The sequence below is a fragment of the Lolium rigidum genome, chromosome 3 (assembly GCF_022539505.1).
Source record: "Lolium rigidum isolate FL_2022 chromosome 3, APGP_CSIRO_Lrig_0.1, whole genome shotgun sequence".
Taxonomy (NCBI): Eukaryota; Viridiplantae; Streptophyta; class Magnoliopsida; order Poales; family Poaceae; genus Lolium; species Lolium rigidum.
The window spans coordinates 148745831-148811768 of record NC_061510.1 but is presented as its reverse complement, the minus strand read 5'-3'; the positions used below and the strand labels follow the sequence as shown (position 1 = coordinate 148811768).

The 65938-nt window shown below is 45.5% G+C and overlaps 3 protein-coding genes, 1 long non-coding RNA gene and 1 other non-coding gene across 7 annotated transcripts; 1 reads left to right on the top strand and 4 right to left on the bottom strand.

Moving 5' to 3' along the window:
• Nucleotides 1-15469: 15469 nt before the first annotated feature.
• TRNAA-UGC lies at nt 15470-15542 on the bottom strand. Its single transcript has one exon. It is a non-coding gene; the product is annotated as a tRNA-Ala (tRNA).
• A 703-nt stretch (nt 15543-16245) lies between these two features.
• LOC124698395 lies at nt 16246-17926 on the top strand. Its single transcript, XR_007000954.1, has 2 exons — nt 16246-17381; nt 17487-17926. It is a non-coding gene; the product is annotated as an uncharacterized LOC124698395 (long non-coding RNA).
• A 2348-nt stretch (nt 17927-20274) lies between these two features.
• On the bottom strand, nt 20275-22845 carry LOC124698394. 2 transcript variants are annotated; one of them, XM_047230874.1, is made up of 5 exons: nt 22432-22845; nt 22229-22307; nt 22044-22131; nt 21830-21970; nt 20275-20595 (listed from the first exon to the last, which is right to left on the bottom strand). In XM_047230874.1, the coding sequence occupies exons 1-4, from the start codon at nt 22837-22839 to the stop codon at nt 21838-21840; spliced, it is 708 nt and encodes a 235-aa protein (XP_047086830.1). In that variant the 5' UTR covers nt 22840-22845; the 3' UTR covers nt 20275-20595; nt 21830-21837. The 2 variants fall into 2 exon arrangements, with proteins under 2 accessions (XP_047086830.1, XP_047086832.1); XM_047230876.1 differs by having other exon boundaries at nt 20578-20689.
• Nucleotides 22846-23188: 343 nt separating this feature from the next.
• LOC124698393 (uncharacterized protein HI_0077) lies at nt 23189-25724 on the bottom strand. 2 transcript variants are annotated; one of them, XM_047230873.1, is made up of 3 exons: nt 25112-25724; nt 23665-23896; nt 23189-23538 (listed from the first exon to the last, which is right to left on the bottom strand). In XM_047230873.1, exons 1-3 carry the CDS (start codon nt 25685-25687, stop codon nt 23372-23374), a joined length of 975 nt encoding a protein of 324 aa, XP_047086829.1. In that variant the 5' UTR covers nt 25688-25724; the 3' UTR covers nt 23189-23371. The 2 variants fall into 2 exon arrangements, with proteins under 2 accessions (XP_047086829.1, XP_047086828.1); XM_047230872.1 differs by having other exon boundaries at nt 23189-23896.
• A 29457-nt stretch (nt 25725-55181) lies between these two features.
• Nucleotides 55182-58471, bottom strand: LOC124702480. Its single transcript, XM_047234622.1, has 2 exons — nt 56118-58471; nt 55182-55953 (listed from the first exon to the last, which is right to left on the bottom strand). Exons 1-2 carry the CDS (start codon nt 58185-58187, stop codon nt 55474-55476), a joined length of 2550 nt encoding a protein of 849 aa, XP_047090578.1. The 5' UTR covers nt 58188-58471; the 3' UTR covers nt 55182-55473.
• Nucleotides 58472-65938: the final 7467 nt, after the last annotated feature.

The following is a 65938-nucleotide window of genomic DNA, read 5'->3' as shown; positions in this document are numbered from 1 at the left end:
CGTTGTTTTGCAACTTAATACCGGAAGGGGTTCGGACGATAACCTGAAGGTGGACTTTTTAGGCATAGATGCATGCTTGGATAGCGGTCTATGTACTTTGTCGTAATGCCCAATTAAATCTCACTATATTTATCATGACATGTATGTGCATTGTTATGCCCTCTCTATTTGTCAATTGCCCGACTGTAATTTGTTCACCCAACATGCTTTTATCTTATGGGAGAGACACCTCTAGTGAACTGTGGAACCCGGTCCTATTCTTTACATCGCATACAAATCTGCTGCTATTGTTCTTTACTGTTCTTGCAAACAATCATCTTCCACACAATACGGTTAATCCATTGTTACAGCAAGCCGGTGAGATTGACAACCTCACTGTTTCGTTGGGGCAAAGTACTTTGGTTGTGTTGTGCAGGTTCCACGTTGACGCCGGAATCTCTGGTGTTACGCCGCACTACATCCCGCCGCCATCAACCTTCAACGTGCTTCTTGACTCCTACTGGTTCGATTAAACCTTGGTTTCTTACTGAGGGAAACTTGCCGCTGTGCGCATCACACCTTCCTCTTGGGGTTCCCAACGGACGTGTCAACTACACGCATCAAAGGGACAGCAGGGGGCGCATCTGGAAAAAGAAGAAAAGAGATAACATCCACCTGGTAAGTACCCAAGGTGGGGTGAGGATAGAAGGGACGCGTCTCATCAAACGTGACGTCACGAGAGATGCGCATCCGACGACCAACAGGGTCCCAACAGCGATAGCCCTTATGCTCATTGATACACATTATATGTCATATTTATGCATTTTCCGGCACTAACCTATTGACGAGATGCCGAAGAGCCAATTGCTGTTTTTTGCTGTTTTTGGTTTCAGAAATCCTACAAAGGAAATATTCTCGGAATTGGACGAAATCAACGCCCAGGGTCTTATTTTTCCACGAAGCTTCCAGAAGACCGAAAGGGAAACGAAGTGGGGCGACGAGCCACGCCAGGGCCGCGCGGCCAAGGGTGGGGCCGCGCCGCCCTGTTGTGTGGGGCCCTCGTGTCGCCCCTAAACCTACCCTTCCACCTACTTAAAGCCTTCGTCGCGAAACCCCCAGGACCGAGAGCCACGATACGGAAAACCTTCCAGAGACGCCGCCGCCGCCAATCCCATCTCGGGGAATTCAGGAGATCGCCTCCGGCACCCTGCCGGAGAGGGGAATCATCTCCCGGAGGGCTCTTCATCGCCATGATCGTCTCCAGATCGATGTGTGAGTAGTTCACCCCTGGACTATGGGTCCATAGCAGTAGCTAGATGGTTGTCTTCTCCTCATTGTGCTATCATGTTAGATCTTGTGAGCTGCCTATCATGATCAAGGTCATTTATTTGTAATGCTACATGTTGTGTTTGTTGGGATCCGATGAATATTGAATACTATGTCAAGTTGATTATCAATCTATCATATATGTTGTTTATGTTCTTGCATGCTCTCCGTTGCTAGTAGAGGCTCCGGCCAAGTTGATACTTGTAACTCCAAGAGGGAGTATTTATGCTCGATAGTGGGTTCATGTCTCCATTGAATCTGGGGGAGTGACAGCAACCCCTAAGGTTGTGGATGTGTTGTTGCCACTAGGGATAAAACATCGATGCTTTGTCTAAGGATATTTGTGTTGATTACATTGCGCACCATACTTAATGCAATTGTCTGTTGTTTGCAACTTAATACTGGAAGGGGTTCGGATGATAACCTGAAGGTGGACTTTTTAGGCATAGATGCATGCTGGATAGCGGTCTATGTACATTGTCGTAATGCCCTGATTAAATCTCATAGTACTCATCATGATATATGTATGTGCATTGTTATGCCTTCTTTATTTGTCAATTGCCCAACTATAATTTGTTCACCCAACATGCTATTTCTTATCGGAGAGACACCACTAGTGAACTATGGACCCCGGTCCATTCTTTACATCTGAAATACAATCTACTGCAATACTTGTTCTTTACTGTTCTTCGCAAACAAACATCATCTTCCACACTATACATCTAATCCTTTGTTTACAGCAAGCCGGTGATATTGACAACCTCATCTGTTACGTTGGGGCAAAGTACTTTGATTGTGTTGTGCGGGTTCCACGTTGGCGCCGGAATCCCCGGTGTTGCACCGCACTACACTCCGCCACCAACAACCTTCACGTGTTCCTTGACTCCTACTGGTTCGATAACCTTGGTTTCTTACTGAGGGAAAACTTGCTGCTGTGCGCATCACACCTTCCTCTTGGGGTTCCCAACGGACGTGTGTCTTAAACGCCATCAACCTCTTTTTCTGGTGCCGTTGCCGGGAAGATCAAGACACGCTGCAAGGGGAGTCTCCCACATCCAATCTCTTTACTTTGTTCTTGTCTTGCTTTGTTTTATTTTATTTACTGCTTTGTTTGCTCTTATATCAAAAATACAAAAAAAAAATAGTTGCTAGATTTACTTTATTTACTGTCTTGTTCTCCATATCAAAAACACAAAAAAATTAGTTACTTGCATTTACTTTATTTAGTTTTCTTTATTTACTACTGCTAAAATGGGTACTGTTGAGAATACTAAGTTGTGTGACTTCACTAGCACAAATAATAATGATTTCTTATGCACACATATTGCTCCACCTGCTACTACAGCAGAATTCTTTGAAATTAAACCTGCTTTACTAAATATTGTTATGAGAGAGCAATTTTCTGGTGTTAGTTCTGATGATGCTGCTGCCCATCTTAATAATTTTGTTGAACTATGTGAAATGCAAAAGTATAAGGATGTAGATGGTGACATTATAAAATTAAAATTGTTTGCTTTCTCTTTAAGAGGAAGAGCTAAAGATTGGTTGCTATCTTTGCCTAAGAATAGTATTGATTCATGGACTAAATGTAAGGATGCTTTTATTGGTAGATATTATCCTCCCGCTAAAATTATATCTTTGAGAAGTAGCATAATGAATTTTAAGCAATTAGATAATGAACATGTTGATCAAGCATGGGAGAGAATGAAATCTTTGGTGAAGAATTGCCTACCCATGGACTAACTACTTGGATGATCATCCAAACCTTTTATGCAGGATTGAATTTTTCTTCACGGAACCTATTGGATTCAGCTGCTGGAGGTACCTTTATGTCCATTACTTTGGGGGCGGCAACAAAGCTTCTTGATGATATGATGATAAATTACTCTGAATGGCACATGGAAAGAGCTCCACAAGGTAAGAAGGTAAATTCTGTTGAAGAAACCTCCTCCTTGAGTGATAAGATTGATGCTATTATGTCTATGCTTGTGAATGGTAGATCTAATGTTGATCCTAATAATGTTCCTTTAGCTTCATTGGTTGCCCAAGAAGAACATGTTGATGTGAACTTCATTAAAAATAATAATTTCAACAACAATGCTTATAGGAATAATTCTGGTAACAACTATAGGCCATATCCTTCTAATAATGGTAATGGTTATGGTAATTCTTATGGTAGACCTATTTCGCCTAATGAGGAAAAGATGTTAGAAATTGAAAGAACTACTAAGAGCTTTATGCAATCACAATATGAGAAAAATCAATTGTTTACTAAAACTATGAATGAACAATCTGCCTTGTTGAAAAATATAGGAAATCAACTTGAAAATTTAAATATGGAGATTTCTGGTTTGCAAGCTTTCAAATGCTGAAAACCGAATCTCATACATGTCTGCGTCACAATCTTCTTTAATTAATAAAATGGCTGCTAAACCTGAGGATAATGATAATAAAATTGTTACTACAGCAAATGCCATACAAGTTCAAATTAATGAGAATATTAGATTGATGGCTGAATTGCATGCTAGGTGGGAAAGAGAAGAAAATGAAAAACTAGCTAAAGAGGATAATGTAGCTAAAGTTTGGACTATTACCACCACTAGTAATGATAATGCTTCACATGTTGCTACACCTCCTGCTATCAATGGTAAAATAATTGGTGTTGGCAATGTTTCTACTCCTAGTGCAAAGCGTGCAAAACTGCCTGAAACTGCTAAAACTGCTGAAACTGTTTGTGATAAAACTGCTGAAATTTTCAAAACATTGGGGACAATGATTCCATTGCTGTAGATCATAATGGTTTAGATTTTGATGATTGTCATATCTCTGAAGTTATAAAGTTCTTACAAAAACTTGCTAAAAGTCCCAATGCTAGTGCTATAAATTTGGCTTTACAAAACATATTACAAATGCTCTCATAAAAGCTAGAAAGGAGAAACTAAAACTTGAAACTTCTATTCCTAGGAAGTTAGAAGATGGTTGGGAGCCCATCATTAAGATGAGGGTCAATGATTTTGATTGTAATGCTTTATGTGATCTTGGTGCAAGTATTTCTGTTATGCCTAAGAAAATCTATGATATGCTTGACTTGCCACCATTGAAAAATTGTTATTTGGATGTTAATCTTGCTGATAATGCTATAAAGAAACCTTTGGGGAGGATTGATAATGTTCGCATTATGGTTAACAATAACCTTGTCCCCATTGATTTTGTTGTCTTGTATATTGAATGCAATGCATCTTGTCCCATTATATTGGGAAGACCTTTTCTTCGAACTGTTGGTGCTACTATTGATATGAAGGAAGGTAATATAAATATCAATTTCCTCTTAAGAAAGGTATGGAAAACTTCCCTAGAAAGAGAATGAAGTTACCTTATGATTCTATTATTAGAACAAATTATGATGTTGATGCTTCGTCTTTTGATAACACTTGATTCACACTTTCTGCGCCTAGCTGAAAGGCGTTAAAGAAAAGCGCTTATGGGAGACAACCCATTATTTTACTTCTGCACTTTTGTTTTATATTTGAGTCTTGGAAGTTGTTACTACTGTAGCAACCTCTCCTTATATTTATTTTATTGCATTGTTGTGCCAAGTAAAGTCTTTGATAGTAAAGTCAATACTTGATTTGGATTACTGCGCAGAAAAAGATTTCTTGCTGTCACGAAATTGAGCCGCCCCGTCTGTAGGTAACTCAGAAAAATCTTCCAATTTACGTGCGTGATCCTCAGATATGTACGCAACTTTCATTCAATTTGAGCATTTTTATCTGAGCAAGTTAAGTTCCCCTGAAAAATTCGTCTTTACGGACTGTTCTGTTTTGACAGATTCTGCCTTTTATTTCGCATTGCCTGTTTTGCTATGTTTGATGGATTTCTTTGTTCCATTAACTTTCAGTAGCTTTGTGCAATGTCCAGAGGTGTTAATAATGATTATGTCACCTCTGAATATATGAATTTTCAATTATGCACTAACCCTCTAATGAGTTTGTTTTGAGTTTGGTGTGGAGGAAGTTTTCAAGGGTCAAGAGAGGAGGATGATACAATATGATCAAGAAGAGTGAAAAGTCTAAGCTTGGGGATGCCCCCGTGGTTCATCCCTGCATATTTTAAGAAGACTCAAGCATCTAAGCTTGGGGATGCCCAAGGAGTCCCTTCTTCATCGACAACTTATCAGGTCACCTCTAGTGAAACTATATTTTTATTCCGTCACATCTTATGTGCTTTACTTGGAGCGTCTGTTTGCTTTTGTTTTTATTTTTGTTTGAATAAAATCGGATCCTAGCATTCTTTGTTTGGGAGAGAGACACGCTCCGTTGTTTCGTATGAACACATATGTTCTTAGCTTTACTCTTAATGTTCATGGCGAAGGTTGAAACTGCTTCGTTCATTGTTATATGGTTGGAAACAGAAAATGCTTCATGTGGTAATTGGTATAATGTCTTGAATAATTTGATACTTGGCAATTGTTGTGCTCAAATAGATCATGTTTAAGCTCTTGTATCATGTACTTTGCACCTATTAATGAAGAACTACATAGAGCTTGTTAAAATTTAGTTTGCATGATTGGTTTCTCTAGAGTCTAGATATTTTCTGGTTAAGGTGTTTGAACAACAAGGAGACGATGTAAAGTCTTATAATACTTACAATATGTTCATATGTGAGCTTTGCTGCACCGTTTTATACTTGAGTTTGCTTCAAACAACCTTGCTAGCCTAGCCTTGTATTGAGAGGGAATACTTCTCGTGCATCCAAATCCTTGAGCCAAAAACTATGCCATTTGTGTCCACCATACCTACCTACTACATGGTATTTCTCTGCCATTCCAAAGTACATTACTTGAGTGCTACCTTTAAAAATTCTATCCTTTGTCTTTGCAATATATAGCTCATGGGAAAAATAGCCTTAAAAACTATTGTGATGAAGAATATGTACTTATGTGTCTTATTTCTTAATAAGTTGCTTGTTGAGCGGTAACCATGTTTCTGGGGACGCCATCAATTTTTACACCTTTGTTGAATATCATGTGAGTTGCTATGCATGTTCGTCTTGTCTGAAGTAAGGGCGATTTTCATGATCAAATGGTTTGAGTATGCATATTGTTAGAGAAGAACATTGGGCCGCTAACTAAAGCCATGATTCATGGTGGAAGTTTCAGTTTGGACAATTAATCCTCAATCTCTTATGAGAATTTTATCTGTTGATTGAATGCTTATGCATTAAAGAGGAGTCCATTATTTGTTGTCTATGTTGTCCCGGTATGGATGTCTAAGTTGCGAATAATCAAAAGCGAGAAATCCAATGCGAACTTTCTCCTTAGACATTTGTACATGCGGCATAGAGGTACCCCTTTGTGACACTTGGTTGAAACATATGCTATGCAATGATAATCCATGTTAATCCAAGCTAATTAGGACAAGGTGCGAGCACTATTGGTATACTATGCATGAGGCTTGCAACTTATAGGATATCTTATACATAACACATATGATTTATTACTACCGTTGACAAAATTGTTTCTATGTTTTCAAAATGAAAATCTCTAGCACAAAAATAGTAATCCATGCTTCCCTCTGCGAAGGGCCAATCTTTTACTTTATTGTTGAGTCAGTTTACCTACTTCCTTCTATCTTAGAAGCAAACACTTGTATCAACTGCGTGCATTGATTCTTACATGTTTACCTATTGCACTTGTTATATTACTTTGTGTTGACAATTATCCATGAGATAAATATGTTGAAGTTGAAAGCAATTGCTGAAACTTATATCTTCCTTTGTGTTGCTTCAAAGCTTTCTACTAAGAATCTATTGCTTTATGAGTAACTCTTATGCAAATCTTATTGATGCTTGTCTTGAAAGTATTATTCATGAAAAGTCTTTGATATATGATTCATTTGTTTACTCATTATCTTCACCATTGCTTCGAATCGCTGCATTCATCTCATATTCTTTACAATAGTATTGATCAAGATTATGATAGCATGTCACTTCAGAAATTATCCTTGTTATCGTTTACCTACTCGAGGGCGAGTAGGAACTAAGCTTGGGGATGCTTGATACGTCTCAAACGTATCTATAATTTCTTATGTTCCATGCTACTTAATTTTATGATGATACTCACATGTTTCATACACATTATATGTCATATTTATGCATTTTCCGGCACTAACCTATTGACGAGATGCCGAAGAGCCAGTTGCTGTTTTCTGCTGTTTTTGGTTTCAGAAATCCTACAAAGGAAAATATTCTCGGAATTGGACGAAATCAACGCCCAGGGTCTTATTTTTCCACGAAGCTTCCAGAAGACCGAAAGGGAAACGAAGTGGGGCGATGAGGCGCCGCCACGCCAGGGCTGCGTGGCCAAGGGTGGGGTCGCGCCGCCCTGTTGTGTGGGGTCCTCGTGTCGCCCCTAAACCTACCCTTCTGCCTACTTAAAGCCTTCGTCGCGAAACCCCCAGGACCGAGAGCCACGATACGGAAAATCTTCCAGAGACGCCGCCGCCGCCAATCCCATCTCGGGGGATTCAGGAGATCGCCTCCGGCACCCTGCCGGAGAGGGGAATCATCTCCCGGAGGGATCTTCATCGCCATGATCGCCTCCGGATCGATGTGTGAGTAGTTCACCCCTGGACTATGGGTCCATAGCAGTAGCTAGATGGTTGTCTTCTCCTCATTGTGCTATCATGTTAGATCTTGTGAGCTGCCTATCATGATCAAGATTATCTATTTGTAATGCTACATGTTGTGTTTGTTGGGATCCGATGAATATTGAATACTATGTCAAGTTGATTATCAATCTACCATATATGTTGTTTATGTTCTTGCATGCTCTCCGTTGCTAGTAGAGGCTCTGGCCAAGTTCATACTTGTAACTCCAAGAGGGAGTATTTATGCTCGATAGTGGGTTCATGTCTCCATTGAATCTGGGGGAGTGACAGCAACCCCTAAGGTTGTGGATGTGCTGTTGCCACTAGGGATAAAACATCGATGCTTTGTCTAAGGATATTTGTGTTGATTACATTACGCACCATACTTAATGCAATTGTTTGCTGTTTGCAACTTAATACTGGAAGGGGTTCGGATGATAACCTGAAGGTGGACTTTTTAGGCATAGATGCATGCTGGATAGCGGTCTATGTACTTTGTCGTAATACCCTGATTAAATCTCATAGTACTCATCATGATATATGTATGTGCATTGTTATGCCTTCTTTATTTGTCAATTGCCCAACTGTAATTTGTTCACCCAACATGCTATTTCTTATCGGAGAGACACCACTAGTGAACTGTGGACCCCGGTCCATTCTTTACATCTGAAATACAATCTATTGCAATACTTGTTCTTTACTGTTCTTCGCAAACAAACATCATCTTCCACACTATACATCTAATCCTTTGTTTACAGCAAGCCGGTGAGATTGACAACCTCACTCGTTACGTTGGGGCAAAGTACTTTGATTGTGTTGTGCAGGTTCCACGTTGGCGCCGGAATCCCTGGTGTTGCGCCGCACTACACTCCGCCACCAACAACCTTCACGTGTTCCTTGACTCCTACTGGTTCGATAACCTTGGTTTCTTACTAAGGGAAAACTTGCTGATGTGCGCATCACACCTTCCTCTTGGGGTTCCCAACGGACGTGTGTCTTGCACGCCATCACTCATCACTGTATCCGAGAAAAACACACTCAACAGACTGAGCGGTCAGTTTGGTAAGTTCGCGAGGAGGGAGAAGAACATAGCAAACGCAACCAAATAAACGAAGAGTCGAGTAATCTGGAGAGCGACCAGAAAGACGCTCCAGAGGAATGCTACCTTGAAGGGCAACAGAAGGCTGAATGTTAATGAGGTAAGTCGACGTAGCGACAGCCTCAGCCCAGAAATGCGACGAAAGAGAGGAAGCAATCATCATAGCATGGGTAGTCTCAAGAATATGACGATGCTTACGCTCGGTGACACCATTTTGAGCATGGGCGCCGGGACACGAGAACTGGGCAAGGGTGCCCTGCTCAGCAAGAACGCCACGCAGGTGCTGGGAGATATACTCTCCTGCAGAATCAGCACGAAACACACGAATAGGCGTGGAATACTGAGTACGAACCATAGTTGCAAAACGCTGATAAATAGGGGAGCACCTCACTGCGAGAGCGCATAAGAAACAACCAGGTGTACCGCGAAAAATCATCAATAAACAAAATATAGTATCATGAACCCCTTTCGAAGGAAAGGGAGCCGGACCCCAAGCATCTGAATGAACAAAATCAAAAGGTCGCTGAGATACAGACGTACTAGTAGGATGGGGAAGCTGAATCTGTTTGCCTAACCTACAACCCTGACACGAATGCAAAGACACATCTCCTGAGACAGACCCCAGAAGACCAGTACGAACTAATGACGATAAATGGGAGCCACAGAGGTGACCCAGCCGATGATGCCACTGCTGAAAAGATCCAGTGACAGAAGCAGCAACCGCAGGAGAACTGGCAGATGAAGTGTGAGCAGAAGGAACGCGAAGCCAGTCTAACTCCCAGAGCTCCGGGGACTCAAGGCTGCGAGGGTCAGCTCCAACCAGGGCCTGTGTACGACGGTCCTGAACAGCACAAGAATCAGCGTCAAGAATGACGCAACAACCAGAATCAGTAAGCTGACTAGCAGAAAACAGGTTCATCTTAAGACTAGGAACATGAGAAACATCATGAACAGAGAAAGAGGAAATAGAAAGGGTGCCTCGACTGGAAACATGAAGAGAGGTACCATCAGCCGTGATAACACGGACAGGAGAAACAGGAGCGAAGAGCAGAAAGAATAGAAGACGCAGAAGTCATATGAAAAGAAGCTCCAGAATCCAGATACCACGGGGATGACGTACCTGACTGTGTAGAAGGTGATGGTCGCGCGGTGCCAGAAGAGTCATGCACAGAACCAGCAGTACCCGTCGAGGAAGAGCCTGTAGCAGCGAGCAGACCACGAAGACCACGGATAATGTCCTGATCAGATAGCGCAACAGCAGAAGATCCTGAAGAACCAGCCTGCCGACGAGTATAGTGTCGCTGATGTAAACTGGGATCCCTCTGCCAGCAGCTAGAGACAGTGTGGCCAGACCTGCCACAGTAGGTGCAGGGAGGTGCTGTCATACCACGAGGCTGCTGAGGCTGCCTCTGGCCCTGGAATGGGGGAAGAGAGTATCGGCGGTGCTGGATACCGCAACAAAGCCGACAGCATAGGAGGTCCACGAGCAGACGACACAGGAGGGCCACGAGCAGCAAGTACAGAGGGAACCTCAAGAAGACCAGCACCACGAAGACGAGTCTCCTCAGCACGAAGCTCAGCCAGTACCTCAGAGAGCGGAACACGACCACGGGCAAGCAGCTGTGCACGGCGCGGCTCAAACTCCTTACGGAGCCGCGACAAGAACTCAAAAACGCGCTGAAACTCCAGATCCACGCGCACAGTCAGATAGCAGGGACAGGTGGCACACACAGCTGTACGAAGAGAATCAAGCTGACGCCAAATAGCAACACTCTGAGTGTAGAACTCATCAATAGTAGAATCACCCTGCTGAAGGGCATGCTCCTAGCGGACCACAGATAGGTAAAGAGCATCCCCAGACGGCTGATAGCCCTGACGAAGAAAGGCCCACTGAGCAGCAGCAGTGGGAAGACCCATAAACTCAGCAACATACTGAGGCAGAACACTGGAGGTGAGAACAGCAGCAGCACGAGCATCCTCATCTATCCACTGAGTGTAGTCAGTCAGATCCAGCCGATAAGTCGCAACGGCAGTAGAGTGGTCCTGGACCTTCCGGTCATAATCAGCCATAGCAGTATTATCAGCACTCTTGGCTGCATCCTTGACCTCCTGAGTAGCATCGGGGGCAAGGCAACGGGCGTCGGTACAACAGGCGTCGTAGGAGCAACGGGGCGTGGCGGACAGGAGACCTCGCCAGAAAGCACACCCTAAAGACGAAGACCGCGCATGTGGACACGCATAAAGGCAGCGAAATCAGGATAATTCGCGCCATCAAAAATCACCGGGCATCGAGAATCGCAACATAGCCCGATGAGGAAGACATAGCACTTTTCTCTTTTTTTTTCTTTCTCACGATCTGGTCACCGACAGAGAAACAGCAGCCCTAGGCCCCGGCGAGCACAGGCCAAATTCCGGCGGTGGAAGGCCGATTGCCGACTCCGGCGGCCGTTTCCCGGCGATTCCCGGCGGATCCCGGCGATTCCCGGCGGTCTTGGCGGCGGATGGAGCTGCGATCGAGCAGATCGAGCAGGAGGCGGGGACCTGGCGGGGACGAATTGCTCGGGAATCAGCAGGGAGGCGGACGAGCGGGCCAGCAGGGAGGCGGGACGACGGGGCAAAGGGGCGACGGGGCGAGGACGAGGCGACGGGGCGAGGTCGCTGGGCGCGCTGCTGGCCAAGACGGGGCGCGTGGGGCGCGTGCTTCCTAGGCGCGTGAGGCGCGTGCTTCCTGGGCGCGCTGTGTGCGACCTCGTGGAGCAGAGGGCGAGGACGGGCTGAGGGAGACCTCGTCCAGCGGGATCGAGATCGAAGCGGAGGCGGATCGGGATCAGGAGATCGGAAAAACAGCAGCGGCCAGATCGGGAACCGGCAAAGGAGACCGGGGCGAGGTGGCGGCTGCGACAAGGAGAGAAGAGGAGCTAAACCTACAGCTCTGATAGCATGTTAAGCTTCATGCACTAGCCACTTGAACCAAAAGTCCGAACTGATGAAAAGGGCTAGGCAATCTACTTGTACACATCAACACCCCCTCTCACGTGTGACGGGAAGACGAGAAGACAAGTCAACACGTGTAGAGAGGCAAAGAGGCAGCGGGAGGCCGGGACCACACGACAGGAGGCTGCGAGAAGGGAGAGATAATTTTTTAGAATAAATTGTGAAAGCCAGGATTTGAACTCGAGACCTGGGGCTCTGATACCATGTTAGGGCAATATACTTGTTGTATTACCAGGGGGCTAAAGGCCATAATATATAGTACATGTACAGGTGCAATATGCAGGAAGCCCCCTAACATATGGGGAAACTACAATATACAGATATATACATCTAACAGTTCGATATTCTTATTTCAAAACTTGCTACAAACTTCTTGTGCACTTTCATACATCATTCAATGTTGTGCTGGGAATAAGACTTCTTCACTGGATTTTCATACTTGCATTATAGTGAATTATAGCAGCATGTAGAATCTCGCCGCCGTTGTGAGATCTGAAGCTGGGTAACTCGTGTGACACCGTCTCGGACACCCTTTGCCCCATGGCGCTCTCTCTCTCCCCTCCGCCAGGATCCCTCGCAGGAGGTACGTCGAACACACAACGACAGAGCGCCTAACCGTACCAACTTGCCATCTTGTTTAGCCGCCAACGAATCTACTACATTCTCTTACATATTGTCTTGCCCAGACTACTAGATTCGGAGATGAATTGATTTGTGTATGAAATATGGTAAAATGACAGCTAGAAGAGTAATTAATGCCACAGACACCTTGAGCTGTTCGATTCACTTGGATCAATCTTGAACAAACGTTACCTTGACATGTTGTCGATGTTGCACTTAATTGTAACTGAGAAGGGACATGACCGGATTGGTATTGACAAGCAGGTTGTTCTTCGTGGACGGCGGAACCAGTTAAGATGGTCGAGGTAGGGAGAGGAAGAGCTCCACCAAGGACTTCTGCTTGGTCTCCATCATCTTCTCATCCACGCTCATCAACTTTGATCTGGTATGCCCACTCTCTTCCTTACTTCGCACCATCATATGTGAGTATCTGACATGAAACTTGTGGTCTTCGTGTATTCGTACAACATAATGAGGGTTGGGTGGCGTGGTTTCAAATGTAAACCTAATGTGAGTGATACCAATAACAATTTAGTATGCAGGGTTGTTTTTTCACTATAGGAGTTGGCGAATGTGGTAATCACACAAATTTCGGCCCCCTAGCAATAGTGATGTTAATTTCGTATTTGTGAATTCATTTTCTACTAGAGGTACATTGTAAGTTGTTATAAGTCCTAGAGAAAAAATTCCCTTTGTTTCTTCCGGCTTGTGATTTGTGTATATTATCCTTCTTGTTTGATCTCTGGTGAATTTATAACCAACCCCTAGAAAAAATGGTTTTCAACCGTTCATTGCTATGTAAGGGGCGCAAATTCTCATCTGTTGCTACTAAAATCCTGGCCATGGGCTATGTTTGTATGGATGGTACATATTCCTTGATGCTTATGTATAGACCCAAACCCAGATAGTCGATTGTGCATAGGGTTCACGAGATTCGCAGTATAGAAAACAAAATATTGTCTACGAGATGCGAATAAAACTAAGATTCAATCTACGAAGCTCCAAGATCTAATCTAAGAAGATGCAAGCAATGGAACAGATTAGATCTACATACTCGTGTAGATCGCAAAGCGGAAGCATATTTAATGCGGTTGATGTAGTTGTTCCTCTACGGCCCAATCTGATCCGCATTGCAATGAGCGGCACCTACGAGTTATGCACACATGCAACACAAAATGTATCCTCCTTATTGATCCAGTAAGTATAGGTGGATAGGTAGATGGGAATCTACATGCCAACAACGCGACCGCTGTGGAGGCTATGGTGGAGAACTCCGACAGGGCTTCGCCAAGTTGCGAAGGAGTAGATGGGAAGGCAGAGGGGACGGTGGCTAGGGTTTGGTATGTCATGCATCTTCATGCTCCCTCTCTTTATATAGGCCAGGGGCGGCCAATTTTCCCCTATTTCCAAGCCTAGGGCCGGTGGGCCCTTAGGGAGAAAACTAACCCCTTAAGTTTCCCCTTCGGTGGTCCCCCTTTAGGGTTTCCCTTGGGATGGTCGCACGGGCCTTGTGGGGCTTATGCTCCAAGCCCGTGTAGGCCTGGGCACTACCACTTGGTCCATGTGGTCCCCTCGATAGGTGTGGGCCCTACTGGTGGCCCCTTCGGAACCTTCTAGAACTTCCCCGATACGATACCGAAAAAATCAGAATTTTTCAAAACCCTAAAATAACTTTCCCATGTATGAATATTATTTTCCAGACCATTCTAAAGCTCCTCGTGATGTCCTGGATCCCACCTGAGACTCCGAACAAACCTTGAGTATCACAATTATGAATATCCCATTTCTACCCTAGCGATGTTGAGCGTTAAATGTCTGACCCTACGGGTTCGAGAATATGTGGACATGATCGAGACACCTCTCCGGTCAATAATCAATAGCGGAACCTGGATGCCCATAATGATTCCTGCACATTCAACGAAGGTATTTATCTGCACGATGGCGAGGATTCAAACAATCCCACATTCTATTCCCTTTGTCTCGTGATATTTTACTTGCCCGAGATTCGATCATTGGTATCACCATAGCTAGTTCAGTCTCGTTCCTAGTAAATATTCTTTACTCGTACCGCAATACAATATTCCTTGTGACCAATTCATTAGTCACGTGCTTGCAAGCGATATAGAATGTGTGTTAACTGAGCGGACCCTGGGTATATCTCTCTGTTACGCAGATGGACAAAAATACTTGCTGGGGTATCCAAAGACACATTTATGATACCCAATTACGACGCGACGTTTGATGTTCTTAAAATTTATTCCGGTACTAGGGAGTAGCATAATCTCATGGTCTAAGGATTATGATACTTGACATTGAAAAGCTATATCAATACAAACAATGATACCATCTTATTAATTTTACTTCGTTAAATCTTATCCACCGACATGACTCCATTATCAATTGACAATATAACGGCTACGGTTAGGAAATTTAACCATCATTAACCAACGAACTAGTATAGTAAAGGCACAAAAGATCGGAATGGAGGAGCAGGTGCTTCCACGCTAGATTAGCGCTTCAGCTCCGAGACACATGCACATACAGTTACATGGCGGGTTTTTTTCGTTTTCAGTTGTTAGTACAAGGTGATTTGTAAACCAAGATTTTCATGTTATAGGTAAGCCGCTTGAGTATGTACTATGGAGTAAAAACAATATGAACCTATACAGAGGATCTAGAAGGGCTCTCGCTGCCTGTCTCGTCAAAATTGACAAAAGGCATTGATGGAATTAATTAATGCTGACCTAATGCTAAGAAAAAACATTAAGGTTGATCTTCAACCTTAAAAAACCTGTAAGATAATTGGAGATGCGGGGGATCGAACCCCGTGCCTCTCGCATGCAAAGCGAGCGCTCTACCATTTGAGCTACATCCCCACGTTACTTATCTGTCAATTAAACTGTGTTTATACTATACAACCTAATCTTAAGATCACCAACGTGAGCAACATGTCTTGTATTTAAAAGTTGAATCTGGACTATATTAAATAGATAGCGAACCGCATACAGCCAAATAATGTGGAAACGGAACCCACATATATGCATGAAAACCATATAAGTGTGCAAAATTCAACCTAAATAATAGATCTCATGATTCTCACCAAAGCTAACTCATCGTCGTTGCGCTCTCGCAGACGATGGAAAACATCGAGCAATCCACCCACGGAAGTACTTGAAGAGGACCTTGAATCGCTAAAATAATAGAATGTTGCATATGATGGAGATTAGCAATCGTGCCAAAACATATCTGTCCGGACACCACCTCGATAAAGACAGGTGACCATGGGCATGGGGTAACACCAACAAACATTAGCTAGAACGATCCCGTCATTCATGAAGACCGACGAGAACAAGAACTCCCAATCTCTTGGGCAACGCGCGCCACAAAGTACAGGTCTGAGTCGGATGAATTTTATTCAAGACAACAGCGCAGGTACCCTTGGAAATTTGGTAAATACTATCTATCAGAGTCCGATGACAAACAATCCATCGGACCTCACAAGTGACGTCCATCTTGCTCTGATCGAACGGACTGGTTCCCAGTTCCACATCGATTTTTTTCCACCAGTAACCATGTGTTGATCAAAATTCTAAATTTCCTGGTCTTTAATGCCTCCCGATATTTCTCCTCGTATCCCCAGTCGATCCCCAAATCAGGATGCGCCGCTGACCTTCGCCGCCTCGTCGCTCTGCTCCCTGATCTACCCGCAAAGCCCCAACCTCTCCCACTGTGTTGCTTTCTCTTCTCCATGTCGCCACCTCCGCTTCCGCTGGGTTCGTCTAGTGCGCCGGCCGCACGCCCGAAGCTCCGCCGCGGGGAAACGTCGTCGGAGCATCACAGACCGGTGCCTACTGCCTAGCTCCACCTCAGCTTCTGCCGTTCTCCCTCGACGGTCTCCTGGAAGCTTAATCCCCAGCCGGCAGCTCCACAAGACCTCGTTTGCCCGTCCGTGTGGCTATTGCGGCCGCTAGCCTCGGCTGCTTCCTCCACACCACAGGTCGCCACGCACGTTTGCAGCAGCCAGTGGAAAACAAGGTAGCTATTTCTGTTTTGTTCCTAATGGATTTCTTCTCCTGTTGTACTGTCTATATGAAAGATGAAAATTACGTACTCCAATCTTTGTACACCAATCCTGGCAACGAGCTATCAAATTTGTTTACCGCTACATATCTACGTTTCATCTGCCCTCATATGTGCCGTGAATCTGTGATATACTAGCATAATATATGTGTTTGATACTTACATGCTTCCACTCCTTCTGATATTGAATCTATTACAATCGAACTTTGCTTCAATCATTTGCATTCATGCTTGGATCACTTACATTTTTGCATAAGGCGATGTCAGTTTTTGCTTCTTATTGTTCCCACTGTTGTTTTAGAAATTGATACAACCACTACTACTAGGCAATGTGCATCTCTTGGCTTCAACACATCCATCCATGATTCATCTGACAGCGACTGTGACAACGATTGCCGTATCATAGCTTGCGAGGACGACGAGCTTGAAGCGTAGCCACATCTACTAGCTTCGGCGTGGAATGAAAGAGCTCGATGTTATTGATCTTGACAGCATATTATGCTTCAGCTTACTGTGCTTCCTTGTACTGCTTATAAACAATATTGATACTGACTGTATATTATTTTTCACTTTCATGTGCTTCTTGTGTTCATAGTTGTGCTTCGTCAAGGTTTTCAGATTGCTATGTTATATAGGTAGTAGTATTTCTTCAGTACATACATTTTCCTCCATATTCTCGTTCCTTTTGCTTCCACCTCACGTTCATTTTCTTTCCATGTTATCCTTATTATTATTTGTAGGCATCATGAAGGAGGCTGAGTTCGAGCACCTGTTCAAGAGTCGATTGTAGCATGACGGTTGAATGATGCATGGCACGAGTAGTCTATGCATTGCCTCATCGATGCAAGCCTCGTGGTCATAAAGTAGTGCAATGACGAGAGAACAATCGACCCGTGGTCTAGTACTGTGTCGGCAACTAAGCAAATTGTCCCCATCCAGTAATGGCGGATGCTTGCATTATTCTCCTTCAGCAAAATTCCTTGTAGAAACCACATAATGCGTTCATTGGGAGCATCTTTTTATTCGTGAATTTGACATGAGTGTGTAGGAAGGAAATAGAAGAGTACACGGAAACATAGAATATTATGAACTGAAATTTAAATACTTATGAAGCATTGTTCTAATTGACCAGAAGCGTGTATTAGTCTTGTTGGAAGTATAGTTGATTGGTGGTTGCATATATACAATGGATCGGAAGCTCTAATCTCCTATGTATGAAGCAACTAGCTGAAACGATGGAAATACATGTGGTTATCTGTTGAACATTGTTTTCATGGAAGCAAACTCTTGAATTGATAAAATCAGCTCAATTTGTGTACAAACAATCCTCACTTGGCTCGAAGCATCTGCAAAATACCCCTGTTTGATCACTTGTAAAAATAAAATTTCCTATTTTGCTGGAAGCTATTCTTTAAATACTATTGTGATGTTTCCTGTTCAAAATTAAAATACCGAGTTTCATAGGATAAATATTTCTAATAAATAAAATCAAAGTTAATCTAACGTGGAAACAAATTATCCAGGACGATGGAAACATAATTTCGCCGTGTTTCAATTAACCTGTACTCTGGAAGCATTTTTTAAAACATGGAAGAAAAATTAAGATATTTCAGAAGCAAATCTGCAAATGTCCAAAAAACAGTGTCAAGAAAATTTGATTAACAGGGAAAGAAAGGTTAAGAAAAAGTAGTTTCCTAAAAATCTGCTTCCTAATTTTTGGAATTCGTTTCCTAAATATAAGCAATTAACGCAGGCTACTAGAATGGAAAGGAGAGCCAAATCAGCATAGTAGTACTTGACAAATTTAAGACGGGAGCATTCAATTGGAAAATTTAAGATGGAAGCACTCAATTGTCCACAAATTCCTGGAATTAGTTGTGGCTCTGTTTGACAATCGTACGGACCGACAGCTTGCGATCGGACGGATGAGCACTGGTCCGACGGGAAGCCCAAATCGGGATCCGATTGGTAGTGGTACGTCTAACAACGTGGGATGGGTGTAGATCTTTTTTTGCATAATAAAGGCGAAAGACGGGGACTCCCATCCCCGTGTGTTGGCAGGGCGCTGCTTGGCTTGGCGTAGCTAGAACAGGACTTCCTTTTTTTAATGTTTTTTTTGTTGTTGTTTGCCCTGAAAAAATGAGGACAGTTTACTTCGTTTGAGAATCGCTTGTACACCGCGCACACTCAGCCGATAGTTTACAAGAAGACAATACAAGTAGAGACACATTAAAAACATCTCATGCATTGATGGATAGGATGAATCATGTATGGGATGTGCTGCCTCACATGCACCTTGCCATTTCCTATCCAACACCATCTCCCAGTTCTTTTTTTTTGACAATCAATACCACATATATTCATAGTAACAAATAGTACATACCACATATATTCATAGTAACAAATAGTACATGGTAGAGATACATGATGAACGGACTCCAACGATTACAAAATAAAGTCTAAAAGATAGTAACAAATTTTCGAGGTCTTCAATTTCTTTCTTCTTCCAGAACACAATCTTGTACTCTTCTGAAGGCAGCCAAAGATAGATAACGAACCATATACCTGTAGATACCGACGAAAGTTCTCCCATAATTTTTTGAGCCGCATTGCCAAGGCTGCGTGCACGCACGCAACCATTAAAGCAGTCATACAACATCGGCAAGAGTACCAACACCAGTATATCAGGGAATAATAACCAACTAGCTTTGTCATTGTCGATGGAGAGCCGAGAGTACGAATCACCATTGTCGAGGACGTAGCAGTCGGGACAAAAACTGCGAGGATAATCCTCCTCGCGGCAACAACGACAAAAGATCCAAAATCGATCTAGCGAAGCAAGATCCGAAGACCCATACCTAGAAAATTGTGATTGTTCAACACCATCATTGACGCCGTGAAGAAGATCTCGTCGCCGAACGAAAGGCCGAAGATCACTTATTGCAGACGATGCCATCTCCATTGAGGGGAAACCAACAAGAAGGCGGCTACCAAAATCCTAACATAATCTAATGAAAACAATACTTTTATTCGAAACTCCACGCATAGATCGGGTTCCCCACTCCTCCTGACGCCGGCGAAGCCGACCGGAGGAGGGGGAACCAATCTATGGAGAAGGATGAACTGGAGGCGGCTAGGGTTAGGGCGGCGGCTGAGAGAGAGACCACGGGAGGCACCATCTCCCAGTTCTGCTCCTTCCCTATGGATCACCTTCGATTCGTAGCTCCTTGCCCCCTTCCAACCGTTATTTTTATACGTTCTTTCAGATAGTTTGTGGCACCATGATCACCAGGTCGATGGACCATGATCTTATATCAACTATTATGAATGCCAATTTCAAACGAGACAGACATAAAACCTAATTATTTTCTCGGATGTCGTACTTACGAATTGGTTGTCTGCTCAGATGAATCATCGAGTGTCATTTGGATAATTCTTCAAGGAACTGGTAACAAGTATGGATTTCTTGTAAAGAGTAAAAGAATCTGAATTCGTAGGAGATGCCCACAGAAGGCTTACGACCAATCCTGAATTTCTAATTCAGGACCAAATTAGAATGAGATTACTATATTATCATCAGATTTTGACAGTGCAGTGCCCAAAAAATTCTAAAAAGAAAGAATAAACCAACTTCTTAACCAGAAAGGTTATTAAACTTAGATTTACACTCATTCATAGGTCAGAAATGGCATACCACCAGCTCAGATCACCTTTTATGAGCATGGAACACCTCCTGTTCCAGTTTCAACTGTTCCGGCCTCCGGGGAGTGATGTATCCTCCGAAATCAATTACGTACCAACATATGTGTAGTCATTGGCATAATAATATTGATAGCTTCTAAGTTTTACCTGAAACAAAGCCCAATGCATCAGCTACTAGCTTAACATGTTACAGTTGCAAGACCATCTTCACTGACATAGTGCCATTTCTAAGCCCCCGAGCCTGGCAAGAGAAAGAAAGAAAAGCTATTCGATATGTAGCAAGGTGTACCAGAGATGCATTATCGCGACAGCATTATCAAAAGTGGCATCACAGAACGGTACAGCAGTTAGGTTATGTGTCATGGTATGCCAGTACGGAATCTAGAGGAAAACCATACATTGTTCCTAAAAAAATAGTATAATGAACTGCAGTAAGATACATGCAAGAAAACAATAACACAATAAAAAAACTAGAAAGTATTGTGTGGAGATACAACAATCAAAGATATTTAACATTGAAGAGTGAGGCAACTCATATACATTTTTCAGCTTTGAAGAGAATGAACACCATTGATATTTTTAAGCACCTCCCTACTGCTTTGCAAGGTGAAACTTTACTTTTCTCGACTCTGATATAGGACTAAACACCTGCTAAGGCTGGTTACTTGGTCAGATCAATTATCAGACATACCACAAGCCATTTTGGAGCTAGGTTGTGCTGGACTCTAATCGATACTGAGATGAAATACTAACTTGCTAAGCCAAACTTGGATTAGTCTTTAAGTAAATCTCAGTGACATTTTTGCAGAATCGTTCCATAAAGGAACCACCTCCAGGTGTTCCGCTGATACTTCTGATCGGCTAAAATACAGTTTTGAATGCACGATTACACCATACTAGTTATTCATGTATTTGTAAACGAATTAACTGGACAAGCAAACAGATAAACCTGGCCCGAGTTTATCAGCACTTCAACAGAGCTGTCCTGTCCTGGCAGTGATTTCAGATATAACAGTGTTGCTCGCATGGACGGAGACAGAAGGTAGTCAGGGTAATCTCATGATTACCCTGCCCATTTGCCAACTTTTTTTAACTACCTATCAGAGGCCCAAGAGTAAGCAAAAGCCCATACTATTTCTATTGTAATTTTCTATTCATATAAGACTATTTCCTCAACTTATTATGATGCAAGTCTTTTGGCTATATATGTGGCAATTTTGGGAAACTTTGTATGTTGATGTCAATCTTTTTTTATAAGTTTGAACACCCAGCGAATAATTCCTAGCTCCGCCACTGGATGCTCGTGACATAATCAAGAAGAAACTGACTTGCAGGTGCAATCCCAAATAACTAAGAGAAATTACTGCAAAGTGCAACCTACCACGAGAGCTAGGTATCCAACAATTGGACTTCTTTCATGCTTTCTTCATGCTTCTTGCTTTCCTCCTTTATGACACGCTTGAAGTTCCCAAGCTCAGCAGAGTCTTGCCCATACACCATCTTGATGTTATCCACACAGGCACTGCAAATGACAGGCAATTCACCATCACGAAGAACAAACGTGCAGATAGACGAAAAATAACACAAGAGCAAACCTGCAGGCTTCCTTGTCGAATTTGCTGCGTGGCACGCCAAAGAACTCCTCAAAAACCTTTGGCTCCACCCTGCAGAAGAATGGCCGGTCTACAAACGGCATAAAACCAGCCACAATAGCATCAATTTATACCTTCATTGCGGTAAAGAGTAAAACAGGGTTGCCAAGTTCATAAAGTAAAACTACCTTCGTAGATGTTGCAGGTTCGGTTAGTCTTGTCGTAGTTGTTGCACCATCCATCAGGGCCAATCATGCTCTTGTACAGCTGCGAACATGATCAACATGCTCTACTGTAAGTTATTAACCGAAATCGTGTATCTATGAAAACACTAAACAATTTATTTTGTGTGTTGATACAGCGGAAAATGATGTCGCTATTGCTACTCTACCTCGAGGTGCTCGGGGAAGTCGGAGAAGATCTCGTCGGGGGTGGGGAATTCGGGGCCCTTGTCCAGCTTGCAGCAGGCGCCGCACCCCGTCGCGCACCGCCACTTGACCACCCGCTTGGGCTTCTCCGGCTGCAGCTTCACCAACTCAAACTCAATCTCCTGGCCTGGCGCCTCTTCCACCGGGCGAGCCTTCCTGTCCTTAGCCGACCTCGCGTTTGGCTTCTTCTTGCTCGGGACCTCGGGTTGGGGCTTGGCCTCGCCCCGCCGCTGGCCCTTCCTCCGCCTCCCACCCGATGGTGCTCCTGACGAGGAGGATAGACCAGCGACGGCGACAGGTAGGAGACCGGGCTTCCTCCTGGCGCCGGCGGCAACCGTGGCCGCCGCCCTGGCGGCTCGCAGCAGCAACATCCTCTCCTCCAAACAGAACCTCGCTTATCCCCTCCCAGGCCTTCGTGCCAGGACGAAGTGACAACACCCTCCAACTGGGCCCTCGGGCAGCTGAAGTCACACAAGGCCCACCTGTTGGGCCAGCAAAGCCCATCTAGGCAAAGACTATACGTGGCCCGTATGTCCAGCGATAACACGGCCCCTCCCTTTCTATAGAAGAACCAACACAACAACATCGACCCAAGAAAGAAGGGACAAAACAATACACTTGCAGGTTGCAATGCACCACAGTTATGTCTAAAACCTGTATCACGGCTGGATGAAATACTGTGACATACAAATTGTCAAAAAAAAACATACTGTGACATAGAAAATCCAGTGAAATTCACGTACATTTCTTGGTTTGGTTTTGTCTGCTCTGTTTGTTTTGCCGGCACAAAAATAAAAGTTTCACCATTCTGCTAAAATGTAAACGAAAACCAGACTGAACTGAGGGGCGTAGTACCCAATGTGTGGCTTCTAGCATACCACTACCCGGAAAACAGCACAAACACTACACTTCACGCGGCTCGATTGTTTGTGTCTCTGCCTCCTTCACCGCTAGGGGTTCATACCAGGCAGGCTCGAACCCAGCTGCTTTCCTCGCCTCCGTGTTGAAGGGGGGCTTCAGGGGTCCTCGGAAATGCTCTCTAACGATGCTGTGGAATCTCTTAATGATTGCTATTTCATCGACATCACCCTTCTCGCCTAATCTGCACTTTGCCAGTCCATCCTCCACTTGTTGAACCGTCTCATCATGGCCATTAACTGTCAGCTTATCTGCCGATCCATCAAGGCCATCATCACCGGTACCACTTTCTGGTAGCTCAGAGCTTTGGGGTTTAGACTCAGGAATTGGATGTATAATTGGATCACTGGTGCGGGGCCGGAGGCACAAGTATCTAAACCATCTAACACCAGCTGCGCAGTGTGTTACCTCTTCAGGATAAATAATATCTTCAAGCAGTTTGGCTGTTTGTTCATCCCCGCCAGCACGAAATCTTGATATGGTGGTTGGAAGGACATCCAATCCCCTAGCCTGTGTTCAAAACCAGCATTTATCAGGAATGAATATGTGGTTCAGAGTTTATCACATGCAGGAAACAAATGATATTATTATACTACGCAAAACAGATACACCTCCGCATAATTACAGGCATGTAAGGCTGAGAAGAGCTAAACAGAACAGATTGACAGGAAGTAACATGTGATGGACCTCAAGCGCAACATTACGATATATCTTTCAGCTTGGCGAGTGGGACTTCCATTTGTAACTTTACTGGTGAAACTGCATTGCAAGAATTACTAGTTTTCTAGTTTCACTGGAGTAAATGCTGCACATGCAAACATTCTACAATCATGATTTTCTGAGATAATAAGGTCGGTCTGATACTCTCGGCCATAGCCCAAAGTTCAAATACCATGTCAAATTGCAAATGTCTCGATATGCACTTTGTGAACCAATTAGAAGGGAAAGGTAAAGCATATCAATTAGTTCTTATTTGTTGGTTATTATACAGACTCAGTTGATTCCTCATACGACAGGGGCTTTGCCTCCTTTTTGAAAGAAAATAGGGAAAAAGGTAATTCCTCATGGTTATGCCCCTAATGGCTTCTTCTATCTTCCTTTAGCTAAATGATAGTAGTAGTACAATTTATCCTCTGTGAAGACTCTACATAACTTAGAATGTCTTTTAGACAAATATAAATTAGAAGATTATGATCATACTAACCCAGTAAAGGGTGCAAATTAGTTCAGTTGATTTGTGCCATGTTAATTCTAACATTTTTCTTATCAGAAAGAGTCAGTACCAACCATTAGTAGGTCCCTCTGGTTACCACGGGTAGCTCATTTTCTTGCATTCAGAACACAATAAGATATAGATGTTTCATACTCCTTGCAATGACAAGTTCCTCACGGCAAAGAACATACATAAAGTAGTTCCCTACTAGCAAGCTTCCGAGTTTCAAGTGAAAATTAGTCTTAAGGCCTGTGATTCTCATGCAGCCAACATTAATGAAGTAATCAAATGATGATTGATTCATCACAGGGAAATGTCGACTTTCAAGGCTTTGGCTGTTTAAGATGATAAAGTTGTATAGAAAACCTCTACTAGCTCAATGTCCATACAGTGTCAAGCCAATTTTCGCATTGCTATACGAATCAGTGTCCTGATGCTAATATGAATCAGCAGTAAGTAAAGGCAGAAGGCCAGTCGGCCAGACTACAGAGAACAGAGGCAGCGCTGCTCACCTCGTGGACGCAGTGTTCGACGGCGAGGCGCGCGAGGAGGCAGTGCGACGTGCTCATGGCCGAGTCCCAGAGCCCGTCGTGGGCGGGGAGCGCGCCGTAGTGCGAGCCGAGCTCCCTGAGCCGCGCGGAGAGCACCGCGAAGTGCCGCCCTTCGTCCTGCGCGACGCGTGCGAAGTCGTCGAAGAACTCGCGGGGCATGTGGAGCTGCGCGCCGAAGCGGGCGACGATGTCCCAGGAGAGGTCGACGGCCCAGCTCTCGGTGTGCGCCAGCGAGTGCAGCATCGCCAGCCGGCTCTGCGCGCTGCCGCCCTTCCCCAGCTTCGGCATCCGGGAGGGCGGGAGCAGCCGCACCGCGTCGCTCCGCGCCGGGCGGTCCGGCGGGGCCCGCGGGGACTGCGCCGGGTCGTAGGGGAGCGGGATGGCGCCGCGCAACCACTGGGTGGCGGCGAGGTCGCCCAGCCGGGCCTTCTCGTCGGGGTCGGCCGTGTCGAGGATCTGCAGCGCCCAGTCAACCAGCGTCTTCGGCGGCGGCAGCCCCTCCGCTTGGTCGACGGCGGTTGCTCCTGCAGCATCCATCTGAGCGATTCTGTAGCGAGCACGCGCGGAGTGGGTCTCGGAGTTGAGCTGCGAGCGGCGGTGCCGGTCGGCGGTGGCGGCGGCGGGGTGGGTGGGCACTGGGCAGACTGTTGGTGGGCCGAATTAGTGTAGCATGGACTTGGACCAACTGACATGTTGCTTGGGTATGAAAACTTTAGCCTATACGTGAACTCGGATGTCGACGCGGCGGCTCATTCTCGGAAAAACCTATACACCGACCAGGTCGGTGGCTACCGGCCACCGCACACCCCCTGGTCGGGTATGGGCCAGCCCATTTGTGGCTATTTGGCCTGTAGCAGTTCGTTTTTTCTTTTCTGGTTTCTTTTTTCTGTTTTCTTTTTTCTGTTTTCTTTTCTTTTTTTCTTTTTTCTGTTTTCGGTTTTGTTTGTATTTTTTTAGATTCGAAAATTTTGATTTTTAAAAATTGTTAAAATTGAGAAAATGTTTAAATTCAAAAATGTTCAAATTTGAGAACCGTTCAAATCTGAAAACCGTTCAAATTCGAAAACCGTTCAAATTTGAAAATTTGAAAAGTGTTCAAATATAAAAATTGTTCAAATCGAAAAAGCGTTCAAATTCGAAATTTGTTCATATTTTAAAAACGTTCAATTTTGAAAACTGTTCGTGTTAAAAAATTGTTCAAATTTCAAATTTTGAAAAATATTCAAATCCAAAAAATGTTCAAATTTAAAAACTGTTTTGGTTTCAGAAAACGGTTCAAATTTTATGAAAAACTTTTTCTGAAAAAAGTTTTTAAAACAGTTAGTTTTTAAAAAACGAAAATATAAACAGAAAAGAAAAAACAGAAAAAGGGAAGAAAAAGAAAAAAGAAACTCACCTGACGTAATGGGCCGCGGCCCACTAAATTACCTGTATCGTGGGAGGGTGTGCGGTGCCGAACAGCCACCGACCAGATCGGTGATTGCTGGTGATTGCTGGTGAATCATATACACCGACCAGGTCGGTCCCTACCGCGCGCAATCACCAGCAATCACCAGCAATCCCTATACAACTTGTGACGCCCCCCGAACCGGTACCATGAGGATCCCAGCGAACCCACCGAAATCCGCACGATATCGATCCAGAGACGCCCTCCGACACGACGTGCGCGACAAATCACACACGTGATGCCAGAGGAATTAACACGAGCGGTAACATTACAACAGGATTACAATAGAGCCCACAAGAAACATATATTACAACAATGACTCCAACGAGTCAAGATACAAATAGATACATACAAAGATCCAAATCATACAGAAGAGCGAATACATCCGAGTACGGACAAGATACAAATTGCACTAAGAGTCCTGAAGATAACCAGTGGCGTCCATAACCCTACCCAGGCCAAGCCGGAAGGGTAACCTTGCTAACGTCGTCTTCATCGAACATATCTTCATACCTGCCCGGTTATATCCCGTAGAAGCGGCAATAAGTACGGGTTCGTACTTAACAAGACTTCAAGACGTATAAGCATTCGTCAACCGGTCGTCCTTTGTACTTGAGGCACGCAGGGGACTTAGAGGACGCAAGAGGAACGTCATAGGCAATATGGTGGGGTTAAGCGGCAGCGCGCAAGCACTAAAAACCTATAGAGACACTCTACAACAGTCGTCTATCAGAGAAGGTGAGAGAGCGCATAAACTAACAGTTCTATACTCTGCAAACATAACCCAACCGATGTGTTTCCCCCTCGCCAGGAGGTACTTACAAAGGCACTCACACGGTTGTCAAGTTTTAACCAATTATTATTTAAATTGTTCTATCTTACTATGCAAATTAATAGTATTGAAACAACAGGTGTAAGTTGTCTATGGTCGAGTCATACAGCTCCAAATCGTCCATAACCGCGGACGCGGCTTATCAATAAGATGTAACCCTGCAGGGGTGCCCAAATGTGCCCACACGCACGATCAACCCACTTACGACAGGTGGATATCACGACACGCACTCTCCTTCACCACAACAATGTCCAGGAAGCCACCTAACTAAGTTAAACCCGAATCAGAGTCCGGCCGACTCTCCGAGACGGACCTAGCTGTTGCGAGAACGGCTAAGAGGATCGAGCCCACTAGAGGATGACCTCTTAACAATACGTGCCGCACCTACGGACGTGCAAGAGACAACGGGGTTACAAGGCAACATGGCTTCCCCAAAAGTAACATCATATCATCTGACCACAAAGAAACAAGCTTGCACGCCCGGAAGAAACAAAACAAACATTCAAGCTAGTTGTGGCCACTGGACAAAGTTGTAGATTCCGGCAGTGGTCGAGGGGAGACCCGGTAAGCATACCCACGTGTGGTTAGAGCGCTCAGTCTCGGAACAGATAACAAGAACTCGGGGTCCTAAGATATTTAAGAAACACAAGTGAGCCGTCACAAAACGATCAGCTGACCCACCGATGCCTCCGCTAAACAAATGTCAACAACTAAAGTAACCATGATTCTTCCCAACATATAACCCAATAAGATAGCAGTAACGGTAACGAGATAAAACAGCACTAGCATGCACTACGACTCGCAAGGCAGACCCAAAACCAAACAATAGCTGTAGGAGGTGGTGGTGACAATATGGGCTGCTTGAGGTAACAAGTGGAAAGGACACGTGACAAGAACGCAACTTAAGGATAGCATGAGGGAGAAGGCAAAATAAATAGGTGAGCGACTCCTGCAGGGACAGGAGTATAGGGGAAATGCTTGCCTGTTAAAGCTTGCCGAGGGACATCCGGAGAACTTGTCGTATCTCACCACACCACTTCGTGATCCTATCCGGGAAGAAGCAAAGCACTACAACAACCAACGGATGCACATCTTACTACTACGGAAGAAGAACCAGCATGATGCAGATGATATGCATGACATGGCAGCGATGATGCGATGCAACTTATCCATATTAATCGGAGTCGGAACCCCGGACAAACAATTAAGATTGGAGTTGCATTTTCTACCGTCAAAGTTAAGGGTTGATTAGCATGGCATAACATGGCAGAGGTACTCTACTTCAATATTAAACGGAGCGGGGAAACCCTAGTTGGATATCTGAAATACTCCGCATATATGTTAGATGAACATGCATAACTATCAACGCGCGACATGATGCGAGATGCAAACAGGCATATAGATGGCATATTCATGATCGTTTAATTTTTCTGATGAAAATGGATATAGAGTTTGTAGCAATTGAATTTGTAAAAGTGCAATTATGAAACAATTTTGAAAACCATTTGTTTGTAAATTTCTGAAAACTGAAATTGAATTTGGGCGGAAAACATTTTACACCGTGCAGGAGCTAGCCAGAGACATAGACAGGCGGGGCTCCACGCCACGTAGGCACCAGCGTGGCAGATGCAAAAAGGTTGGCTTCAATCAGCGCAAAGGGGTATTCGAACTCAGGCCGCTCGGATCAAGGAACAGTGATGGTGCCAGTGAGCTGCTGGCTCAAGTTTGATACAACACGGGTTGCGTACAAGGTAAGGTGTGCCCGGGAAGTTAACTGAATCTTGACACTTGCAACTGAATATGTGACACTTGCGATTTCCTGTAGACACGAATCTGCACAGATTTTAAAGCGACGGCAGCGGCGAAACTGGGCATGGTTTTGAACGATACAAAAGAGGTTGAGCAAGAGGGATGTGACAAGAAACGAATGGGACCGATATGGTTGGAAACGGCGCACAGAGTCGCCGGAGAAGCTCGCCGGAAAACAGACAGACGAAACAGCATGCTGATTCTGAAACTTGAAACAGATTTCTGGAGCCAACTTTGGAAGACGATGGCGTCGTCGTTACTGCTCCGTTTTGGGAGATTCAAAGACCAGTAGATTGCTGGTGATGTTGCGACACCACCAGTTACAACTTGTATAGGGATTGCTGGTGATTGCTGGTGAATCCTATACACCGACCAGGTCGGTCTCTACCGCGCGCCGCACACCCCCCGCGCGCGGTATGGGCCGGCCTGGTCGGCCCAGTTTGCCTCTTTTTTCTGTTTTCTGTTTCTCTTTTTTCTTTTCTTTTCTTTTTTTCTTTTCTTTTTTCCTTTTCCTTTTTTTACTTTCTGTTCCTTTTTGTTTCTTTTTTGTTTATATTTATTTTTGTTCAAATTTGAAAATATTTCAAATTCAGAAAAATTTCAAAATTGAAAACTGTTCAAAATTTTAAAAATGTTCAAATTATAAAACCATTTAAATACAAAAAATGTTCAAATCTGAAATCCGTTCAAATTTGAAAAATGTTCAAATACAAAAAATTGTTCAAATTTGAAATCCGTTCAAATTTGAAAAATGTTCAAATATAAAAATGTTCAAATTATAAAAGTGTTCAAATTTGAAATCCGTTCAAATATATAAAGCGTTCAAATTTGGAAAAATATTCAAATTCGAAAAATGTTCAAATTTCGAAAAAAATTAAATCAAAATCTGAACATTTTTAAAATTTACAAAATTTCGAATCTGAACAGATTTTGAAAATTTGTTCTCCGGAATATATTTTTTAAAAGTTAGATATTAAAAAAGAAAAATATTAACAAAAAAGAAACAGCAAAAAAAGAAAAAAAAACGTACCTACTACTAATGGGCCGCGGCCCAACCAACTGGCCTGGTCGGTGGGGTGTGCGGTGGCCCGTACACACCGACCAGGTCGGTGTACAGCACTCCCCCGAGGAGCTCCCCTCATTCTCCGCGATCCCTATTCTCCGCTTATAGCGGGAGGGATGCGGTGCTCCGCACAGGGGCCAGTTGTTTTTGGGCCGGCCCATGTAGCGAGCACAGTGAATTTGCCTCAGGTTTTCTTCCATTTAGCCGTTTTTCTCCTGTTTTCTCTATTTTTTCTTCCGGTTTTCTGATTTTCTGTCAGCTTTTTTTTGAAGTTTTCTTCAAACCTTAACTTTTTTGAACTTCGAATTTTTAAACTTTTTGAACTTATTTTAATCCGGCATAATTCTGATTTGAACTTTTTTCAAATCTGAACTATTTGTGTATTTGAATTTTTTTTAGAAAATTGTTCAGGTTTTAAATTGTTCAATTTTAAAATTTGTTCAAAATTGAAATTTGTTCGGCTTTGATTTTTTCGAACTGAAATTTGTTCGGTTTTGAAATTTGTTCAAACTTAAAATTTGTTCAGATTTTAAATTTATTCAAAACTGAAATTTAAATTTGTTTGGATTTAAAATTTGTTCATAATTGAAATTCGTCTCTTTGGAGAAATTCAGATTTGAAATTTTCTCCGAACAGAAAAACAGAAAATAAAAGTTCTTTGTTTTTTATTTTCTGTTTTTCTGTTCGGAGAAAAATTTCAGATTTGAAAATTGTTTTAATTTGTAAGCTTTTAATGATTTTTTAAAAAATTCAGATTTGAAAATTGTTTTAATTTGTAAAACATCAAATTTTAATAAACGTTCCGGTTAAAGAAATGTTCCTTTTGGAAAATTGTTCAAAGTTGAAAATTGTGTAGTTTTTAAAATTGTTCAAATTTGAAAATCGTTCAAATTTTAAAGTTCTTCAAATTCGAAAATATATTAAATTTAAAATTGTTCAAATTTGAAAATCGTTCAAATTTTAAATTGTTCAAATTTGAAAATCGTTTAAATTGTAAATTGTTCGAATTCAAAATCGTTCAAATTTCCAAATTGTTTAAATTCAAAAATCATTTAAATTCAAAAATTGTTCAATTTAAAAAATATTCAATGTTGAAAGTTATTCAATTTTTGAAGAAACATTATATGCACGTGCAGCAGGCCAGCAGCTGACCAAGACGCGAGCCCATAGGATTCCCGAAGCGATACAATCTTGATGGCATGTTAAAATGGGCCGAGCCCATCGTATTCCCAGGATTGGTATTCCAACGCGGAGCCGGTCGTAACCATCGCTTAAAGCGATGATTAGGAGCTCCCCTCATTCTTCCCCTCTCAGGCTCTCACGCGTCTACAGTACCCTTGAGGGTTTCTCTTCTTTGGCTGGGCCGCCGACGACCACTCCGCCAGAATAGCTGGCCGGAGTGCGTCTCGGTATGGCGCCAGAGTAGATTAGGGTTAGGATCTGTAGTTTCTTTGTGTTTCCCGGCCTCTACCGGCGTTCTGGGCGGTTTGCGAGTAGCTGGAGACGGAGCCATGGATCTCGGCCACTGGATCCGTGGTGTTTATAGGGTTGCTACGGCCTGGTCTTCTGCTCCTGCGGCTGGAGGGAAGCGGGCTGGTGGCAACAACGCCTTCCCCAATAAATCGGTGGCTTCTGGATCCGTTCTTCCACGATCTCTCGGCGCTGGTGAACCTCTCCTGTCCGGCCGTGGTGGCAAGGGGGAGGGCAGATCTGGTGCGGTGAAGAGGATTTCCGTTCCTCTCATTGCTGTCCATGGTGGTCTGAAGGAGTGGGGGAAAGATCCTCTGGTTTTGGATCTGGGAGGTGGTGGTCCTGGTCGTTGATGGCGTGTATTTCACACGTTCGTTGGGCAACCCCAAGAGGAAGGTATGATGCGCACAGCAGCAAGTTTTCCCTCAGAAAGAAACCAAGGTTTATCGAACCAGGAGGAGCCAAGAAGCACGTTGAAGGTTGATGGCGGCGGGATGTAGTGCGGCGCAACACCGGAGATTCCGGCGCCAACGTGGAACCTGCACAACACAACCAAAGTACTTTGCCCCAACGAAACAGTGAGGTTGTCAATCTCACCGGCTTGCTGTAACAAAGGATTAACCGTATTGTGTGGAAGATGATTGTTTGCGAGAGAAAACGAGTAAAACAAGTATTGCGAGCAGATTTGTATTTCGGTATTAAAGAATGGACCGGGGTCCACAGTTCACTAGAGGTGTCTCTCCCATAAGATAAAAGCATGTTGGGTGAACAAATTACGGTCGGGCAATTGACAAATAGAGAGGGCATAACAATGCACATACATGACATGATAAGTATAGTGAGATTTAATTGGGCATTACGACAAAGTACATAGACCGCCATCCAACTGCATCTATGCCTAAAAAGTCCACCTTCGAGGTTATCATCCGAACCCCCTCCGGTATTAAGTTGCTAGCAACGAGACAATTGCATTAAGTATGGTGCGTAATGTAATCAACAACTACATCCTCGGACATAGCGCCAATGTTTTATCCCTAGTGGCAACGAGCACAACACAACCTTAGGGGTTTCGTCACTCCCCAGGTGTCAATGCGGGCATGAACCCACTATCGAGCATAAGTACTCCCTCTTGGAGTTAAAAGTAAAAACTTGGCCGAGCCTCTACTAGAAACGGAGAGCATGCAAGATCATAAACAACACATGTATAATAACTTGATAATTAACATGACATGGTATTCTCTATCCATCGGATCCCGACAAACACAACATATAGAATTACAGATAGATGATCTTGATCATGTTAGGCAGCTCACAGGATCCAACAATGAAGCACAATGAGGAGAAGACAACCATCTAGCTACTGCTATGGACCCATAGTCCAGGGGTGAACTACTCACTCATCACTCCGGAGGCGACCATGGCGGTGTAGAGTCCTCCGGGAGATGAATCCCCTCTCCGGCGGGGTGCCGGAGGAGATCTCCGAGAATCCCCCGAGATGGGATCGGCGGCGACGGCGTCTCGGTAAGGTTTTCCGTATCGTGGTTTTTCGCCTCGGGGGTTTCGCGACGGAGGCTTTAAGTAGGCGGAAGGGCAGGTCAAGGGGCGTCACGAGGGGCCCACACTATAGGTCGGCGCGGCCAGGGCTTGGGCCGCGCCGCCCTATAGCCTGGCCACCTCGTGGCCCCACTTCGTGTGTTCTTCGGTCTTCTGGAAGCTCCGTGGAAAAATAGGGCCCTGGGTCTTCGTTTCGTCCAATTCCGAGAATATTTCGTTACTAGGATTTCGAAACCAAAAACAGCGAAAACGAGAGCTGGCACTTCGGCATCTTGTTAATAGGTTAGTTCCGGAAAATGCACTAATATGACATAAAGTGTGCATAAAACATGTAGGTATCATCAATAATATGGCATAGAACATAAGAAATTATCGATACGTCGGAGACGTATCAAGCATCCCCAAGCTTAGTTCTGCTCGTCCCGAGCGAGGTAAAACAATAACAAAGATAATTTCGAAGTGATATGCCATCATAACCTTGATCATACTATTTGTAAACATATGTAGTGGATGCAGCGATCAAAACAATGGTGATGACATGAGTAAACAGGTGAATCATATAGCAAAGACTTTTCATGAATAGTACTTCAAGACAAGTATTAATAAGTCTTGCATAAGAGTTAACTCATAAAGCAATAAATCAAAGTAAAGGTATTGAAGCAACACAAAGGAAGATTAAGTTTCAGCGGTTGCTTTCAACTTGTAACATGTATATCTCATGGATAATAGTCAACATAGAGTAATATAACAAGTACAATATGCAAGTATGTAGGAATCAATGCACGGTTCACACAAGTGTTTGCTTCTTGAGGTGGAGGGAAATAGGTGAACTGACTCAACATAAAAGTAAAGAGAATGGTCCTTCAAAGAGGAAAGCATCGATTGCTATATTTGTGCTAGAGCTTTTATTTTGAAAACATGAAACAATTTTGTCAACGGTAGTAATAAAGCATATGAGTTATGAAAGATATATCTTACAAGTTGCAAGTCTCATGCATAGTATACTAATAGTGCCCGCACCTTGTCCTAATTAACTTGGACTACCGGATCTTTGCAATGCACATGTTTTGACCAAGTGTCACAATGGGGTACCTCCATGCCGCTCTGTACAAAGGTCTAAGGAGAAAGCTCGCATTTTGGATTTCTCGCTTTTGATTATTCTCAACTTAGACATCCATACCGGGACAACATGGACAACAGATAATGGACTCCTCTTTAATGCATAAGCATGTGGCAACAATTATTATTCTAATATGAGATTGAGGATATATGTCCAAACTGAAACTTCCACCATGAATCATGGCTTTAGTTAGCGGCCCAAAGTTCTTCTCTAACAACATGCATGCTCCAACCATGAAGGTGGTAGATCTCTCTTGCTTCGGACAAGACGGACATGCATAGCAACTCACATGATATCCAACAAATAATAGTTGATGGCGTCCCCGAAACATGGTTATCGCTCAACAAGCAACTTAATAAGAGATAAAGTGCATAAGTACATATTCAATACCACAATAGTTTTTAAGCTATTTGTCCCATGAGCTATATATTGCAAAGGTGAATGATGGAATTTTAAAGGTAGCACTCAAGCAATTTACTTTGGAATGGCGGATAAATACCATGTAGTAGGTAGGTATGGTGGACACAAATGGCATAGTGGTTGGCTCAAGGATTTTGGATGTATGAGAAGTATTCCCTCTCGATACAAGGTTTAGGCTAGCAAGGCTATTTGAAATAAACACAAGGATGAACGGTACAGCAAAACTCACATAAAAGACATATGGTAAACATTATAAGACTCCATACCGTCTTCCTTGTTGTTCAAAACTCAATACTAGATGTTATCTAGACTCTAGAGAAACTAAATATGCAAACCAAATTAGCAAGCTCTAAGTATTTCTTCATTAATGGGTGCAAAGTATATGATGCAAGAGCTTAAACATGAGCACAACAATTGCCAAGTATCAAATTATCCAAGACATTATAGCAATTTACTACATGTAGCATTTTCCAATTCCAACCATATAACAATTTAACGAAGAAGAACTTCGCCATGAATACTACGAGTAGAGCCTAAGGACATATTTGTCCATATGCAATAGCGGAGCGTGTCTCTCTCCCATAAAGTGAATGCTAGGATCCATTTTATTCAAACAAAACAAAAAACAAAAACAAACCGACGCTCCAAGCAAAGTGCATAAGATGTGACGTGATACGTCTCCAACGTATCGATAATTTCTTGTGTTCCATGCCACATTATTGATGTTATCTACATGTTTTATGCACACTTTATGTCATATTCGTGCATTTTCTGGAACTAACCTATTAACAAGATGCCGAAGTGCCGGTTCTGTTTTCTCGCTGTTTTTGGTTTCAGAAATCCTAGTAACGAAATATTCTCGGAATCGGACGAAATCAACGCCAAAGTTCCTATTTTCATCGGAAGCATCCGGAACACCCGGGAAGGACCGGAGGGGGCCACAGGGCCACCAAACCCTAGGCTGGCGCGGCCAGAGGGGGGGCCGCGCCGCCCTATGGTGTGGCCCCCCTGTCAGCCCTCCTGCGCCGCCTCTTCGCCTATATAAAGCCCCTGGATCGAAAACCCTATCACGAATTGACGAAACCCACAGAAACCTGCCAGAGCCGCCGCCATCGCGAAGCCAAGATCTGGGGGACAGGATCTCTGTTCCGGCACCCTGCCGGAGCGGGGAAGTGCCCCCGGAAGGCTTCTCCATCGACACCGCTGCCATCTCCACCGCCATCTTCATCACCGCTGCTGCTCCCATGAGGAGGGAGTAGTTCTCCATCGAGGCTCGGGGCTGTACCGGTAGCTATGTGGTTCATCTCTCTCCTATGTAGTTCAATACAATAATCTCATGAGCTGCCCTACATGATTGAGATTCATATGATGATGCTTGTAATCTAGATGTCATTATGCTAGTCAAGTGGGTTTTACTTATGTGATCTCCGGAGACTCCTCGTCCCACGTGTGTAAAGGTGACAGTGTGTGCACCGTGTGGGTCTCTTAGGCTAGATTTCACAGAATACTTACTCATTGAATGGCATAGTGAGGTGCTTATTTATATCTCTTTAAGATTGCAGCATGTTGTATCACAATTTATCCATGTGCTACTCTAGTGATTTGTTATTAAAGTAGTTTATTCCTCCTGCATGTGTGCAAAGGTGACAGTGCGTGCACCATGTTAGTACTTGGTTTATGCTATGATCATGATCTCTTGTAGATTATGGAGTTAACTATTGCTATGATAATATTGATGTGATCTATTCCTCCTACATATGCATGAAGGTGACGAGTGTGCATGCTATGCTAGTACTTGGTTTAGTCTATTGATCTATCTTACACTAAAGGTTACTTAAACATGAGCATTATTGTGGAGCTTGTTAACTCCGGCATTGAGGGTTCGTGTAATCCTACGCAATGTGTTCATCATCCAACAAAAGTGTAGAGTATGCATTTATATTCTGTTCTGTTATGTGATCAATGTTGAGAGTGTCCACTAGTGAAAGTGTAATCCCTAGGCCTTGTTCCTAAATACTGCTGAGTTACTACTGCTTGTTTACTACTGCTGCGTTACTACTCCTGAGTTACTACTGCTTGTTACTGTTTTACTGCGTTACTACTGCTGCAATACCACCACCATCAACTACACGCCAAGCACTTTTCTGGCACCGTTGCTACTGCTCATACTTATTTATACCACCTGTATTTCACTATCTCTTCGCCGAACTAGTGCACCTATTAGGTGTGTTGGGGACACAAGAGACTTCTTGCTTTGTGGTTGCGGGGTTGCATGAGAGGGATATCTTTGACCTCTTCCTCCCCGAGTTCGATAAACCTTGGGTATCCACTTAAGGGAAACTTGCTGCTCGTTCTACAAACCTCTCGCTCTTGGAGGCCCAACACCGTCTACGGGAAAGGAGGGGGAACGTAGACATCAAGCACTTTTCACGGCGCCGTTGCCGGGGAGGAAAGGTAAAAAGGCTCTCATACTACGGTCCCAGGTAAAGTATTTTTCCGGCGCCGTCGTGTGTGTGCTCGAAGCTATTTCCTTTAGATCCTGCAATTGCAACTTTTTGTTTCTTGTTTACACTAGTTTGGCATAATGGACAACAATGAGCTTCTTGTTCTATTTCCTGATTTAAAACATGGATTGTTTGATGCGAAAATTAAAAAACCTATGAAATCTTCTTTGCATGCTGGTAGTAATATTAGTATGAACGCTTCGAACACCATTGTTGACAATAATATAGAAAGTTCTAAGCTTGGGGAAGCTGGTTTTCATGATATTTTTAGTCCCCCAAGCATTGAGGAGAAAATTTTCTTTGATGATACTTTGCCTCCTATTTGTGATGATAATAATAGCGGTCTTTTGGTACAACCTACTATGGAAAGTGAATTTTGTTGTGATTATACTATGCCTCCTACACTTGATGAGAATAATAATGATAGCTACTTTGTTGAATTTGCTCCCACTACAACTAATAAAATTGATTATGCCTATGTGGAGAGTAATAATTTTATGCATGAGACTCATGATAAGAATGCTTTATGTGATAGTTATATTGTTGAGTTTGCTCATGATGCTACTGAAAGTTATTATGAGAGAGGAAAATATGGTTGTAGAAATTTTCATGTTACTAAAATGCCTCTCTATGTGCTGAAATTTTTGAAGCTACACTTGCTTTATCTTCCTATGCTTGTTACTTTGCTCTTCATGAACTTGTTTATTTACAAGATTCCCATGCATAGGAAGCATGTTAGACTTAAATGTGTTTTGAATTTGCCTCTTGATGCTCTCTTTTGCTTCACATACTATCTCTTGCGAGTGCATCATTAAAACTGCTGAGCCCATCTTAATGGCTAAAAAGAAAGAACTTCTTGGGAGATAACCCATGTGTTATTTTGCTACAGTACTTTGTTTTATATTTGTGTCTTGGAAGTTGTTTACTACTGTAGCAACCTCTCCTTATCTTAGTTTTGTGTTTTGTTGTGCCAAGTAAAGTCTTTGATAGAAAAGTAAGTACTAGATTTGGATTACTGCGCAGTTCCAGATTTCTTTGCTGTCACGAATCTGAGCCCACTGCCCTGCAGGAAGCTCAGAAAATTATGCCAATTTACGTGCATGATCCTCAGATATGTACGCAACTTTCATTAAATTTGAGCATTTTCATTTGAGCAAGTCTGGTGCCATTTTAAAATTCGTCAATACGAACTGTTCTGTTTTGACAGATTCTGCCTTTTATTTCGCATTGCCTCTTTCGCTATGTTGGATGAATTTCTTTGATCCACTAATGTCCAGTAGCATTACGCAATGTCCAGAAGTGTTAAGAATGAGTGTGTCACCTCTGAATATGTCAATTTATATTGTGCACTAACCCTCTAATGAGTTGTTTCGAGTTTGGTGTGGAGGAAGTTTTCAAGGATCAAGAGAGGAGTATGATGCAACATGATCAAGGAGAGTGAAAGCTCTAAGCTTGGGGATGCACCCGGTGGTTCACCCCTGCATATATCAAGAAGACTCAAGCGTCTAAGCTTGGGGATGCCCAAGGCATCCCCTTCTTCATCAACAAATTATCGAGTTCCTCCCCGAAACTACATTTTTATTCGGCCACATCTTATGTGCTTTTTCTTGGAGCGTCGGTTTGTTTTTGTTTTTGTTTTGTTTGAATAAAATGGATCCTAGCATTCACTTTATGGGAGAGATACACACTCCGCTGTAGCATATGGACAAATATGTCCTTGGTTTCTACTCATAGTATTCATGGCGAAGTTTCTCCTTCGTTAAATTGTTATATGGTTGGAATTGGAAAATGATACATGTAGTAATTGCTATAAATGTTTTGGGTAATGTGATACTTGGCAATTGTTGTGCTCATGTTTAAGCTCTTGCATCATATGCTTTGCACCCATTAATGAAGAAATACATAGAGCATGCTAAAATTTGGTTTGCATATTTGGTTTCTCTAAGGTCTAGATAATTTCTAGTATTGAGTTTGAACAACAAGGAAGACGGTATAGAGTATTATAATGCTTTCAATATGTCTTTTATGTGAGTTTTGCTGTACTAGTTCATCCTTGTGTTTGCCTCAAACAACCTTGCTAGCCTAAACCTTGTATCGAGAGGGAATACTTCTCATGCATCCAAAACACTTGAGCCAACCACTATGCCATTTGTGTCCACCATACCTACCTACTACATGGTATTTTCCGCCATTCCAAAGTAAATTGCTTGAGTGCTACCTTTAAAATTCCATCATTCACCTTTGCAATATATAGCTCATGGGACAAATAGCTTAAAAACTATTGTGGTATTGAATATGTAATTATGCACTTTATCTCTTATTAAGTTGCTTGTTGTGCGATAACCATGTTTACTGGGGAACGCCATCAACTCATTGTTGAATTTCATGTGAGTTGCTATGCATGTTCGTCTTGTCCGAAGTAAGGGCGATCTACACTGAGTTGAATGGTTTGAGCATGCATATTGTGAGAGAAGAACATTGGGCCGCTAACTAAAGCCATGTTCCATGGTGGAAGTTTCAGTTTTGGACAAACATCCTCAAATCTCTAATGAGAAAAGAATTAATTGTTGTTGAATGCTTAAAGCATTAAAAGAGGAGTCCATTATCTCGTTGTCTATGTTGTCCCGGTATGGATGTCTAAGTTGAGAATAATCAAAAGCGAGAAATCCAAATGCGAGCTTTCTCCTTAGACCTTTGTACAGGCGGCATAGAGGTACCCCTTTGTGAAACTTGGTTAAAGCATATGTATTGCGGTGATAATCCGGGTAGTCCAAGCTAATTAGGACAAGGTGCGGGCACTATTAGTACACTATGCATGAGGCTTGCAACTTATAAGATATAATTTACATGATGCATATGCTTTATTACTACCGTTGACAAAATTGTTTCATGTTTTCAAAATCAAAGCTCTAGCACAAATATAGCAATCGATGCTTTTCCTCTATGAGGACCATTCTTTTACTTTCAATGTTGAGTCAGTTCACCTATTTCTCTCCACCTCAAGAAGCAAACACTTGTGTGAACTGTGCATTGATTCCTACATATTCGCTTATTGCACTTATTATATTACTCTATGTTGACAATATCCATGAGATATACATGTTATAAGTTGAAAGCAACCGCTGAAACTTAATCTTCTTTTGTGTTGTTTCAATACCTTTACTTTGAATTATTGCTTTATGAGTTAACTCTTATGCAAGACTTATTGATGCTTGTCTTGAAGTGCTATTCATGAAAAGTCTTTGCTTTATGATTCACTTGTTTACTCATGTCATCACCATTGTTTTGATCGCTGCATTCTCTACATATGCTTTACAAATAGTATGATCAAGTTTATGATGGCATGTCACTCCAGAAATTATCTTTGTTATCGTTTTACCTCGCTCGGGACGAGCGAAACTAAGCTTGGGGATGCTGATACGTCTCCAACGTATCGATAATTTCTTGTGTTCCATGCCACATTATTGATGTTATCTACATGTTTTATGCACACTTTATGTCATATTCGTGCATTTTCTCGGAACTAACCTATTAACAAGATGCCGAAGTGCCGGTTCTCGTTTTCTCGCTGTTTTTGGTTTCAGAAATCCTAGTAACGAAATATTCTCGGAATCGGACGAAATCAACGCCAAAGTTCCTATTTTCATCGGAAGCATCCGGAACACCCGGGAAGGACCGGAGGGGGCCACGGGGCCACCAAACCCTAGGGCCGGCGCGGCCAGAGGGGGGGCCGCGCCGCCCTATGGTGTGGCCCCCCTGTCAGCCCTCCTGCGCCGCCTCTTCGCCTATATAAAGCCCCTGGATCGAAAACCCTATCACGAATTGACGAAACCCACAGAAACCTGCCAGAGCCGCCGCCATCGCGAAGCCAAGATCTGGGGGACAGGATCTCTGTTCCGGCACCCTGCCGGAGCGGGGAAGTGCCCCGGAAGGCTTCTCCATCGACACCGCTGCCATCTCCACCGCCATCTTCATCACCGCTGCTGCTCCCATGAGGAGGGAGTAGTTCTCCATCGAGGCTCGGGGCTGTACCGGTAGCTATGTGGTTCATCTCTCTCCTATGTAGTTCAATACAATAATCTCATGAGCTGCCCTACATGATTGAGATTCATATGATGATGCTTGTAATCTAGATGTCATTATGCTAGTCAAGTGGGTTTTACTTATGTGATCTCCGGAGACTCCTCGTCCCACGTGTGTAAAGGTGACGAGTGTGTGCACCGTGTGGGTCTCTTAGGCTAGATTTCACAGAATACTTACTCATTGAATGGCATAGTGAGGTGCTTATTTATATCTCTTTAAGATTGCAGCATGTTGTATCACAATTTATCCATGTGCTACTCTAGTGATTTGTTATTAAAGTAGTTTATTCCTCCTGCATGTGTGCAAAGGTGACAATGCGTGCACCATGTTAGTACTTGGTTTATGCTATGATCATGATCTCTTGTAGATTATGGAGTTAACTATTGCTATGATAATATTGATGTGATCTATTCCTCCTACATATGCATGAAGGTGACGAGTGTGCATGCTATGCTAGTACTTGGTTTAGTCTATTGATCTATCTTACACTAAAGGTTACTTAAACATGAGCATTATTGTGGAGCTTGTTAACTCCGGCATTGAGGGTTCGTGTAATCCTACGCAATGTGTTCATCATCCAACAAAAGTGTAGAGTATGCATTTATCTGTTCTGTTATGTGATCAATGTTGAGAGTGTCCACTAGTGAAAGTGTAATCCCTAGGCCTTGTTCCTAAATACTGCTGAGTTACTACTGCTTGTTTACTACTGCTGCGTTACTACTGCTGAGTTACTACTGCTTGTTACTGTTCTACTGCGTTACTACTGCTGCAATACCACCACCATCAACTACACGCCAAGCACTTTTCTGGCACCGTTGCTACTGCTCATACTTATTTATACCACCTGTATTTCACTATCTCTTCGCCGAACTAGTGCACCTATTAGGTGTGTTGGGGACACAAGAGACTTCTTGCTTTGTGGTTGCGGGGTTGCATGAGAGGGATATCTTTGACCTCTTCCTCCCTGAGTTCGATAAACCTTGGGTATCCACTTAAGGGAAACTTGCTGCTGTTCTACAAACCTCTGCTCTTGGAGGCCCAACACTGTCTACAGGAAAGGAGGGGGAACGTAGACATCATGACGGAATAAAAATATAGTTTCAGGGGAGGAACCTGATAATGTTGTCGATGAAGAAGGGGATGCCTTGGGCATCCCCAAGCTTAGACGCTTGAGTCTTCTTAATATATGCAGGGGTGAACCACCGGGGCATCCCCAAGCTTAGAGCTTTCACTCTCCTTAATCATATTGCATCATACTCCTCTCTTGATCCTTGAAAACTTCCTCCACACCAAACTCGAAACAACTCATTAGAGGGTTAGTGCATAGTAAAAATTCACATGTTCAGAGGTGACACAATCATTCTTAACACTTCTGGACATTGCATAAAGCTACTGGACATTAGTGGATCAAAGAAATTCATCCAACATAGCAAAAGAGGCAATGCGAAATAAAAGACAGAATCTGTCAAAACAGAACAGTCCGTAAAGATGGATTTTATTAGGCCACCAGACTTGCTCAAACGAAAATGCTCAAATTGAATGAAAGTTGCGTACATATCTGAGGATCATGCTCGTAAATTGGCTTAATTTTCTGAGCTACCTACAGGGAGATAGACCCAGATTCGTGACAGCAAAGAATTCTGAAACTGCGCAGTAATCCAAATCTAGTACTTACTTTTCTATCAAAGACTTTACTTGGCACAACAAAACATAAAACTAAGATAAGGAGAGGTTGCTACAGTAGTAAACAACTTCCAAGACACAAATATAAAATAAAGTACTGTAGTAAAAACATGGGTTGTCTCCCATAAGCACTTTTCTTTAACGCCTTTCAGCTAGGCGCAGAAAGTGTAACTCAAGTGTTATCGCGAGATGGAGCATTGATATCATAAGCTCCCCCATTTGTAGTGGTACTAGGGGCTTTGTCAATTTTAGGCCTATAATAATATTTCTTTGGTTTAGGCACTTTAGAGACATACATAAACTTTTGCTCCTTTCCCACATAAGCTTTCTCTCTAAGCTCGTAAAGATGAAAAGGTTGAACCCAAGGTTCCCATAGCTTTTTCAAGTTCGCCAATCCTATTAATTTGATTATCATGGTCAACACAAGTTCCTAGGACACTAATTCTTTCATCAATTCCTCCTAAGGATTTATCAAGTTCATCGGTTTATCAAGTAATATCTCCAACTTAGTTTCAACACTCGGAAATTTTTTCTCTATTGTTTCCAATTTTTTCATAACATCCTCAAGGGAGGTTTCAATTTTAGTTTCATTAACAGGTGGTGTTCCAAATAAACTCTCAATAATGCAGCTAGCTTCTAAAGCGGGAGCACCTAGGAAGTTACCTCCCGCGATCTATTCCAGCTAGAGATACCAACATAAAAATTCCTGAGTAGAATAGTAGTGGAGTGTTTCTTAGTGCACCTATTATGGGCATCACTAATTCTATACCAAGCATCTTTTAAACATTCTCCCCCTTGTTGCTTAAATGAACGAACTTCAACTTCGGGATTACTAATTTTAGCGGTAGCAAATAAAGTAAACTAGATAAAGTAAATGCAAGTAAACTAATTTTTTTGTGTTTTTGATATAGCAAACAAGACAGTAAATAAAGTAAAACTAGCAACTAATTTTTTTGTGTTTTGATATAAGTGCAGCAAACAAAGTAGTAAATAAAATAAAGCAAGACAAAAACAAAGTAAAGAGATTGAGAAGTGGAGACTCCCCTTGCAGCGTGTCTTGATCTCCCCGGCAACGGCGCCGGAAAAAGAGCTTGATGGCGTGTATTTCACACGTTCGTTGGGCAACCCCAAGAGGAAGGTATGATGCGCACAGCAGCAAGTTTTCCCTCGAGAAAGAAACCAAGGTTTATCGAACCAGGAGGAGCCAAGAAGCACGTTGAAGGTTGATGGCGGCGGGATGTAGTGCGGCGCAACACCGGAGATTCCGGCGCCAACGTGGAACCCGCACAACACAACCAAAGTACTTTGCCCCAACGAAACGGTGAGGTTGTCAATCTCACCGGCTTGCTGTAACAAAGGATTAACCGTATTGTGTGGAAGATGATTGTTTGCAGAGAAAACGAGTAAAACAAGTATTGCGAGCAGATTTGTATTTCAGTATTAAAGAATAGACCGGGGTCCACAGTTCACTAGAGGTGTCTCTCCCATAAGATAAAAGCATGTTGGGTGAACAAATTACGGTCGGGCAATTGACAAATAGAGAGGGCATAACAATGCACATACATGACATGATAAGTATAGTGAGATTTAATTGGGCATTACGACAAAGTACATAGACCGCCATCCAATCGCATCTATGCCTAAAAAGTCCACCTTCGAGGTTATCATCCGAACCCCTCCGGTATTAAGTTGCTAGCAACGGACAATTGCATTAAGTATGGTGCGTAATGTAATCAACAACTACATCCTCGGACATAGCGCCAATGTTTTATCCCTAGTGGCAACAGACACAACACAACCTTAGGGGTTTCGTCACTCCCCAGGTGTCAATGCAGGCATGAACCCACTATCGAGCATAAGTACTCCCTCTTGGAGTTAAAAGTAAAAACTTGGCCAGAGCCTCTACTAGAAACGGAGAGCATGCAAGATCATAAACAACACATGTATAATAACTTGATAATTAACATGACATGGTATTCTCTATCCATCGGATCCCGACAAACACAACATATAGAATTACGGATAGATGATCTTGATCATGTTAGGCAGCTCACAAGATCCAACAATGAAGCACAATGAGGAGAAGACAACCATCTAGCTACTGCTATGGACCCATAGTCCGGGGGTGAACTACTCACTCATCACTCCGGAGGCGACCATGGCGGTGTAGAGTCCTCCGGGAGATGAATCCCCTCTCCGGCAGGGTGCCGGAGGAGATCTCCAGAATCCCCCGAGATGGGATCGGCGGCGACGGCGTCTCAGTAAGGTTTTCCGTATCGTGGTTTTTCGCCTCAGGGGTTTCGCGACGGAGGCTTTAAGTAGGCGGAAGGGCAGGTCAAGGGGCGTCACGAGGGGCCCACACTATAGGTCGGCGCGGCCAGGGCTTGGGTCGCGCCGCCCTATAGCCTGGCCACCTCGTGGCCCCACTTCGTGTGTTCTTATGTCTTCTGGAAGCTCCGTGGAAAAATAGGGCCCTGGGTCTTCGTTTCGTCCAATTCCGAGAATATTTCGTTACTAGGATTTCTGAAACCAAAAACAGCAGAAAACGAGAGCGGCACTTCGGCATCTTGTTAATAGGTTAGTTCCGAGAAAATGCACTAATATGACATAAAGTGTGCATAAAACATGTAGGTATCATCAATAATATGGCATAGAACATAAGAAATTATCGATACGTCGGAGACGTATCGGTCCGTTGACGTCGAAACCCCCGGCGGGCGAGAGACGGGCAACACGGTAGAGCCGGGAACAACTAGGGCTGCGGCTGGCCCCGGTCCCTCCGAGCGACGGCCCGCAAAGCCTCCTGGTCGCACGCGCCGATGTTTATCACAAGGGCGTGCCACCTGACCTATACCTGGTCGGGAAGGTGTGGATGATGCCTCGCTTAGTTTCCTGCGGGGCACACACGTAAACATTAAATACGAGCCTCGATCGGCTCTCGGGTTATCCCGTGAATCGGCTCAAAGAGCCGATCCACCCATGATTCGGACGAGGTGTCCGAATATGGTGGTCCTGCTTGATCAAGGTAAAGCTAATGAGATCTACGACGATTTAGGGTTTTCACCGCATAATCGGATCATCCTACTCCGGGTTGGGCCTCGCGCTCGCGCACGGTGATCGTAAGCCGATCCTAGACAGGGCCTAAAAACCAACACGAGGTTGATCCCCGGAACATCCTTTCTAGGGCCAACGAACGTCACCCTACACGCCGCTGGATCCTCCCCCCCTTTGTAAGGCCTAACTATTGCGGATATTAAACTAATCCTTGTAGAACAAGGAGCAATCGTAACGGACCAGATCTACTAAACTATGATCAAGCGGGGTGCCGCCCCTACACCTAAGATAGGTGTAAGGGCGGCTAGACATGCAAGGGTTGCACTACGAAAGCATGTAATATGAAGAACAATGCTAACCCTAACATGTCTAAGATAACTACGTTGCCCGCCATCAAAAAGGCTTCAGTACGAGCAACGCGTGAACAACGTAGGCAGGCTTGTGCTGCCTAGATCGCAAGATGCGATCTAGGCAGCATGATGCTTACCGGTAGAAACCCTCGAGACGAAGGAGTTGGCGATGCGCCGAGATTTGTTTGTGGTTGAACGTTGGTTGTTGTTTATTCCATAAACCCTAGGTACATATTTATAGTCCAGCGGACTTTCTAACGTGGGGCGTGCACCAAACCGTGCACGGGTAAGATTCTAACTTCTAAACTAAGATGCGATCTAATATGTTACAGATACATGGGCAATTAAGCCCAACTTGGTATAAAAGGCCGATTCCCGTATTTCTTCCATGTATATTCTTCAAGTCCATCTTGATCGCGGCCCACCTCCGACTTGGTCAAATTCTGGTGATAACACATGCTCCCCTGGTTTTGGAAATGACATTTCCAAAATCATTACGCTTTCTTTCGTCGGGTCGTGTCGTGGCGGAGCGGAACCGCCGCGAGAATCTTCCATCATTACGCCTCGCCTCCCGGGCTTCTCTGTATGAACTGTCAATTCCGGCCTCACGTCCTCGAGAACCGTCATGGCATTAAATCTCCACTACACTCTCTTTATTTATCTGTGCCAAACGGTTCACCACTCCATCGCCTTGCTCTGCTCTGTTTACCAAACCAAAAAACCCTTCTCTCCTGCAGCCATGTCTTCCTCTTCCTCCTCCGCTTTAGGCACCTCTCTCCAACCGAAGAACAAAGAAGAGGACGATCTCCGCTCCGGGGCGCACCCCATCTCCTCTGACAAGGAGAAGAAGGGAGGAGAAGCGGAGAAGACCAAGGCCTCCCCCTCCACCAGGCTCCCGCCGAAGAAGCGTTCACGCATGTGGGCGGACAGCGAGGACGACGATGATGACGAGGAAGAAGAAGATGAGGAGGAGGAAGATGATTCCTCCGCCTCCATTGGGTATCCTCCAACGAAGCGCTTCCGCGGCCCGGGCGGATAGCGAGGACGATGATGATGACGAGGAGGAGGAGGAGGCTCCGGCCCGACGGGCCGGGGCAGCAGCGGCGAGGAGCTTCTGGGAGCAGCGCCGACGACCTCGACGACGGCGACGATGAGGACAGCGACGACTAGTAGAATAGGACTAGCAGTAGCAGTGCACTAGGCACTAGATCCCTCTTTTGAGAGCCATCGGCTCTTCTTGTAAAGCTGCTCCTTTGAATTAATGAGAATTGTTCTTCCAATTTCCCCTTTCATTAATCCAATTCCCATCCTTCCGCTTGCCACACCAAGACCGATAGTGACGAATCGGGTTATTATTGTTTTTCTCGACCGTGGCGTTTTGCAGTCCCGCAGCCGATGACTATTCATCGGCTAATTTGAGGAACCAATCTCTTCTTTTCTTGCAGCACCTGTACGGTCCAAACCTCGTACCAGACGACGGCTTTTCCTTCCCAGTTCCTCCCTGAGACGATCATGATGCAATAACAACCGAGGTAACTCCAATCGGCTCCTAAAAACAGGGCACCTATAGGCCTGTTGCCCCCCGAGTCTCAGCTAAGGCAAACGGAGCTGTATGGACCTGGGCTCGATCATGTCTGAGGGAGCTTCTTATGCAGAGCTAGCCGATTTGAACATAAATCGGCTTCTCAAAGCAGAGAGCCTTCAAAGTGAGCTGCCCCCCGAGCTTCTTCAGTTCTTGCCGGCCAGATCGGCTCCCTTCCTTTGGTGGATCTGATGCAATCCATCCTTGACCTGATCTGCACGTCCAGGCTGCTCTTGGTCTTGTCCTTGAAGAGAGGATCCGAGCTCTTAAGCTACTCCATTAAGGAGTTCTTTCATTAAAACCCTCTTCGTGCTCCATCGACCCTCTGATCATAACAGTTATTCCTCTTGAGTCGATGGCCATGCATCAGCTTTCATATCATTAAGTCGATGTCTGTTGCATCGGCTGTGCTCGAAAGTTTTCGATTTTTTTTGTTTTTTACGGCCGATTAGCGCATCGGCCCCCATATTCCAATACCCATCACCAAAGGATGATACGCTTCTATTGCATATCCTCGTGTTCTGTCCACCTGGGTGCCCCCCGAGCCGATTCTGTCAAGAGAATTGATGGTATCGGCTCCGTTGGATAACATGTTGAACTCAGGCAGAATGGTGGGTGAGGATAATTTTGGCCGATTGCTGGAATCGGCCTCCATGTTGCTTGTTCGGTGAAGGTTTTGTAAGTTCCCTTCATAAATTTTTGGGGCCGATCACAAGGACCAGCCTCGCCATGTTTGCTCCTTGACGTGCTCTTGCTACTCGTTCAGGCCGGTAGACAAAACCAGCCCAATCTCTGACTTTATCATGTTGGTGCGCTTGCTGTCGTCCGCCTTGGATGTATCGTGTAACCGTGGAGCACTGAGCTTCGTCGGAAGAACGAGCACCATGTTTGTGCCAGCCGATGTTTCATCATCGGCTTTCCTTTGCTTGGGGCGCCACTCCATTTTCCGCGGACGACCCTCTTCATCCAGGGTTCGCTGAACCTTTGCGACCGGATCAGGCCTTGCCTTCCTCAATGTATGCAAGTATAACCTCTCGGCTTCTTCCGGGCCGCGCAATCGTTGAACCCTGCGTTTCGGGAACGGCTGAGTCCGTCAGGGCACCACCGTGGCCGGTGATACCTGTCTTCTTCTTCTCCCTCGTCTTCTGAATCTGCGAGATCTTCCAACCGAGGGGACTCAGCTCGTTTGCTCTGTGGCGGGAGAGGTCCTAAGCGCTCGAACACGGACACGTTGGCTGCCTCCCTCTTCTTCCGGTTGCATTCTGGGCAATTGCCGATTGTTGGCAATCGGCTCATTCCTGAATCCTAGCGAGTGCTCGAAGAAAGGACAATCCCGGTGCTCTGTCCTCGTCGTCTCGCTCCTTTGCCTTTCCCTTGGCACAACGCTCGTGCTCCTCCTCATCGCGATTATGCCGACGATGTCTTCGGCTTCTCTAGCCGGACGATCTCTTTCATCATCATCGCTGGACCGTCGGCGTTGGTCGTACTCGACTCACATACTTGTTGAGGAGGTGATCAGAGAGAGGTCGCGGATATCTTATGTTCTTCACTTCTCCCTCTGTTACGTAGCGCTTGCCGTCTTGGCGGAGCCGATCGCGTGGAGCGGCTTCCTCTGTTTCTTTGCTATGAGAGCAGCTGCCCTCATCTCCATCCTTGCCAGCGTGGTGTCTAAGATCTACCATGTTGATATTGCACAGGAAACCGGCTGGCACCCCGCATGGCAAGCATACTCCACCATGTTTACGGCGGGAAAGGGGTGTGTGTCGACCTTCATGGCGTATTGGTTGAAAATCAACCGTCCGTTTTCTATCGCCGCTTGGATGTGCCGACGCCACACCCTGCGGTCGTTGGTGGTATGGGAGAGCGAGTTATGCCATTTGCGGTATGGCTTTCCATTCAGCTCTTGCGCCGTGGGGAATTTGAGACCTTCAGGTATCTTCAACTGCTTTTCCTTGAGTAGGAGGTCGAAGATTTGCTCAGTCTTGGTCACGTCAAAATCAAATCCCCTGGGCGGGCCTGGTGGCTTTACCCATTTGCAGGACACGGGGGTTCCTCCCCGAGTCCACTCAGCCCTCGCTACTTCTTGGTCTCCCGTAGGAATTTCGTCTTCCTCTCGCATCGACCGGGGCTATCGCACGCTTGAACTTGTCTTGGTACAGGTCCGGGTGGCGCTGTTCATATGCTGAAAGTTTCGAACCACGTGCGCCGGCGAGGGATAATCTGCTTGGGAGGCCATGTCCTTGAGCTGTGTTGCAAGGCCCGCTACCGCCAACTCGACCGCTTCCTTTTCGGTTATACGAACCGAAAAGCATCGGTTCCTAATGGTCCCGAAGCGCTGGATGTATTCCGTCACAGCTTCTCCGCGCTTCCGACGTAGTTGTGCTAGATCGGCAATGCTAGACTCGGAAGCTTCGAATGATACTGCTCATGGAACTGCTCTTCCAAGCTGCTTCCAAGTTTGGATGGAGTTCGGTGGTAGCGATGTGTACCACCCGAAAGCCGATCCTGTGAGGGACCGTGAGAAGAACCTCACGCGCAACTCGTCCGACGCCGAGATCGTGCCCAGCTGTGCCAAATATCGGCTCACATGCTCGATGGAGCTGGACCCATCCGACCCACCGAACTTTGTGAAGTCCGGGAGCCGATATTTGGGTGGCAGCGGGATCAGTTCGTAACTGTTGGGGTACGGCTTGGTGTAGCCGAACGCTTTCCTTTTCGGCATCATACCGAACTGATCTTTCAGAATTGTGCAAATCTGATCCGCTGTGATGGCTGAAGGTGTCGAACCCTGAAGATTCGCCGGGGTGGCATACTTAACCAGCCATGCTTGCTTCTCCGGTTCTAAGCCAACTGCAGGAGCTGGGCTTTGGAGGTTCGTCGGGGTGGCGTACTTAGCCAGCCACGATTGCTTCTCAGGATCGGCTCCTGACGTTCCTCCTGCCGTCCCAGAGGCCGCTGATATTGCAGCCTGGTTCGAGAGTGCCCAGGCGTTGCAGTCCGGTACGTATGCGCACGTGTATCCGTGCGGGATCTCCTTAGGCGGCTCAGGTAGGAATTGGTAGTCACTAGGATCACCACCAACCTTGTAGACGACGTATGCCGATGAGTTCGGCAGTTCCGGTGCTACCCATGCGAACGGCTGGGGCTGGAGCGGCATCTCTCCTTTGAAAGTCCCCCGAGCCGGTCCCGACGGGGAGTACCGGTGACTCATGATTTCCTGGACGACGCGCAGAGCGAAACGCTCCAAGGTGTTCACCAGGCTCTCAGAGTGGCGGTGCAGCGAATGAGCCACCATGTAGTTGATCTCCTGCCGCAGCGACCTGGTGCGTTCTTCTGACGGAGCGGACAGGTCCACTCCATCGAGCGCGCCTTCAGGTGTGAAACCCTTCCACCCGACGCCATGGGAGCGGGTTCGGTGGAAGGAGCCGATGAGTTCGGCTTCGAGGGTTGCCTTGATCTCGTCATGCTTCTTCTTGAGCTCATCAGGCAGATCCGCGTACGTGACCGGAGTGTCTTCCGCCATCTCGGATGTAGATGGCGATGTCGTGGATGTCGTCGACGGTCCCACCGGGCGTGCCGGAATGTGTTGACGTCGAAACCCCCCGGCGGGCGGAGACGGGCAACACGGTAGAGCCGGGAACAACTAGGGCTGCGGCTGGCCCCGGTCCCTCCGAGCGACGGCCCGCAAAGCCTCCTCGGTCGCACGCGCCGATGTTTATCACAAGGGCGTGCCACCTGACCTATACCTGGTCGGGAAGGTGTGGATGATGCCTCGCTTAGTTTCCTGCAGGGCACACACGTAAACATTAAATACGAGCCTCGATCGGCTCTCGAGTTATCCCGTGAATCGGCTCAAAGAGCCGATCCACCCATGATTCGGACGAGGTGTCCGAATATGGTGGTCCCGCTTGATCAAGGTAAAGCTAATGAGATCTACGACGATTTAGGGTTTTCACCGCATAATCGGATCATCCTACTCCAGGTTGGGCCTCGCGCTCGCGCACGGTGATCGTAAGCCGATCCTAGACAGGGCCTAAAAACCAACACGAGGTTGATCCCCGGAACATCCTTTCTAGGGCCAACGAACGTCACCCTACACGCCGCTGGATCCTCCCCCCCTTTGTAAGGCCTAACTATTGCAGATATTAAACTAATCCTTGTAGAACAAGGAGCAATCGTAACGGACCAGATCTACTAAACTATGATCAAGCGGGGTGCCGCCCCTACACCTAAGATAGGTGTAAGGGCGGCTAGACATGCAAGGGTTGCACTACGAAAGCATGTAATATGAAGAACAATGCTAACCCTAATATGTCTAAGATAACTACGTTGCCCGCCATCAAAAAGGCTTCAGTACGAGCAACGCGTGAACAACGTAGGCAGGCTTGTGCTGCCTAGATCGCAAGATGCGATCTAGGCAGCATGATGCTTACCGGTAGAAACCCTCGAGACGAAGGAGTTGGCGATGCGCCGAGATTTGTTTGTGGTTGAACGTTGGTTGTTGTTTATTCCATAAACCCTAGGTACATATTTATAGTCCAGCGGACTTTCTAACGTGGGGCGTGCACCAAACCGTGCACGGGTAAGATTCTAACTTCTAAACTAAGATGCGATCTAATATGTTACAGATACATGGGCAATTAAGCCCAACTTGGTATAAAAGGCCGATTCCCGTATTTCTTCCATGTATATTCTTCAAGTCCATCTTGATCGCGGCCCACCTCTGACTTGGTCAAATTCTGGTGATAACACAGTCGTCGGAGCTGTTCGAGGTGGTGGAGGTTTTTTCTACGTGATTTCCCGGCCTGCCGTGGCGGCAGGAGGAAAGGTGCGGCAGACCGGCTACTCTCCAAGGTCAGCATCGATGACACCTGCCTGCGTGGTGCTATGTGTGTTTCGTCTTCGAGCTCAAACACGCGGATGGCTGGCTTGCCTCCGCGCTCTTTTGCTGGCATGGCGGCATCAAATCAACCTCCTGTGTGGAGGTTCTTCCTCCAAGCGGCTGGAGCTCGACGCCAGGATTCCACCAAGTGGTTTGTCCCCGGTGGTTACTTGGTGTCCAGCAGCGACGGAGCTTCGTCGGATTCGGGCGTTCGAGCTTCTGCGCCCAGCTCCTCGGCGGTGACGCCTTGAGGATGCCGACGTCTGGTGGTGGAGGAGCACAGGGACCTGATTGCGTTTCTTTTTCTGTTCCAGGGTGCTTCTTGTAACTTTAGAGGGCCTTTTTTCAAATTTCTGGTTTCTCAGAGCGAGAGATGCCAAAGGGCCTCTTTGTAATTTGTACCCACCACGTGTGTGCTGAATGAAATCCCACCCTTGTTCAAAAAAAAACTCGGATGTCCAATTCGACTCACATGTGCGTTGAAAACACATTTCAAAATGTCCAAAAAATCAGAAAAGAAATCATATGTAAATCAGACATTTTTTGTTCGCACACAAGTTTTATAAAAAAATTATGTTCCCATGTAAAAAGACAAATTTTAATACTCCAACATAACTATTCACGAGGCATTGCAGGTATAGTGTAGTGCCACTGGTTGCTTTTTTTTAATCGCCCTATTGATCATCTAGTGTTTTTTTCCCACACTACCCTCTTTTTCATCGCCTTACGATTAGTTCATCCTTATGATTTCATACCTTTGACTATCGAAAATACAACTTCTAATAGCAAAGACTACTTTAAAGATGTTTCAAACAAGTGATTTTACATTTTATCCTTCATGTCTTTACTCGATGGAGGAGTCTGATCTTTCCACTTCTCCTTCTTCTTCCTGCAATTATGATCCGTATTAAGGAAGAATATCTCGCTCGTATTTTATTTGTGGGGAAATTGCTCTACTTTTTCGCAATACTTTTGGGCTCTGGAACAAAAATACAACTTCTAATAGCAAACCCTATTTGAAATATGTTTCAAACAAGTGATTTTACACTTTTCTCCTTCCTGTCTTTCCCCGATAGAGGAGTTTGACCCTTCCACTTCTGCCTTTGCCCTTTGTACTTCTTCCCGCAATTGAGATCCCTGTTAAGGAAGAATATCTCGCTCGTGCGTTCTTTGTGAGGAAATCACTCTACTTTTTCCAATGATACTTGTGGGGGCTGGAAAAAAATACGAACCATAGCGCTATAGTACCACTTTCACGTTTCTTATTAGTAATTCCGCACCAACACTTTTGCATTACTTCAAATAACGCATATATTGTATAGAAACATTCTAGCCTCCAAGGGCACCCCATGCCGCCGCGGCAAACTTATTACTGTCCATTTAAATTGGGCAGGTTTACGGCCACACCAAAATAAATTTCTCAAGTAGTGAGTTGAATTTGTAATTCAATTTTTTTGTATATTAGGTGCATGTTATGAGTCTATGTACCCAGTTAATTTGTAGAATTTTGCAGAACTTGTTGGGTTCTCCCCTAAGTACCACATAGTACGATGTTTCAAAAAAGAACAGTGGGGGTGGGGGGGGGGATGTTTTCTTCTCTTGACGATATGTACCGACATAAAGCGATGTGTGCATAAGAACATATACAACTTTGGCATATCCTATATCATCCTGAAACCTATGCATTTCTTTTGCAGAAACTCAATTCGGCTCTCGGGTGCGTATGATCCCTCTACCATAAAAACATATTTCCAAGTATTAAAAAAATTTGACAAAAAAATTTACATGTACATCTTCATAATATATGTGTATTCGTCAAGTTTCACGAAAAAATGATATTTTTTGTAGTCTCAACGAAAAAGAGAAAATTTATCTTGTGACAAGTCTTTGTTTCAGCACCGAATTTTTTCTTTTTTACACACGCCACGTGACATATCGATTTTTCATGAAACGACTTTGTGAGCGCGTAGCACATGAAGATGTACATGCGAAATTTTTGTTTCAATTTTTTTGACATTTTAAAATGTGTCTGACATGTCTTTCAAAATAAAGGGAGCATATGCTCCCATGTGCCAAAACATCACTCCCTTTTGCTTTTGAAGCTATACAAATTTGAGAAAGAAAAGAGTAGAGGATGTTAACATTATGAGAAGTATCACAAGGACAAGTACTAGTATGGATCGAAGGTATACCCGTGTGAATTCCTGATAAAGTGATGTACCCCATCACATTGACAGCTGTGGCATATCCTATGTCATCCTGAAACTATGCATTTTTTTGAACTATACAAATTGAACTCTCCAATCTCTCGTTTTCTATGTACTTCTCGTACCCCATCATATTGACGGTGATGGGACATTTCTTCTGTGATAAAGAACATATTTCTGCCATATGCAAGCAAAAAAGGAATGTTCAACTTCATTAACTAATGGATCGCATTGCGTGATTGCAAATCTTTTCGTTTGACTCATCAGCCGAAGCTCCCTTCCGATGATCCTCCACCACCAGCAGCGACTAGGTGGAGCGCGGTCTCGACGATGGCGGAGAAGCTCTCCCGGTGCCTGCTGAGTGGGACGCTGCCGGAGAAGACGTGGTAGCACTCCACCTCCGACGTGGTGTCGGCGATGGCCTCGAGCAGGCGCTCCATGCCGAGCTCCCGGTCCCGGAGCAGCTCCACGAAGCCGCCGCCGCCGCCTCGTCGAGGCGAGCTCTTCATGAGCCAGATCACCTGCTGTACCACGAAGCGCCGCATCCGGGGCACAGTGACCTCGGGGTACTTGTACTGCCGCAGGATGCCGGCCAGCCGCTGCACGTAGGCGCGCTTGTCCAGCCCGGCGCCTCGAAGCTCGGCGGCGAACTGGTCGCCGTCCATGAACTGGCAGATCTGCGTCGTCAGGCCGACGGAAACTTCCAGGATCTTGCTGTGTCCCGTCATGGTGGCTCTCAGTACCTGAATGTCAAAGATAGTTGCGTCATTCATATGTCATGTCTTTCTTTTCTACTGAATTTTGTGCTGATATCGGAACTTTTCGTTCAAGATTGTCTCCGCCATGGCGGCAAAGATTGGGTGGAAATATAAAACGACCAAGTAGTAAAAGGATGGAGATCCCGTACCGCCGGCATGGCCTTGGTCACCGCGCTCAGGCGCGTTCGATGCTCCTCTCCCGAGTAAGCGCACAGGTTGCGCAGCAGCCTCATCGCGTTCAGGCATCGAGCGTCGTGGCACTCCAAAGCAGACACGAGCGGATCGATCACGCCGGACCTAGCCTTGAGGATGGCCGAGCAGCTCGTCTCGCTCTCCAAGGCCAGCATCGCCAGCGCCTCGCTGGCCTCGCGGCCGAGCTCGAGCTCCTGGGAGTTGAAAAATATCGACAGCAGCAGCTTGACCACACCTCCGGTGCCCGCGATGGTCTCGTTGGCCCTCTGGTCCATTGCCATCCCCGTGAGGATGTCCATGGCCAGCTTCTGCAGCTCCATGTGCTGGTGGCCGTGCTGCAGGACACCCCGGAGGTTGCTCACCGTGAACACGTTCTCGGCGACGTCCCGCCGGAGGGTCTTGCCCGTGGCCCCCGTCGTGTACACCAGCATCTTGATCACCTGGAGCGCGCGCTTGACGGCGCGTACCTGGGAGTCCGTGGCGCTCGGGTTGAGGAGCAGAGCCTGCGACGCGTGCGAGAACTCGACGATCTTGGCGAGCAGGCCGCGCGCGTTTCCGATCTTGCCGCAGTTGTCGTGGTCCCTCGCGAGCTTCTTGAGTATGCGCAAGCCCAGGAGGTTGAACTGCAGGTAGTCGTACATCCGGTCGGGCTCGGCTGCGGCGGCGCCCTTGGTCGTGATGGTGGAGGAGGTGGGCGCGCCGCGGCCGGTGTAGAGCAGGGACATGATGGACTCGATGGCGCCCGGGATTCCCGACACGCGGAGCGCGTTCTGGCGCTTGCCGGCGAGCTTGGACACGACCTCTGCGGCGCACTGGCGCACCTCCTCCTCGTCGGGGCGCCTCCAGTTGAGCATCTCGACGACCCGCTCGATGGAACGCGGGTTGGTGCCGAGCTTGCGCAGCGTGTCGCGCGCGGAGCCCTTGCTGGTGGCGAGCTGCTGCAGGATGCGCACGCCGATGAGCTGCTCGTCGAGGAAGTCGGAGAGGATGAGGTCCTCGGCGAAGGTGACGAGGTCCATCTTGATGCCGTCGAAGATGCTGCCGTCGATGCACTGCGAGTAGGCGTCGTAGAAGAAGCGCTTGAGGGAGACGAGGCCGTAGGGGCCGAGCTCGCACTCGGCGCTGACCTGGTCGAGCAGCTTGCGGACGGACATCTTCCACCACCAGTACACCTTCTCCAGCAGGAAGAGCGACGCCTCGAGCAGGGCCAAGGTGTAGAAGAGCAGGAGCGCCGGGCGCATGTTGTCTTTGCCTTGGTCTTGGAAGTCTTGCTTCCAGAGGCGCATGACGGAGAGCGCGACGCAGGCGAAGGCGGAGAGCACCTGCAGCCAGTTGAGCAGCCAGCTGATCTTCTTGGAGACGAAGACCCAGCCGGTGTACGGGAGCAGCGGCACATCGGGCGCGTGCCAGGTCCGCTGCTTCATCATGCCCACGATCTGGCGCTGGAACTGCACCGCCCTGACGCGCGCCAGCGACGCGGCCGTGGCCCGCGGCTTGAAGATGGTGCGCGCGACGTGGCGGAAGAAGCGGGAGCTGGTGCGCAGCGCGTTGCCGGCGGTGGAGGTGAGCGTGGCGTGGTGCTGCCACTCCAGCTCGTGGCTGCGGCTGAAGACGCGCGCGCCCTCGCCGACGAGGATGACGGTGATGCACCAGAAGTCGGTGATCTTGAGGTCGCTGGCGAAGCCGCCGAGGAGCACCACGGTGGCCCACGCGAAGTCTAGCTTCCCGAGCCCGCTCGCTGCCTTCTCGAGGACGGCCAGCCGGAGCGCGAACAGTGTCAGCCGCTTCTCCGGCGGCTCCCGGCCGCCCCTCCTGCCCGAGCTGCCGCCGTGGCCGCTGCCGCTCCCCGGAGTCATCTCCCGCCACGGCTGGTTGAAAGATGTCGACCCGCCGCCTCCGCTGCCTAGGCCGCCGACGACGCGGTGCTCGACGATCTCGAGGGTTGGCGGCGCGCTGCGGGTCTTTATCATCGTCTCGCCGCCGTCTTCGATGGGCTCGCCGGCGTCCGCGCCCTTCCCGGACTTCATGGCGCAACTGAACTACTATCAACAATCTCTAGTCTCTTTAAGCGTACGCGAACACGAGTTTTGGAGAAGGTTTCTACATGCCGACATTGAACTGTTCGTGGCGTCGACGGTCAACGTGTGAAGGATTTTGAAGGGTGATTGGTGTTCGGACGCGCGCGCCATGAGGTGGCACAACAATACGCTGGTGATTGGTGTGTGGGACGTGCTGACATTGACGGCGATATGGTCAGGAGAATATCATTCCACGAAGCTGTGCTGTTGCCGCAAGAAACAACAATATCTCAGACTTAGTTGTATGCATCCATACGAACAACAAACAAAATATGGCGATCAAGGGAGAGTCACACGAAGAATCAAACGAGGATTATTCCACCGATTATTACGAGGAATCGTGTGTTAAAATATACAGCCTAGCATTTCTTCAACTGTTTAAAAAAAAACTGTTCAAACTTTTAATTAAATTGTGTTAGCGTTCTAGAACCTGCCTCGCACACTCGTGTCGCATTCAGGCGTTTGGCACATCCAGCCCAACCCACGAGCGTCCAGTCATTTCCATTCCAAAGGATCGGGTTCAATGGAAGGATGACTAGTCTCACTTACAAGCTCCACGAGGATCCTCCGGCTACCGAGGTGGGGCTAAAGTCACTCTTGCAACGCCTCATTCCCCTCGGAAGCCCCGGCATGGCGGTGCTGGCTCATATACCAATTGTTAGTGTCCCGGCCTTAGCTCCACACAATCGTGTCACGTTTCAAACGTTTGAAGTATCCGGCCTAGTCCACAAGCGAAGAGCCCTCTCCATCCCAAAATAACGGTTTGATGAGAGGATGACTACTCTCTCTTATAAACTTCCCATAGATCCCTCCAGCTAGCTAGGTGGGATTAAAATCACTAACAACGCCTAGTATCCTAACACATATACCTAGCATTTTTTGGGCCGGGCCAAGAAAAGCCCAATTTTAAATACCTAGGTCAAGCCATAGCCCGATCCGAACATGCAAAAGCCCGTCGAGGTAGGCCTCTTCCTTAAATCACCAAAATGCAAAGCTAGGCCCGGCTTGACCTGACCGTCGGGCCTAATTCTCCGGCCAAAACCTGGCCCGTGGGTGTTATCAGGACCGGCCCGGGATTTTTGGACCGGGTTAAGCCGCCACGCCTAACTATACTAACAGCCAATCCCCTACGAAGCCATCGGGATAGCGAGAGGGGGCTACGAGTATATTATAAAGGATAGTAGATATTCTTCAATGAGGCCGGTCTTTTGAGATGTAAATGGCTCTGTGCTTGTGGCTTGGGCTAGACGCGCCAAACGCCTAAACACATCACGAGTGTGTGGAGCTGGGTCTGCGATACAAACAATTGGTATCAGAGCCAACACCACCAGGAACACCACCATGCCCACCTAGGGGGGTTTCCTAGCGGGATGGGGTCTTAGCACTAGTGGAAAATGGGGCATCCATCTAAGCCATTGGTACCGGTTCCCTTACGAACCGGTACCAATGGGGTCATCTGCACCGGTTCAAGGGCTCTGGCGGGCGAGGAGATCTGGTACCGGTTCGTGAGGAGCTTTCGTACCGGTTCGTGTTAGGAACCGGTACGAAAGGTCTTCCGCCAAAATTCAGACGCGTGGTGGGGCCCGGGCTGGACCTTTGGTACCGGTTCGTAACACGAACCGGTACCAAAGGGTACCCAGCTATATCAAATCGCCCAGACCCTTCCCGAGCCCCCTGGCTCTCATTTTTCTCTTCTTCCTCACACTCTAAATTTTTCTCCACCTCTCACACTCCAATAATCTTCATTTTTCTCCACCATTTTAACAAGATTAACGGCACCCATCTATCTAAGGGTTAGCAATATCATCCTTCCTTCCGGCGTTCCTAATTTAGCTCATTTCTTTGGTAGTTTTAACTCGTACTATTTTGTAGTGCAAGCAAGGTGTTCGATGAAATGCCTAAGTTAGTGATTTTATTTTTTTTATATGCAATTTGAGCTGAAATTATGGTATGTTTTGTAGGTTTTAATTAGTATCATCCCCGTCCTTACCGCCGTCGATCGCCGGCGTCGTCCCCTAGCCGGCACGGTACCACCTCGGTGAGCCCCTCTTCTTTTTTATAAAAACAATTAGTTTTATGTGATGAACTTGAATATTAATTAATTAAGTTGGTCACTCATATATCCACGATGTTGTGTACTTAATGATTTTTGATATACATATAAAATGCAGATGAGTCGACAATGGATGTACGGTGACCGGTGCCATCCCGAGTTCATTAATGGCATGCATTATTTTCTCAGCGTGGCTGAGGCAAACAGGCGGTCAAATGGTTTCATGTATTGTCCATGTAGTTCCTGTAAGAATATGAAGGATTACTCTACCTCAAAGACCCTTCACGTCCACCTGCTGGAGAACGGTTTCATGCCCAGCTATAATTGTTGGACCAAGCACGAAGAAAGAGGGGTTATATTGGAAGACAACGAAGAAGAAGAGGATAGTGACAACTATCCCTTATTCACTGAAGACGGTGATAGTAGAATGGGGGAAGACGAAGCTGAAGAAGAGCCCATTTTCGATGAGCCGATTTTTGATGACCCGGATGACGATTTGGGTCGGGCCATTCTTGATGCGAAGATGAACTGCGGAAATGAAAAGGAGAGGTTGAAGTTGGAGAAAATGTTAGAGGATCACAACCAACTGTTGTACCCAAATTGCGAGAATGGTCAGAAAAAGTCGGCTACCACGCTGGAATTGCTGCGAGTGGAAGGCGAGAGAATGATACTTCGACAAGGGATTTGAAAAGTTGCTGAAAATAATAAAGAAGATGCTTCCAGGGGAGAACGTATTGCCCTCTACTACGTACAAAGCAAAGAAGGTTGTCTCGCCCTCTAGGATTAGAGGTGCGGAAGATACATGCATGCATCAATGATCGCATCCTCTACCGCGGGGAGTACGAGAATTTGAATGCATGCCCTGTATGTAGTGCATTGAGGTATAAGATCGGGCGAGATGACCTCGGCGATGTTGAGGGCGAGTCCACCCCCGGGAAGAGGGTTCCTGCGAAGGTGATGTGGTATGCTCCTATAATACCACGGTTGAAACGTTTGTTCCGGAACAAAGAGCATGCCAAGTTGTTGCGATGGCACAAAGAGGACCGTAAGAAAGATTTGATGCTCGAGACACCCCGCCGACGGGTCGCGGTGGAGAAAAATCGACAGAGAGTTCAAGTCATTTTCGGATGACGCAAGGAACTTAAGATTTGGTCTAAGTACGGATGGCTTTAATCCTTTCGGGGAGCAGAGCTCCGGTCATAGCACATGGCCGGTGACTCTATGTATCTATAACCTTCCTCCTTGGTTGTGCATGAAGCGGAAGTTCATTATGATGCCGGTGCTCATCCAGGGCCCGAAGCAACCCGGCAACGACATTGATGTGTACCTGAGGCCATTGGTTGAAGAACTTTTAGAGTTGTGGCGTGACGAAGGTGTACCTGTGTGGGATGAGCACGAACAAAAGGAATTTAACCTACGAGCGTTGTTATTTGTAACCATCAATGATTGGCCTGCTCTTGGTAACATTTCAGGGCAGTCAAACAAGGGATACAATGCATGCACACACTGTTTAGGTGAGACTGACAGTAATTATTTGGGAAACAAGAATGTGTACCTGGGGCATCGTCGATTTCTTCCAAAACAACATCACGTAAGAAAGAGAGGAAAGCATTTCGGAGGTGAGGCAGATAACCGAACGAAGCCTACCCGCCCTACTGGGGAAGTTATATATGATATGGTCAAGGATTTAAAAGTGATCTTTGGAAATGGTCCTGGCGGACAATCTGTTCCGCATGATGTTGACGGACACGTACCCATGTGGAAGAAGAAGTCGATATTTTGGGAGCTACCATACTGGAAATTCTTAGAGGTTCACTCGCAATCGACGTGATGCACGTGACGAAAAATCTTTGCGTGAACCTGCTAAACTTCTTGGGCGTGTATGGGAAGACAAAAGATACACCGGATGCACGGCAGGACCAAGCAAAGTATCCAAGAAGGAAACAACCTGAATCCAGAGAAGTATCAAGGTCCTGCCAGCTATGCTCTTACCAAAGAGGAGAAGGAGATCTTTTTTGAAGTCCTGAGTAGCATCAAGGTCCCGTCTGGCTTCTCGTCTAATATAAAGGGAATAATAAACATGTCAGAGAAAAAGTTTCAAAACCTAAAGTCTCATGACTGCCACGTGATTATGACACAATTACTTCCAGCTTGCATTGAGGGGGCTTCACGTGGAAAATGTTCGAGTACCCATTGTGAAGCTATGTGCGTTCCTCAATGCAATTTCTCAGAAGGTGATCGATCCACTTACTCTACAAAATTTACAGAAGGATGTGGTCCAATGTCTAGTCAGCTTCGAGTTGGTGTTCCCACCATCCTTCTTCAATATTATGACATCTCCTAGTTCACCTGGTCGAAGAGATTGGCGTTCTCGGTCCTGTATTTCTACACAACATGTTCCCCTTTGAGAGATTCATGGGAGTCTTAAAAAAGTACGTTCATAACTGTGCTAGGCCAGAAGGAAGCATCTCCAAGGGCTATGGAACGAGAGGAGGTCATTGAGTTTTGTGTTGACTTTATTCCCGACCTTAAGCCGATCGGTGTTCCCGAATCGCGCTATGAGGGGAGACTGCGTGGAAAAGGCACGCTAGGAAAGAAATCAACAACGTGTATGGACGGACATTCTTTCGATCAAGCACACTACACAGCTTCTACATAATTCCATCTTGGTGGCTCCGTACAAAGAGGAACACAAGGATATCTTACGCTCTAAATACCCGGAGCAACGTGAAGATTGGATTGTTGGAGAACACATGAAGACTTTCGGAGGTTGGTTGCAAACACGTCTCATGAATGTCACCGATGACGAGCAGCTGTACTTGTTGGCCAAGCAACCATCTTTGACTATATCGACTTTTCAAGGGTACGAGATTAATGGGAACACATTTTACACGTTCGCCCAAGACAAAAAGAGCACCAACCAAAACAGATGGTGTCCGCTTTGATGCGAGAAGATGGCAATGGGAACAAGGTCACATATTATGGGTACATAGAGGAGATATGGGAACTTGACTATGGACCTAATTTCAAGGTCCCTTTGTTCCGGTGCAAATGGTTCAACCTCGAAAGACGGGGTACGAGTAGACCCGCGATGACGGAATGACTACAAGTGGATTTCAAGAATCTAGGGTACGACACCGAACCATTCGTCCTAGCCAGTGAAGTGGCTCGGGTTTTTTATGTGAAGGACATGTCTAGCAAACCGAAAAAAAGAAAAGAAAGGCAAGAGGACACATCATACGATGAGCCAAAGCGGCACATAGTTCTTTCGGAGAAAAAAACATCGTGGGAGTAGAGGACAAGACGGACATGTCGGAAGATTATAATAAGTTTGATGATATTCCACCCTTCAAGGTAAAAATTGTCCCAAGCATCATCTTAAATAATGAAGATTGTCCATGGTTGCGTCGCAGTCAGAAGAAAGGGAAACGGACGAAGAAAACTCAGAAGACTAGCTAGATATAGGGATCATAACTTGTGTATCTCAATATGGAAATCACTTTTGTGTAATGATGTTACTGTATGTAAGATATTAACAATGGAGATGGTTGGATTGTTTTACTAGTTAAGTAGCTTTCACGGGCTTGCAGTGAAATTTTTCCGAGGCGGAACTTCCGAATATGCCATATATAGGGCATATGTGCACCAAGGGCATATTCGAGAAGTTCCGCCACGGGAGATTTCCCAACCCTTTCCCCAACATTGTTAGAGGAGATGGTGTTGGAGATATGCCCAAGAGGCAATAATAAAAGTGGTTATTATATATCTTTATGTTTATGATAAATGTTTATATACCATGCTACAATTGTATTAACCGAAACATTGATACATGTGTGTTATGTAAACAAACAAAGAGTCCCTAGTATGCCTCTTAACTAGCTTGTTGATTAATGGATGATTAGTTTCATAATCATGAACATTGGATGTTATTAATAACAAGGTTATGTCATTATATGAATGATGTAATGGACACACCCAATTAAGCGTAGCATAAGATCACGTCATTAAGTTATTTGCTATAAGCTTTCGATACATAGTTACCTAGTCCTTACGACCATGAGATCATGTAAATCACTTATGCCGGAAAGGTACTTTGATTACATCAAACGCCACTGCGTAAATGGGTGGTTATAAAGGTGGGATTAAGTATCCGGAAAGTATGAGTTGAGGCATATGGATCAACAGTGGGATTTGTCCATCCCGATGACGGATAGATATACTCTGGGCCCTCTCGGTGGAATGTCGTCTAATGTCTTGCAAGCATATGAATAAAGTTCATAAGAGACTACATACCATGGTACGAGTAAAGAGTACTTGTCAGGCAAACGAGGTTGAACAAGGTATAGAGTGATACCGATGATCAAACCTCGGACAAGTAGAATATCGCGTGACAAAGGGAATTGGTATCGTATGTGAATGGTTCATTCGATCACTAAAGTCATCGTTGAATATGTGGGAGCCTTTATGGATCTCCAGATCCCGCTATTGGTTATTGGTCGGAGTGAGTACTCAACCATGTCCGCATAGTTCACGAACCGTAGGGTGACACACTTAAAGTTGGATGTTGAAATGGTAGAACTTGAATATGGAATGGAGTTCGAATATTTGTTCGGAGTCCCGGATGAGATCCCGGACATCACGAGGAGTTCCGAATGGTCCGGAGAATAAGATTCATATATAGGATGTCATTTTATGTGATTTAAAATGATGCGGAAGGTTCTATGGAAGGTTCTAGAAGGTTCTAGAAAAGTCCGGAAGAAACAACCAAGGAAGGTGGAGTCCCGGAGGGACTCCACCTCCATGGCCGGCCAACCCTAGAGGGGGAGGAGTCCCAAGTGGACTCCCCCAAAGGGGGCCGGCCACCCCTCCATGGAAGGTGGAACTCCCACCTCTAGTGGGAGTCCTAGCTTGGGTAGGTTTTCCTATCATATGGAAGGTTTTGGGTTCGGGTCTTATTCGGAGACTTGTAGTTCAACCCTTGGGGCTTCCACCTATATAATGAGGGACAAGGGGAGGGGGCCGGCCACCTCAAGACCACCATCTGGCCGCACCCCCCAAGTGGCCGGCCACCCCCTCCCAAACCCTAGCCCCCCCCCCCTCCTCCATAGCTCCCGCGTGCTTTAGCGAAGCTCCGCCGGAGTTCTCCACCGCCACCGACACCACGCCGTCGTGCTGTCGGATTCAAGAGGAGCTACTACTTCCGCTGCCCGCCGGAACGGGAGGTGGACGTCGTCTTCATCAACAACCGAACGTGTGACCGAGTACGGAGGTGCTGCCCGTTCGTGGCGCCGGTGATCAAGATCTTCTACGCGCTTTGCAAGCGGCAAGTGAACGTCTACCGCAGCAACAAGAGCCTCATCTTGTAGGCTTTGGAATCTCTTCAAGGGTGAGACTCGATAAATCCCTCGTTGCTACCGTCTTCTAGATTGCATCTTGGCTTGGATTGCGTGTTCGCGGTAGGAAATTTTTTGTTTGCTATGCAACGTTATCCTACAAGTGGTATCAGAGCCGTGTCTATGCATAGATGGTTGCACGAGTAGAACACAATGGTTTTGTGGACGTTGATGCTTTTGTTATCTTTAGTTTGAGTACTTTGCATCTTTGTGGCATAGTGGGATGAAGCGGCTCGGGCTAACTTTACATGACC

Bases quoted from the DNA above. Each gene is read 5' to 3' on its own strand.
- LOC124698394 (XM_047230874.1), bottom strand. From the start codon at position 22,839: ATGTTGCTGCTGCGAGCCGCCAGGGCGGCGGCCACGGTTGCCGCCGGC. The intron at 22,308-22,431 runs GTAGAGTAGCAA...TCATGTTCGCAG, and splicing joins ACTTCCCCGAGCACCTCGAG to CTGTACAAGAGCATGATTGG. The intron at 22,132-22,228 runs GTAGTTTTACTT...TGCCGTTTGTAG, and splicing joins AACCTGCAACATCTACGAAG to ACCGGCCATTCTTCTGCAGG.
- LOC124698393 (XM_047230872.1), bottom strand. From the start codon at position 25,687: ATGGATGCTGCAGGAGCAACCGCCGTCGACCAAGCGGAGGGGCTGCCG. The intron at 23,897-25,111 runs GTGAGCAGCGCT...TTTTGAACACAG, and splicing joins TCGAACACTGCGTCCACGAG to GCTAGGGGATTGGATGTCCT.
- LOC124702480 (XM_047234622.1), bottom strand. From the start codon at position 58,187: ATGAAGTCCGGGAAGGGCGCGGACGCCGGCGAGCCCATCGAAGACGGC. The intron at 55,954-56,117 runs GTACGGGATCTC...TTTGACATTCAG, and splicing joins TGACCAAGGCCATGCCGGCG to GTACTGAGAGCCACCATGAC.